The following is a 72,089-nucleotide window of genomic DNA, read 5'->3' as shown; positions in this document are numbered from 1 at the left end:
TACTCATTCTAGCTTGGTTGCATGTAGAACAGAAGTGTTTGTCAGGCACGCGTTCATAAGTGAGAATGATGATGAGCGTCACATAATCATCACATTCATCATGTTCTTGGGTGCGAATGGATATCTTAAAAGCGAAATAAGTTGAATTGAATAGAAAATAGTAGTACTTTGCATTAAATCATGAGGAACAGCAGAGCTCCACACCTTAATCTATGGAGTGCAGAAACTCTACCGTTGAAAAATACATAAGTGAAAGGTTCAGGCATGGCCGAATGGCCAGCCCTCCAAACGTGATCACAGGATCAAAAATACAATCCAGGATCTTCCAAAGATGTCTAATACAATAGTAAAAAGTCCTATTTATACTAAACTAGTTACTAGGGTTTACAGAAGTAAGTAATTGATGCATAAATCCACTTCCGGGGCCCACTTGGTGTGTGCTTGGGCTGAGCTTGAAGTTTACACGTGGAGAGGTCATTCTTGGAGTTGAACGCCAGTTTGTAACGTGTTTCTGGCATTTAACTCTGGTTCGTGACGTGTTTCTGGCGTTTAACTCCAGACTGCAGCGTAGAACTGGCGTTCAACGCCCTTTTGCGTCATCAAAACTCGGCCAAAGTATGGACTATTATATATTTCTGGAAAGCCCTGGATGTCTAATTTCCAACGCAATTGGAAGCGCGCCATTTTGAGTTCTGTAGCTCCAGAAAATCCACTTTGAGTTCAGGGAGGCCAGAATCCAATAGTATCAGCAGTCCTTCTTCAACCTCTGAATCTGATTTTTGCTCAAGTCCCTCAATTTCAGCCGGAAAATACCTGAAATCACAAAAAAACACACAAACTCATAGTAAAGTCTAGAAATGTGAATTTAACATAAAAACTAATAAAAACATCCCTAAAAGTAACTAGATCCTACTAAAAACATACTAAAAACAATGCCAAAAAGCGTATAAATTATCCGCTCATCAACCACTCAAGACATCCCCCTTGAAGAAGGTGGAGGATCGAGTAAGGAGTGTAGAGAGGAGGAGAACATGGAGTCTCAAGGGAAGGAAGAAGAGTTAGGACAAGAATTACAACAAGAGGAGAAAGGTAACACCGGAAGAGGTGAATGAAGACTTGAGGGAGTTTGGTCAAGAAGTGGATTCCATCATCAACGATTTTTTGTCCACCTTGGTCAACCCCTTCAATGATCTTGAGGAGCCTCCCACTTTTGAGTTTGAGAGAGAAAGGGAAGAGTTAGAAAAGAGTGGTGAGGAAGAGGTAGTTAACCAAGAAGTGGAAGCTTTCATACAAGAGTTTAACAGGATGACTCCAACCCAAGGGCAATTTGAATGGGTAACAATTTCCTCCATAAGCTTCATAGGCCTATACCAATATACTCTCTTGGGAACAGACCACCAACTTAAGGTGCTTCTTGGAGTGTTAAATGGTGAAGGAATGGGTATTGGTTACCAAAAGAATTCAAGGCATAAATGGTGCAAGGTCCACTTGGAAGGATTCCAAGATCTCATTGGGTGCTCAAAAGGTGCTTGGAGAGGTTGTTCATCCAAGGGTACAAGTGAAAGTCAACAAGAGGATGATAGAAAAACCAAAGTGTGGGATCCGGGCATACATCTTTACAACCAATAATTTTGGATCCCAATTTCCTGCTTGAGGTTGCTTGAGAGCTTAATGTACTTCGTTCGGAATCTCGGAGGACTTTTGAAGAGCAAGCAAGGTTGGCAACTCAAGGATGGATGGAAGCACAAGCCTCCTTGATGTGATCTTCAACCCAAAAGTCCAACTTGAGGACTTTAAACCAAAGTGTTAGGTGGGAGACACCCCACCATGGTAACATCCTTCTAACTTTTCTCTTCTTTTAGCTTTTGGTTATTGAATTTGTTCTTTTTAGTTAGCTTAGTTTGATTAGATTCTAGGATTTATTTAGTTGCATTTTTATGTTTATTAGGTAATCTTAGTGGAATAATATGTTTTGGGGGTTTTAAAATGATTTGGGGCTTGAAAAAACTATTTTGGAAGTCATTTTGGTGCCTTAGAGGCATTAAAAATTTTGCAAAAACAGGGCAGTGTGCGTATGCACACACCTGTGCCCATGCACACTTCCCCCAGATTTTGACATCTGTGAGTGCGCACAGACCTGTGTGTACGCACAGGTCTCGGAACCCCTTCTGTTGGGAGCATTCGCACAAGTTGTGCGCGCGGACCCCAAAATTTTTTTTTTGCTCTTGTGCGTACGCACAACACCTGTGTGTACGCACACATGTCCTTTTACCCTGTTCCTATAAAAAAAAGTGTTATGTGCGTGCACACAACCCTGTGTGTACACACACGTATTGACACCCTTTCTGCCAGGAGCGTTCGCACGTCCTGTGCGCATGAACGCCCCCAATTTTTGCTACTGTGCATGCGCACACTTACTTGTGCGTACGCACAGGTCACGCTCTGAGCATTAATCAAGAAGGGTGCCCTGTTTCGCCTACACTTCCCATCCCCTTTCTTTCTTCTTTCTTCACCCCCTACCCCAGCCAAGCCCCGCCCCATCCCTCTGGCGACCAACGCCGCCACCGCCGGAGCCACCACCACCACCACTACCCCTCTCTCGCTCTCTCTATTTCTTCTCTTTTCTTCTTCTTTTCTTTCTTCTTTCTTTTATTTCTTCTTCCTTGACGAGAGAAATTTTGCGAGGTCTAGAAATTTGCAGATAAATCTTCGTTGCAAGTATAGTTTCTAAACCAACAAAAGTCCTTTCATACAAACGTTTTGGTTGTCACAAGTAACAAACCCCTAAATAAATTGTTAACCGAAGTATTCAAACCTCGGGTCGTCTTCTCAAGAAACTGCAGTGAAGTATGTTCTTATTATTGGTTATGAAAATTGTAGATTTGGGGTTTCAAGAATGAGGAACAAGTAACTTAATGGCGAGTAAATTAAATGGCAATTAAAATAAATGAATAACTGTAAAACAAACTTTTGGCAAGATATGAGAAATTGGAAGTCCAGACTTAGTTATTCTTATCAATAATAATGAAAGTTGAATCTTAATTCCACTTAGTCAACCTTTACTAAAGCAAAGAAAAGTCAAGGGACTAATTAGTTTGATCTTCGAATCCTATTTATTTCCTAAGAAAAGGTTGGGATTATTGAAGTTCAGTTTAATTAGCAAAGATAACAGTTATCGATTATGTTGAGATAAGGTAACTTCTGAGTTACTGATTTCTTAACCAAAACCAAAAGGGGAAAAAATAAATTTGCTGGAATAAAAATGCCTTCAAATGTAAAGCAACAATAACATAAATTAAAGAAAGCAATAATAAATTGAAATACCTCAAATAACATTAATAAGGGAAATTATAATCTAACATGAAGAGTTCATAAACTAAATTGGAAGAATAAATAAAAATAAAGAACCTGGGATTGAGAGTTACTCCTAAACCTAAGAGAAGTCCTAAATCCTATGAGAGAGAGAGGAGAGATCCTCTCTCAAAACTAGATCTAAATCATGGAAAAGTAACTAAATTGGCGAGCTCTCTTTTAATGGATGCATTCCCCCACTTTATAGCCTCTAATCTGTGTGTTCTGGGCTGAAAACTGGGTCAAAAGCAGCCCAGAAATCACTCCCTGCAATTTCTGTTACGTTTAGATCGCGGGCAAGTGACGCGGAGGCGTCGTCCATGCGGCCGCGTGGATTGCTTTCCTGCCAGGTCACGCGTCTGCGTGATCCACACGTTCGCGTTGCCTGGCGTCATGGAAGCTATGGCAAATTATATATCAAATCGAATCCCCGGATGTTAGCTTTCCAATGCAACTAAAACCGCGTCGTTTGGACTTCTGTAGCTAAAGTTATAGCCGTTTGAGTGCGAAGAGGTCAGGCTGGACAGCTTAGCAATTTCTCCAACTTCTTGTATTCCTTCCATTTTTGCATGCTTCCTTTCCATCCTCCAAGCCATTCCTGCCCTGTAATCTCTGAAAACACTTAACACACATATCAAGGCATCTAACGGTAATAAGAGAAGATTAAATATATCAAAATTAAGACCAAAGAAGCATGTTTTCAATCATAGCACAAAATCAGGAAGGAAAACGTAAACTCATGCAAATAGTATGAATAAGCGGGTAAAGAGTTGATAAAAACCACTCAATTGAGCACAAGATAAACCATAAAATAGTGGTTTATCAACCTCCCCACACTTAAACATTAGCATGTCCTCATGCTAAGCTCAAGAGAAGCTATAAAGATGAAGAGGAATGATATAATGTATGAAATGCAACCTATGAATGTAACTACATGCAAAAATGTTTCTACCTACTTGGTTAAAAATAAATAAATCTTTCAAGACAAAAATAATTCAAATTCCACTAATTCAAATCGTACAATAAAAAGCAAGTCAACTTGTAAGAAGAGAGCTCATGAAAGCAGGGAACACAGAATCAAGCATTGAACCCTCACTGGTAGTGTATATCACTCTAACTCTCAAGTGTCTAGGGTCAATCACTCTATTCTTTCCTAGTCATGCTTTCTAAACCTTGTTCTTCATCTAACCAATCAACAAATATTTAGCATACCAATGCAAATATCATGAGGTCTTTTCAGGGTTGTAATGGGGCTGAGGTAAAGGTAAGGGTATATATAAGGCTAAGTGAGCTAGTAAAGTGAATCTTCAATTAACCTAAGCTCTCACCTAATATACATATACTCTATATACTTTTAAATTCATGCCTAGCTACCCATAATTCCCACTTTTGTATAATTCTCATACTCATGTACCAAATTTTTGATATTTCTTTACTTTTGTCACATGTGCATTGATATTTTCATTAACTTAGCATTGGGTAATTTTGTCCTTTTTATTTATTTATTTATATATATATATATAATTTTTTTTTCTTTTTCTCTTTTTCTTTTTTTTTTTTTGTAGAGAAATAAACATAACTTATCAATGCACATGGATTTTCTATTATTTTTCTATTTTGGTTTTTCATGAGTAGGTTCCCAAATTCCCAATATTCAAATAAATTAGAAACATGGTACATTCCCTTATTAACCCATGTTCCCACAGTTTCCCCACACTTAATTGTTACACAATCCCTATCGTAAGCTAACCAAAGATTCAATTGGGATATTTAATTGTTTTTCTGCTTTAAGGCTGATGTGGTAAAATACAGAACAAATGGGGATTAAAAAGGCTCAAAGTGGCTGATAAGGGTGATTTAAAGGGTAGACTTATTTGGGATAAGTGAGCTAAAATCAAACAATGGCCTCAATCATGTGCAAGCATGTAAATATACTAAATAATGGACATATAGATTGGGATAAAATATAGATTACAATCATAGAGAAGGAAACACACAGGAATAAAATATTTATGGTTAAATAATGTAACCATATAAATAAGCTCAAAATCTCACAGGTTGTGTGTTCTTTGGCTCAAAAACCATGTTCCAAATACAACTTCAAACAAGTTTTATCACAAAAAATTTTAATAATTGATTTAAATTAGTGAAAATTTTCAAAAATGGGATTTTAAAAAGAAACTTATTATTTTAACCAAGCAGTGGCTAAATGCATAAAATCAAATAAACATTCAATTAAATATGCAAATGCAATAATGAAAAGAAAATAAAACAATGGTGTTGAGATAGAAGAGTGACTAACCCATGGAGATCGGTATCGACCTCCCCACACTTAAAGATTGCACCGTCCTCGGTGCATGCTAAGATATACAAGTGGACGGGCTGCTCCAACTGATGCCTTTCTCTATAGATTGTGCAGATTGACTTGCTGTGTCTCCCCATGTAAACATCTTCCAGTTTCCTTCCGGGTGGCCATCCTGAAAGAAAAAGGGAAGAAAAGTTACCCAAAAATAAAGATAAAAAATAAATGAAGTATGGGTGGGTTAATGCCAAAATGATAAGGGTCTCAGTTACATGGAAGCTTCAACATGTAAGTGAGAAAACAAAAGAAGCCATGGCATACCAGTGGTGCAAGATTTGAAACATAGGGGAGGAGAGTGTAGGTAATGAAAGACAGTATAAGCTCATGTCAATGCAAAAAGGAATACAAATATCATAAAAGAATAGCATTGATTTAATATTACCCAACAGTGTAAACAAGTCACTAAGCACCAAATAATACCAGAAAAGTTGCAACAGTTAAATAAAAAAATCAACACCAAAGGAAAAATAATAAATGTAGAAAAGAAAAGAAAAATATGCACTAAATTAAAATGCAATGAATGAAAGTATGCAAATAAATTAAATAAAATAAAATAAAAGAGAAGAAGAATGAGAATGGAAAGAAATAAAGTAAGAGAGAAAGAAGAAAGAAGAAAAGATAGAAGAAATTAGGATTGATGGAGAAAAGATAAGATATTTGGCAAATTAGGATAAGCTGTGGGGTGCAATCGACGTGGTCACATGGGGCACGCGGTCGCGCGGATTGCGCTTAAACTGATTGACGCGGTCGCGTCGGTCACGCGGTCGCGTCAGTCATGCGGTCGCGTCGGTCACGCGGTCACGTGACACAGTTTATACTACTGGCGCGAGGGCAGCCTCGCGCCCGCACAACTCTCTGTTCAAAATCATATTAGTGCCAAATTTTAAGTGACGCGATCGCATGGGGCATGCGATCGCGTGAGTGGGCTTTAAAGGAATATGACGCGGTCACGTGGGTCACGCGGTCGCGTGAGATGGACTGCGCGTCCAGCGCCAGTCTAGCACCACTCTAGCACAACTTTCAGCTGTGCACCATTATTACGTCGAAATCCTGGTCACGCGGCCGCGTGGGGCACGCAGTCGCGTGGGAGGCCATTATTCCCATATGACGCGGTCGCGTGGGACGATTTGTGCCATTGGCACGCCTCCAGCCACGCTCTCGCGTGACTTTCTGTTCGTTTTCTTTTCTTCCCATTGCACTGGTGACGCGGACGCGTCAGCGACGCTGCCGCGTCGCATGCGTGCTTCCCTTTTTTTTATATGCAGTATGCAGAATGCAATGATTAATATGAATGCGATGCAAAGTTCCAGGTTCAATATTATAAAATTCAAAAACAAACAAAACTAAATAAAATTAAAATTGCAAAAGGAACGATCATACCATGGTGGGTTGTCTCCCACCTAGCACTTTTAGTTAAAGTCCTTAAGTTGGACATTGGAAGAGCTTCCTGTTATGGTGGCTTGTGTTTAAATTCATCCAGAAATCTCCACCAATGCTTGGAATGCCAATAGCCTTCGGGGTCCCAAACTAGGCATGTAAAGCTTCTGAGCAGCTTCAAACAGATTTTCAGGCTCCTGGGGTGACGAATGTCAAAATAGATTCTAGGATCCCAAGCCTTGTTTTTAAATCCGCCTCCGTCTTGATCTCCATGTTTCCATCCGGGCGGTTTAAAAAGTAAATTCTCACCATGGTAACCAAACGTTTTCCGAGATCCATTCGATTGATTTTGATGCCAATCTGTGCACTTCGAGTTGAAGCGTGGAACCTTATTGAACCTTGTGTACCAGCTCTGAGCACGAGCCATTTCCCTCTTACTCTTAAAGCCACATAGAGCTCTAAGCTGGCCATTTGTTTCAATTAAACCATATTCAAGTGAATAAGTAAAGTTAAAAGTTAAGGATTGTACCCACTTGAAGCTTGTATTAGGTGGTAATGGCCTTGGGATAAGTGTTTCCAGTGGTTCTGTAAGTTCTACTCCCAGGTAATCTTCTGAGAATTCCTCCACTTCTTTGCAAGGATCTTCAAATGCATCATCTCCCTGGTCAAAGTCTTCTATGTCTTCCTCATCATTTGAGTCAAAGATTGGAGGTTGAGAGAAATCTACCTCTGCATCATCCTCGTATTCATTTGGGGAAGATTCGTCGATCTCAGAGAACTCACTTGCAGATGCAAGTTCATTACTAAGAGAACTTGACTTGTGACTATCATCATCAAGAGAATTTGCTTCTTGGATTATTCCGTCTGATTCTTCATAAATGACTTGCCTTGGGGATTGTGCGCTATCCTCCTTAGCATTAACTGTAACGTCCTTGACGGAGTTCTCCTCAACTCTGGATTCCCATGGAGGTTCAGCGTCTCCTATATCTTCAACCAACTCTTCTTCTTGTACAATGACAGCTTCTTCTACTTGTTCTAGTACGAATTCATGCTCTGTCTTGTCCACTGGAGTTTCTAGTGTCTCCTTCATGCTACGCTCTTCATTAGATTGTCCACATGGGGCTGTGGTTGATCCTTGAATGTTCGCGCATCTAGAAGCTAATTGAATTACTGCTTACTCCAGTTGTCGAATGGTTGTTTGAAGTTTATTTACTGTTGCCTTGAGGCGAACCTCTGATTCTCGGGGTGATGGACTTGGACATGAAACATAGGGAAGTGGTGGTGCTTGGGGGTGATTGGATTGGAACTGGGGTAGGAAAGGATCATACGGTGGCGAATGGTGAAGAGAAGCTTGTGAGTGTGGTGGTTCGAGGTTATGTTGAGAGGATGGTCTATAGGCACGGGGTGGGGCTTGTTGGTAGTTACAAGGTTGTCCACCATATCTATCAGCTGGGTATGCATTGTAGAATGGTCGTTGCCCATGATATCTTGGAGGGTGTTGATGCCTAAAGGGTTGATTAGGTCCTCTTGGCTCCATCCAGCCTTCATTGGTCTGACCTTGATGCATATTCCTGCTGTAACTTCTATTTCCTTCCACAAAGTTAGAACCAAACTCAAAGCGATAGGGGTGAGAGTTCATAGTAGCAAATAAAATTAAAAAGGGAAAACAGAAATAAATAAACAAGTAAAGGAAAAATATGTACAATAACCAATAATAAGGCACACGTTAGCAGTTTCCCGGCAACGGTGCCATTTTGACGAGAGAACTTTTGCGTGGTCTAGAAATTTGCAGATAAATCCTCGTTGCAAGTATAGTTTCTAAACCAACAAAAGTCCTTTCATACAAACGTTTGGGTTGTCACAAGTAACAAACCCCTAAATAAATTGTTAACCGAAGTATTTAAACCTCGGGTCGTCTTCTCAAGAAACTGCAGGGAAGTATGTTCTTATTATTGGTTATGAAAATTGTAGATTTGGGGTTTCAAGAATGAGGAACAAATAACTTAATGGCGAGTAAATTAAATGGCAATTAAAATAAATGAATAACTGTAAAACAAACTTTTGGCAAGATATGAGAAATTGGAAGTCCATACTTAGTTATTCTTATCAATAATAATGAAAGTTGAATCTTAATTCCACTTATTCAACCTTTACTAAAGCAAAGGAAAGTCAAGGGACTAATTAGTTTGATCTTCGAATCCTATTTATTTCCTAAGAAAAGGTTGGGATTATTGAAGTTCAGTTTAACTAGCAAAGATAACAGTTGTCGATTATGTTGAGATAAGGTAACTTCTGAGTTACTGATTTCTTAACCAAAACCAAAAGGGGAAAAAGTAAATTTGTTGGAATAAAAATGCCTTCAGATGTAAAGCAACAATAACATAAATTAAAGAAAGCAATCATAAATTGAAATACCTCAAATAACATTAATAAGGGAAATTATAATCTAACATGAAGAGTTCATAAACTAAATTAGAAGAATAAATAAAAATAAAGAACCTGGGATTGAGAGTTACTCCTAAACCTAAGAGAAGTCCTAAATCCTACGAGAGAGAGAGGAGAGAACTTCTCTCAAAACTATATCTAAATCATGGAAAAGTAACTAAATTGGCGAGCTCTCTTTTAATGGATGCATTCCCCCACTTTATAGCCTCTAACACACAGGCTGAAAACTGGGTCAAAAGCAGCCCAGAAATTGCTTCCTGCGATTTCTGTTACGTTCAGATCGCGGGCAAGTGACGCGGAGGCGTCGTCCACGTGGCCGCGTGGATTGCTTTCCTGCCAGGTCACGCGTCCGCGTGATCCACGCGTTCGCGTTGCCTGGTGTTAGGGCAGCTATGGCAAATTATATATCAAATCGAATCCCCGGACGTTAGCTTTCCAACGCAACTGAAACCGCGTCGTTTGGACCTCTGTAGCTAAAGTTATAGCCGTTTGAGTGCGAAGAGGTCAGGCTGGACAGCTTAGCAATTTCTCCAACTTCTTGTATTCCTTCTACTTTTGCATGCTTCCTTTCCATCCTCCAAGTCATTCCTGCCCTGTAATCTCTGAAAACACTTAACACACATATCAAGGCATCTAATGGTAATAAGAGAAGATTAAATATATCAAAATTAAGACCAAAGAAGCATGTTTTCAATCATAGCACAAAATCAGGAAGGAAAACGTAAACTCATGCAAATAGTATGAATAAGCGGGTAAAGAGTTGATAAAAACCACTCAATTGAGCACAAGATAAACCATAAAATAGTGGTTTATCATTCCTTCTTTCTTTTTCTTCTTTCTTTCTTCTCTTCTCCAGTGAAGCTCTACCGTCGTGAGCCTCGCAGTGGCTAACACAAGTGCCAATGTTACTTATCTTTTTCTTTTTCATCCTTCAACTTTTCAATTTTCTTGATTTAATCTTCTTTGTTATGTTTAGTTGCTTGCTTAATTTTTGTTTTTCCTTATTTGAATTTAGTCATCTAGCTTATGTTTTGCTTAATGGTTTGTTTGTTAATAATTACAAGTGTTCAATTTTTTAGTTATGGGTTGTTGATGCTTGAATTTTTGCTTGAGTTGATGAACATGTGCACTGCACTCCATGTGTTTGACATATTGTCTGAACAAATCTTGAGTTTGATTCATATGTTGTCATGACCATATGTGTTAAACTATATCCTTGTTTGGCATTCTAATTAAGAATTGTGCATTTTTTAATGATTATGATGTTATTTTGGATTGGAATTTCAATAATGTACTTGTTTAAATGCTTTGAGTTGCTAGCACCAATTTGAGATGAAAAGTGACATTTGACTTCTTTTTGGTGGAATTTTTAACAAGTGCATATTGAATTTAGTGAATTGAATTCAATTTCTTGTTCATCATGGGTTTTAAATCAATATAATCACATAACGGGGTATTTGTTCCTTGTTGATGCTTTGCATTTGTTTGAGTTGACTTGACTTGATTTTTATCAAGACTTGTCACTTTTTGTAACAAGCACCTTCTACATGTGATTATTACATTATTCCTAAGGATGAATAAGTAGGGTCTCTTTATCATTGAATTGGTTATTATTTATTGTACTATTTTATCAATCTTGTGCTTTCACTTGCACAATTTCACTATCTAATATTTCCTAACTTCAATTCGCTTTTGATATAATTGCCTAAGTTTGTTGTGTTTAATTGATGCTTATTCATTTCTTGCAACTTAGGCAATTTAATTGAGGAACTCATACCTCCTTTTTCATTGTGTGGAAGCCTTTTGAAACGGCTGTTGTGTGTGTTCCAACTGCACGCATAATTGGAATACACACATGGCTAATCCATTTTCATCATATCACACCACTATGCAAACTTCCTCAATTAGATGCTTATTTACATAATCCTTTACCTTTTTGTGCTACTTGCTCTATGATTTCTAATTATACTTTATTCATTCTTTTTGAGGATGAGATGTGAAGGCAAGGAGCCAGGAGAGGAGAAGGACACCATAGACGAAGATGTCGAGAATGCATTGGACTTGGCAAATTCCACACAACCTAAGCCCCGCATCCACCAACCGAAGGTGGAGCTCTTGAGAGACATTCTCCCCGGATCGTATTCATGCACGGAGGACCATGCGACGCTTAAGTGTGGGGGAGGATTCGTCATTTTGGGTTGTAAATTCTCTTTTCCGAATACCTTGCACTTTATTTTTTTTCTTTTTACTATATTTCTTGTAGATATTTGGAGTATTTTTTATTGTTGCATTGCACTTTCTTCTAGTATATATATATACATCTTAGCTCATCCATAGTTATTGCATTTTACATTTTTGCATGGTATATATTTCATAGATAGAAGTTGTGATTGGATGTTGTGAATAGTATAGCATCTAGCTTAATTTTGTCCTAATTGTTCACGTTAGTTTTTGGTTGTTGAAAATTAGAAAGAGAACTAGAAAAATTTTAAAAATTGCATCCATCACATCATATATACATATAGGAAATAATTTTGGTGAAAAAAAACAAAGATTTCCAAGAATTTTATTTTTAGGGCGTTCTATTGAATTGATTTAGAAAATTGCTTTTAAAACTTGCTTGAATGATTTTTATGAAACATAGAAGAGGAAAGAACAAATACTTTGTGAGTCTTTGAGCCTATACTGAGTGGTTACAATTTATAACCACAATTTTGTTCATAGTGTGCTTTTATCTCTTCTATGATTGTAATCTTGGTTTTGCTTGATTCTTTATTTCTGATGATTGATGTTTGAATGCATTGAACATGATTGAGGCCATCTTTGAATTAAAATCACTCACTCATATAGCCTTACCCTTACATCTACCATTGTTAACCCCTTTTGAGCCTTACTTACCCCATTGTTTTTAAGATCACCACATCACAACCTTAAGCGAAAAACCATAATTTACCTTGGATTGTATCCTTGATTGGTTTAGGTTTAGAAGTGTGTTACATTTAAGTGTGGGGGAATCTTTGGGAGGAACTTTGGTAGAAAAGAAAAAAAAATATTTTGGGTATGCGTTGAAAGAAAAATTTTGAAAATAGGTGCACATTCATGTATCAATTTTCTTTAACCATATGCATTTGTCATAGAAAAAGAAAAAGAAAAAGAAAAAAATGAATGAAATGAGAAAAAATAAGATCGGACAAAAGTTATTCCAAAAAAAAAAAGAAAAAAAAATGAATAAGGAATGCATATGTGGATTTGGATGAAAAAGATGCATGAATGTGTATAAAAAAAGGGAATGGAAAGTTAATTAGGTTGCATATTTTGTTATTTGGTTAATATAGGTTAAGTTGGATACTTAAGCTAATCAAGGATTCAATTTAGTCCACTTAGCCATATCTATCCCACCTTAACTCTAGTCCCATTACAACCCTATGAAGTCCTCGTGATAATTGTATTCATGCATCACATGGTTGTTGATTGTTAGATGAAAAGTAAATCCTTGAAAGCATGATTAGAGGAGACTTGAGTGATTAAACCCTAAATACCGAGTGATGAGAGTGTATACACTCCTAGTGAGGGTTCAATTACTCAATTCTATATTTTCACACCTCTCTTATCGTGCATTCTTGCAAGTTGCTTCATTTTGAAACTTGAATCGATTCTTTAGATTTTGATTGCACTGGATTATTTCTTTGCTTAGCCCCATATGTCTATATTCTTGCTTGGAAATTTGTTTGTTTGTTTTCACTAAAACCATAGGACACTATAGCATAGATAGATATATATAATATATAGTATATGTGCATGCATAAAAATAGTTGCATTCAATAAGTTGTTTACCCTTTGATCCTTCTCCTTGTTTGGTTTAGCATGAGGACATGCTATTGTTTAAGTGTGGGAGAATTGATGAGTCCATATTTGACAATATATTTTAACTTAATTTGAATGGATTTTATCACATAAACCACACTTATTCACTTAAATGGCATATTTTTGTGTTTGATCCCTAAATTGATCCTAAATGTGAAAACATGCGTTTTTGTGCTTAAATTAGTCATTTTAATCCCACTTTTATGCCGTTCGATGCCATGACATATTTGTTGAGTGATTTTAGGTCCTAGAGGCATGAATGGCTTGTTAAAAGTGGAAGAGAAGCATGCAATTGAGAGAAAACATGAAGAAAACAAAGGAGAAAAGCATTTCAGAGTGTGCCCACGCACACTTCCTGTGCCCACGCACAAGGGTCAAAATCAGCACCTGTGCCCGCGCACAACTCTGTGCCCACGCATAAGTACAGAAATCAGCAAGTGTGCCTATGCACAACCCTGTGCGTACGCACAGGAGGAAAATCAGCATGTGTGCGTACACACACCTGTGTGTACGCACAAGTCCCTGCGCGTGACTTCATTAAAAATTCACGTGGCTCGCGATTTTAGGGCTCTTTTGGCCCAATTTTGGAAGGCTGAAGCTGGTTTTGAAGTGCTATATCAAGGAAAATTGAAGCCATATGAAGGCATTAAGACTTAGACATAATTTTTCATAGTTTTACATAGTAGGAGTAGGAGTAGTGTAGATTAGGGAGAGCTCTCTTAGGATTTTTAATTAGGGTTCATTGTAGCATTTTATAACAAGCTTTGATTTCGGATTTTGCTCATCTTTTGTAAGTTCTCTTAATTTCCTCTTTAATTTCACCAAGGTTCTGAAAACCGGACCGGACCGGCTGGTTCGACCGGTTTAACTGCAAACCGGCGCTACAAACGGTCCAGTCCTCATATAAAAACCGTCCAAACAAAAATCGTTTAAGAACCGGCGAACTGGTCAAAAACCGGCCGGTTAGATCGAACAGGTGACCGGCCGGTTATGCTAAACGACGCCGTTTTATAATTAAAATAGAAAATAAAAAACGGACCCGACCCGACCCGCTCGTTTAGCACGGAGCACCCCACCCCCCTTTCTTCCCCCGACCCCATTCATTCATTCCCCCTTTCTGAATCATCTCCAATGGAGAACAGAGAACCCTAGCCGCCCTGAACCATAGCCCCCCTGTCGCCATCCTTCGTCCCCTGGTGTCGCCATCCTCAGCCCCAGTAACCCTCAAATCTCCATCGTCGCCTTCGCCTGGTTCCTGCCCAGTAGCCCTCCATCTCCATCCTCTGCTCATCTTCTCAACACCAGCACCGCAGCACGCAGTCAACACCGGTAGCCCTCCATCTCCATCGCGCGGTCCTCAACAGTCAACACTCAGCACCGGTAGCCCTCCATCAACCCCAGGTCAGTGACTCGTCCTCTGCTCATCTTGTTTGTTCTTCGCCTCTGCTCATGTTCTTCCATCAACCCCGGTAGAAACCTTGCATGAAATTGATACTCTGTGAAGTGTGAACTTCCTCTGTGAAGTGTGAACTGTGGCTGTGGCTGATTAATTTAATCTCTCTGGACTGTGAACTGTGGCTGTGAATTGTGGCTGTGGCTGTGAATTTGATACTATGTGCAGTATGAACTTCCTCAGTAGAAAGTAGAAACCTTGCATGAAATTTATAATATGAAAATTAACTTCCTGTTTGTTGCACAATTTCATTTTGTTTGTCAATTTGTGTTTGATCCTTGGCTCAATTTCTGTTTGCTGCTGAGCATAGGAAATTAATAATCTGAAAATTAAGCAGCCTGGTCTTCTATATTGCAGCTCAATTCCTGTTTGTTGCACAATTTCATTTTGTTTGTCAATTTGTGTTTGATCCTTGGCTCAATTTCTGTTTGCTGCTGAGCATAGGAAATTAATAATCTGAAAATTAAGCAGCCTGGTCTTCTATTTTGCTTCATCTGTGAACTGTTCAATTTCTATGAATTTGCTCTGTGAACTCTTCAATTGCTGGAACTTCATCTGTGAACTATTCAATTTCTGTGTATGTTCATTGTGATGTGTTGTGTTGTGGGTTTGTGGCTGTTTTTACTTTTTAATTTCATATATGTTTTATTAATTTCAGTTATGGAAGATAGTATTAATCAAGAAGCAACTGCTGATAACAATGCTTTTGTGAATAATAACATGCCTGCCAATACTCCACTTCCGAATGATGCTGCTAATCCTAATTCCCGTAGTGCTAATGATAGTCAGTCACAAGGTTCTTCTAACCTTAGGGGAAAAACAGATTTAGCTTGGAAAAACAGATTGAGTTTGGATTTTGATAAGATATGTATTTGGTTGATGATATTTTATGTAGTGTTTTAAATTTCGAAGATATTTTAAGATTTATATCAGACTATAATTATATTTTAGGATGTGTATTTATAATTTATATATTATTCTATTCTAAAACGGTTTTTTCGGTTGAACCGGTTGGACCAATAAACCAGTAAACCAGTGACTAGAGCGGTTTGATGACCGGTCCGGTTTTCTGAACCTTGAATTTCACTACTTTTGCTTTTATGTTCTTATGGTTCAAGTTACTTTGTTTATATATGCAATTTTGGTATCTTGAAGTTTTGATTGATGAATTTAATATTTTATGCCTTATATATGCTTGATTGCTTGTTTATAGATGGTCTTGTGAATATTTTGGGGTTATAGATTTTATTTTTCTTTGCAATTTTCTATGTTTTGGTTTTATACCCACAAGGTGTTTGTGAAAATGCCAATTATGAGTTTTGAGTAGATTTTCACACTTTGGCTTGGGATTTAAGTTCCTAGGATACTAGAGTCATAATGTCCGACATTTAGTGGTAATTCTTGGGTAGTTAGTTGACTCTTGTTTCCATTGACGCTAGCTTTTTACCAACTAGTTTGGTAAGTTAGCTAGGACTTATGGATTAAGGTCAATTATGCTTGCTTGACCTACTCCTCAAAATGTTAGGGGTTAACTAGGCGAGATTGACTCATTATAATTGTCATAGTTGTGGTTATGACGATGATAGGATTCCTTGGATTCTCATTCCCAAGTCAAGGCTTTTTATGCGTAGCATTTTCACTAGTTTTGATCTTGTTTTCTCTCTACTTGCATTAATTCCCAATCATTTCTTAGTTTTTTGATTTCTTAGTTCTTTTAATCTTTTGTTCTTTGATTACAAAACCCATTTGCCCTCACAACCGAAAGCGTAACACTTCGATTGCATCCTAGGGAGAACGACCCGAGGTTGAAAGACTCTCGGTTTATATGTTTTGAATTGGAAAAATCAAACTTTGATTGAGAGGATTGTTTGTTGGTTTAGACTATGCTTACAACGAACCTATATTTTGTGAAATTCTAAATCGACAATAGTTCTCTCATCACGCGCGTGTATTTACGCTCGAGTGTGGTGCGCGTGGCTTTTGTTGGACTTGGCCTAACTTGTAGAATTTGTAAGCCAAAAAAGTTTGTATGCGTAGGAGGACTGTAATAAAAGAGGTGAGAGTTGAACATACAACCTTCCTCATGTAATGACTTACAATAAGTGAACAACTACTAAACTAGTTAGTTAATTTAATAATTTAAAGCATTTGTATATTTATAAAATTAACATAAAATAAAAATAAAACAAAAATAAAAATCATATATCATTGATCATTTAAAATTTTATAGATACTTTGAAAAAATTTGATATTTCTGCAGGTAGAGTAAGGTAGGATAGGATTTAAAATTTTAAAGTGCAAGTAGGAGTAAGGTTGATAGATTCTTAACTCGCAGGTAGGATAGAGTAGAGTAGGGTAGAGTTTTAATGAAATTTTCAACCTGCTGGATAGGGTTAAGATATAGTCAAAATCCTACCCTAATCTACCCATTGCCAATTTTAAAGAATAGAAGTGTTGTTGGAAGGTGGAAAACTTTAAAAGTGAATGAGTAAAAAAAAAAATAGATCAAATAGATATTTTGAATATTTTATGTTTTAAGTAAAATTTTAATAAGATAGAATTTTTAATTAGACCTAATTAGATAAGAATTAATTTTAAGAAAAAATAGTTGAATTGAATTGAATTCTATTTAAATTAATTTTTTTTAAACGCTGAAATTTAATTTAATTTTAGTGGAAATTGAATTTTAGGAAGTTTTTAATTACTATGTTAAAAAATTTTTAATATTAAATTTAAAAAATCCAAATTTTTTATTGTGATTATTTTTTTTATGATTTGTGCTCTCCAAAGATCTAAAAATGTAAAAGTCCAAATTGTATGTTCTAAATTTCTAATTAAACCAAAAACGTGGTTATCACTCCAATATAAAAAATAAGAAGAATATTAAAAAATTATTAATATTTAAAAATATAAAATAAAATATATTATTAAATTACGTTAAATTTAAAAATTAAATTAATAATTAAATAATAATTTAAAAAATAATAAATTTGGATGGTCTTCTCCCATTTCTAGAAAAATAATTTGCTACAACAAAAATTTGAACCCCAACTCCCCTAACATTGGCGGCTGCTGCTACGGTGCTACCTTCTTCTCATTCTCTGTCCGAACTCCGCCAGGGTCGCCGTCGCCGGCATCGTTGATCTCCTCCTGCATCGCTACTCCTTGTAACTCCTGCGTCGCCACCTGCGCGTCTGCCGCAGCGTCTCTGTCCCTAGTAAGACTTACTACTCTCTCAATTGCTGCCTTGAATTTGCTTCATGTTTCATCAATTTTATTAGTAATTTATCCAAATTTTTACCTGGCTGAGTTTCTGTATAATTGCTGAGTTGCTGCTTAATTGCTGAGTTGCTGCTTAATTGGTCAAACAATTTTGCCTCTTTTGTGTTTTTTGTCTGTTTATCTCTATCATTAATTAGAGATTTTTTTTTTTTAATTTTGAAGATGGATGCTAACAATAATTAACAATCACAAAGTAGTGAAGATACCGCTGCCAAGAATCCACATCGGTTTTTAATTATGAATTTTCATGTGTTGAACACTTGAACTTTGAATGTAAAATTTTAATGAGAAAAAGTAGACAAATTATTAGGTTAAAAGTAGACAAGAAACTACAAAATTCTTAAAATTCCACAATACTATGAATATTAAATTTAAAAAAACATATTCATCATCATCTTTACCACCCCCACCCCCACCATTACCACCACCACCATCATCATCACAGTTTCATAGTCATCCTCCACCATTGTCATCCATTACTGCAGCCATTTTTCATATTCATCATCATACCCTACTAGTATCACCACAATCATAGATTCAATAGCATCCACCATTAACTATACTTAACCAACAATCACAGAAAAACAAATCACACAATAGTATAGAAATTTCACAAGTCAACAATCAAATTTTTTTTCCAAAAGAAAAATAAAAATAAAACAGAAACAAAAAAGGCTAGGGAAGGGTAGATTTACAGGAGAGGTGAAGGGAGGCAGAGGGAGAGGAGAGGTGAAGGAAAAGGTGAACACAGAAGGAGGTGGGAGGCAGGGTAGAGAGGTAGAGGCAAAAGCAAAGGCAAGGCACAGAGAGAGGAGGGTGGCAGTGACGATGAGTAGAGGTGAGGGAGGAAGGTGGAGCAAGAGAAGGGAAAGAAGAAGAGAGGAGGGTGGCAGTGGGGAAGTGAGAGGCAAAGTTGCAGAGAAAGTAAGGATGACAAGGGAGGAGCAGCAGAAAAAAAGAGAGGAAGGAGAGAGGGGGGGGGGGGGAAAGAAGGATTACAATAAGGGATAAAACTGGAATTTTGAAAAATAATTAGAGACAAAAGTGGAAAAATTTGTATCTCACAAGTTTTGTCTCCGTGTTTCAGCCCTAACGAGAGACACTAAAGACATGTATTTTATGTGCACTCGTGTGCTGCCATGTACATTGAAATTTTGTGTCTCAACAAACAAATAGCGGACATGTACAGTGGTATTCGAGTCTCCTATGGGCATGGACACTAACAAACACAGCCTATATTATTACATTCTAGATCAGCTGGACACATCTTAATTATTCTATAGTAATCAGAAATTTTGTCAGGTCTTGTCTCTATCTCTTCATTCTCGCAATTTCTTGGATGGTTAATGGTTATGTTTCTGAATGCTGGTCTACTACTTTGCTTGGATATCTGGATATGTTGGGAGATGAACATTTTTAGGTAAAGTTTAAGAAGATTGATTGTTGCCAATTTCTTGTTTCTGAAATGAATTTCCCCCTTCATAGCCATCTTCATGTTTTTGTTGTTATTCAGGCTTACAGAAAACATATAACCTTAGAGAACAAAGAAAAGTTAGTAATTGAATTCAAAACTGCCTCTTTCATAATGTAATGAAGAGTTGTTTACGATTGAGTGTGCATATGGAATCTGTGGTTTTTTGTCTTTCAGGTTATAGGAGTTGGTGAAAACTATGGATTTGGTGGCGTCCCACAAACAGTTTTGCTCATTTGGGCATTTGCTTAAGGATGGCACAAGAGATTGTAGCACCAGAAGTAGGACTTTGGATAACACTAGTTCTGTATTCAATTTAGGAGTAAGTAATATCTCTGTTAAATCTCATTCACTATGTTCCTCTGATGATAGCAGTGTTACTGCGTTTGGAAAATCTAAGAGCAGTTGGTCTAGAAGGTATCGGTGTGTTTCTGCTGTTTTGAAATATGAAACTTTTGGTTTGAATGGTAGTTCACAACATTCTATAAAGTTTCCGAAAGGGGATTCAAATGAGGAGGAATCCTTGCCAAATGGTGTTAGTGCTTCCCTGAATTTTGAGGAATTTGAGAATAATCATCTGCAAATGTTGGTTAGAAATGGGGAAATGGAGGAAGGGTTAAAGCTTTTAGAGCATATGATTAAACATGGCAATATCCCTGATGTCAATGCGTGCAGTGCTCTGGTCTGCCAATTTTGCAAGGTTGGCAGGACCAAGAAGGCAAGGAGAATCATGAAAATTTTGGAGGAGTTTGGTGGTGTTATTGATTTAACCAGTTACAATATTTTGATTGATACTTATTGCAAATCAGGGGCGATAGAGGAGGCCTTGTGGGTTTTGGATCGCATGAGTGTTGCTCCTAATGCCATTACTTTCGATACAATTTTTCGTAGTTTGTGTGGTAGAGGGAAACTGAAGCAAGCCATGGAAGTTCTTAACAGGCAGCTGCAAAGCGAGTGTCATCCAGATGTGATTTCATACACTGTATTGATTGATGCAACTTGTAGAGAATCTGGAGTTGATCAGGCAATGAAGTTGATTGATGAGATGAGAAGCAAAGGATGCAAACCCGATGTGGTCACATATAATGTTATTATCAATGGTATTTGCAAAGAAGGTAGGTTGGATGAAGCAATCAGATTGTTAAGTAACTTGCCCTCCTATGGTTGTCAGCCTGATGTAATCTCGCATAATATTATTTTGCGTGGCTTGTGTAGCATGGGAAGATGGATGGATGCTAAGGGGCTAGTTGCTGGCATGATTTGTAAGGGTTGTTCCCCTAGTGTTGTTACTTTCAATATCTTGATTAGTTTCCTCTGCCAAAAAGGCTTGTTGGGCCAAGCCATTGATATATTGAAGATGATGCCTAAGCATGGTTGTTTGCCTAATCCCAGGAGTTACAATCCATTGCTTCAAGGGTTTTGTTATGTAAATAAGATTGATAGAGCAATTGAATACTTGGAAATAATGGTAAATAAGGGTTGTCACCCAAATATAGTGACCTATAATATCTTGCTGTTAGCATTATGCAAAGATGGGAGGGTGGATGATGCAGCTGAAATAATGAACCAACTCAGTTGCAAAGGGTGTTCTCCCAGTCGAGTCACTTATAATATAGTAATTTATGGGCTTTTAAATGTGGGAAAAACAGAGAATGCAATGGAACTCTTCAAAGAGATGTGCCGAAAAGGTCTTAAACCTGATAAAGTTTCTTACAATACGCTCATTGATGGGCTTTTAAAGGCAGGAAAGACAGATCTTGCTATGGAACTCTTCGAGAAGATGCGCACAAGAGGTCCTAAACCTGATACAATTACTTACACTTCACTAGTTAGGGGTCTTAGCCGCAAAGGAAAGGTTCGTGAAGCAATCAAGTTTCTACATGACTTGGAAGCATTGGGTTTCAGGCCTAATGTGTTCTTTTATAACTCAGTCATGAAGGGGCTCTGTAAAGCTCAGCAAACCAGTGCTGCCATCGATTTTCTGGCTCGTATGACAGCCAAGGGATGTAAACCAAGTGAGGATACATATAAGATTCTTGTGGAAGGAATTGCTTGTGAGGGATTAGTTAAGGAGGCTTTGGGATTATTAAATGTGTTGTGCTATGGAAGATTTGTGAGGAAAAGTTTGGCTGAAAAGGTAGCAATGAATATATATAGAATACATCAACAACTAGAGCAACCACTAAGTGTTATCTCTCAAACCTATAATTTAGTTAATGTAGCACCTTCAAACAAATCAACTCATACCTCCAGTTGCTTGTCTTGATTATCTTTTTTCTTAGTTTCTTTTCATTGATTGTTACATTTTTAGCTATAAGTTTAGGGTTTAGGGTTTAGGGTTTAAGCAAATAGTGCTTTCTGTTTTTGAATCCTGAAAATATAAAACAGCACATGCATATGCTTGTATGAATTTGCTTTAGTTTTGCTGAGTTTAGGGTTTAAGGTTCAGGACGATTGTGCACGCTAGTAATGTGCAGTTGTACTTGCTTAAGGAAGGATTTGTTTATTTATTTATTTATTTATTTGATAATCTATTTATCTTTAGGGTGCCGTATTGCTGTTACCAGATTGTTTCTAATTGTTCTGTGGTTGCGAAGGCATAAAAAGTTTAAAAAAAAAAAAAATCTGTGTTTCAGTTTGAATAATGCATAAATATAACAGAATTTAGCAAATTTAGTGATGTCCAATTTTCATCCTAATATAGTATTTTCTTTATTCTAACTTAAAAAAAATCATATAATATTTTTTTATCATTTTTAAAAGTTGAATACAAAATAATTTGTTAAGACATATTACATTTGTTATTAACATTGAGTAAAAGCAATAATGACATAAAAATTAAGATATTAACATACATGCTTTATTAATTTAATATATTATTTGACAGCATATTAGTTTACATTTTAATATAAAAATTATATTATATGAGGAAAGCAGCCTAACCGGCATTTTATGATAGTAATAATATAAAAATATTATATACACATAAAAAATTAATTATTTATATATATTTATATATTTTTTTATTAAATAATTAATTATTAGAATAATTAAATATATTATAATAAAATAATAAAACCTTAAATAATTAAGAAAAAAAAACAAATAGGTCCCTGACCTTTTGATCCGTAAACATTTAAATTTTTGAGAATTTGAAAATACATTTAAGTTTATGACTTTTTCAAAATCTAGACATATTGATACCTCATGTTCATTTGGGTATGTCAGATTCAACGGAAAAATCAAGGGTGACTCCCGTTGTACTGACCTAGTTGATACGGATGTACAGGTGAGAGATATTTTAAAATTGAACAAATGAAACTCAGAGATTGATATGTCCAGATTTTGAACAGGTCGGGAACTTAAATGTATTTTTAAATTCTCATAAACTTAAATTTCTGCAGACCAAAAAGTCAGGGATCGATCTGTCATTTTTCTTAATAATTAATTATTTGCCGTGATGATTAGTGGCTGAATTCTTATGTAGAAGTTTGAAGTATGATTTTAGTAATTTTATATTTTTTTACGAAATAATTAATTATTTACCGTGATGATTAGTGGCTGAATTCTTATGTAGGCTTGGTTTGGTAAAGCTTTTACTTTTCGAAAATAGTTTATGAAAGCTATCTTTAAAAGACAGCTTTTCAAAAACTACAACACTTGCGTTTGGTAAAATCCTTTTAAAAATAGCTTTTAATAAGTATAACTGTATAAGCACTACAATTGTGTTTGGTAAAACAACTTTTAGAAATTAAAAAAAATTATAATAAATATATTTAAAACGAAGAATAATTTCTTTTTTCAAATTCTTTAAAATTTTATATAATATTTTAAAATAAAATAATTTTAAAATAAAAATTTCATAATAAACATAGACATAATAAATAAATTTTTTATTTTTTAATTTTAAAATTTTATATAAGTATCATAAAAATATATTTTATCCTAAACATCATCACTAAAAATACTAAATTACTTAAATCACTATAACTTAATTTTTTTTTCACCAATCAAACTTGATGCTATATTATTTTGAACTATCTCCATAGTATTTAAAAATACTATAATGAACATAAATGTAAGTATTAAATTTAAAAATTAGTTAACATACGAAGTTATATTAGACTTTTAAAATTTAAAAAGTATAAGCTAACTTTGAAAAGCCGCAAATATAAGTATTTGGGCTTTTTAATTTACCAAACGCAAAATGAGGTGCTTTGTTTTTAAAAAATACAAACACCTTTTTAAAAAGTTTTACCAAAACAAGCCGTAAAAGTTTGAAGTATGATTTTAATAATTAATTTTAAAAGTAATGCCGATTAATTCAATAGTTCGATAAATGACACTTGAATGCTTGGTGTGGAAAGCCGTAAAAGTTTGAAGTATGATTTTAATAATTAATTTTAAAAGTAATGCCGATTAATTCAATAGTTCGATAAATGACACTTGAATGCTTGGTGTGGAAATTGTGGGTATGTGCTCATGGGTAACCGGAGCAAAACATCTTAGAACGATTTTCTTACTTATGAGGTTGTTTTTTATTTTGATAGTACCGAAATTTGTACTTACCATATAAAATGTATATCACACTTGTAGATTATGTGAATTCCCTATTATTTTTCCGCCATTAAAATTTGGGTGAATCTAATAGCAGCGACGGTTTATATCAACTTTCCCTTCACAATAACTGGGTCATAGATTGAAGTGGTGGTCCTTTTTTAACTCATGAAAAAATTGAAAACTCCACTGCCTGTTAAAAGACGGATATTTTTTATTTAAATTAAATAAATATAAAATTTACAAAAATATATAAAATATAGCATAATTACATAAATGTATAATGTGTCATATTATAGTTACTGAGGAGATTTTAAAAAATAAATAGATCTCAAATACTCAAACCCCGATCTATCACAAGAGCTAAATGAGTATTGAATACCCAAGATACGTACAAAATTCATAAAAGGTCTCAGAATCCGAAATATGCACAAAATTCTAATTGACGTCTCAATGACTGAGATGGCTGTATAATTGAATTAATGCTATATTTGTTTGATTTTTATTTTTCCATTTCATACAATTTAATTCAAATAATTTTAAATTTTAAAATTATAAAAATATTTAATTAAAAAATTTAGATGATTATAATTTAAATTAATAATTTAATTTAATTCAATAAAAATAAATATACTTATATTATTGTACTAATTATTTGTGAGTACTGCAAAATCAGATAACTACATAATTTCTTTTTACAGTTTCCCCAAAAAAATGGGGGTGGGAGAGAAGATCTCCTACTTCTGTTTGATTAAAAAAGGAAGTCACCACCACTATACCCAGCCCAGCTAGTCAGCTGTGTAAAACTACTCAAACTAGCAATAAAAATAAGATTTTTTTTTTATTTTAAAAACAAAAAAAGAAACTTAACCAAGGTTGCATTGCAAAAGAAAATTTCCTCCAGGAAATATATTGCATAAGCTTGTTTTCTTAGTAATTTGTTTAACTTTCTGGGATAGTCAGGAGGAAAAGGCCATCAACAAGCTCTGTATTGGGTTTCCATAGACTACTATTAGATGCCTCACTTTTGAGGTTTGTTATGACAAGCATCTGTGGCTTTTGATGATGATGGAATCAACAGCTGTGGTTGCCACAAAAGTTCAACCAGCGGTTTACCCTTCGGCATCCCTAGACCAAAGCAGATTGCACAATCAGATAACCAAGAGTATCTTTTTTTTTTTTTTTTTATATATATAAATATTGACAATCTAAATGAGATGATCAAGGACCCAAGAGTAATGCAGAAAGCACAGCTCGAGGTGAGAGAGATATTCGACATGAGTGGAAATGTCAATGAGACTTACATAATGAGCTCAAGTATTTGAAACCAGTGGTCAAAGAGACCCTAAGGTTACACCCTCCAGCTCCACTTTTGATTCCTAGAGAATGTAGAGAAGCATGTGAGATTAATGGATATCATATACCTGTCAAAAGTACAGTCACTGTGAATGCTTGGGCAATTGGAAGAGATCCAAACTACTATTGTGAACCAGAGAGGTTTTATCCAGAGAGATTTACTGATAGTACCATTAACTACAAAGGAAGTAATTTTGAATACATTCCATTTGGTGCTGAAAGAAGAATATGCCCGGGCATCAAATTAAGCTTAATAAATGTTGAGCTGGCCGTTGCATATTGCTGTATCACTTTGATTGGGAGCTTCCTAATGGAGTGAAATGTGAGGACTTGAACATGACTGAGCAATTTGGAGTGACGTTAGAAGAAAAAATGACCAGCAATTGATTCCTATTGCTTCTAGTTATTTGCATGAAGAACATAAATAACACAACCAGAAGCTATAACTTTTGATAATGGTCACTATCTTTTGAAATGAAGCATTGTCCATCTTTGTTGATTCCAGTAGAGTAGAATGCAAAATCCATGATGAAAAAAATATGAGATTTTGCTGTGAATGTTAATCAAATAATTTTGTATGTGCATCAATATTACAAACTGATTAATGAAATGTGTTACTGTGTGCCATGTTTGAAAGACAAGCAGGATAAGCTGGTGTTTGAAAAACATGCAAAGCTTTGAATGCATTTCTGCTTTATAGACTACACAGCACGATGCAAAACAGGCAGCTAAGAAGGATAAATAGCTTGTTAGTATAGTTGAGTGCAATAGGTTCTGTGCTTTTGAGAATAAATCTTGATACTCAAAATATGAAAATTGTTGTTTGCATGTTGAACTTTAATTTTATCAAATTGTGCTAGATGAGTTGAATTGTAATTGAACTATGGTTAATTAGCCATAAAATTTGGGTGTAATTTTATGTACCTGGCCGAGTTTGAGAGATTCTGAGAGGATTCTTTTAGCTTTAAGTGAAACCAGACCTGTAGCGAACAGTACATGAAACATAAGTAGGTTGCATTTCAAATGATTAAAAAAGTACTATCACAACAAAATAGGAATCAAGGTTGCAAACCATATCAGCAACATTGCATCAAGCAGGGTAACAAAACTGCCATCTCAACTGCACCTCCAATTCATCCAACGAAAAGCATGCTGTTAGCAACCAAACTTTCTTCTCCTTTTATCTCTCAAGTGAATCAACTCTTTCCTAGCAATCACTAATAACTCATTCAAGCTTTCAGTGCCTTGACATAAATCCAAAATAAACAGCTCCCTTGCCTGTAGATCTCTCAAAAGCTTTTCACTTTCGTTGTGATAATTTCCATCACAAAAAGAATCAATGAGAACAGTAAATATAGAGGTATTGGGGCAAATATCTCTTTGTTTCATCTCCTCATAAAGTTGAAAAGCAGATTCAGTATCACCATTAGCACAAAGGCCTGATACAAGAACATTGTATGCAGCAACATCAAGCTTTAAATGGCAACGCTCCATTATATTCTTCAATTCTAAAGCCTTTGCAACATTAGCTTCTTTGCAACAAGCATGCATTAATGTGGTGAAGGTAGCAGTAGTTGGAATGATTTTCTTCCCAAGCATGAAATCAAGAACCCAAACAGCATTTTCGGTCTTCCCTGAACGTGCAAGACCTCTAACAATAGCACTCATAGCAACATCACTGGAGGTGACACCAAGTGTTCTCATCTCATCTTGAAGTTTCATTGCTCCTTTTACATTTCCAACTCTACACATGCTATTGATTAAAGTGATATATTGTTTACATGTAGGAACAGAACCATTTGCCGATAAGGCTTGCAAAACATTATGGGCTTCATCAAAAGCACCAGTTCTAATATGTCCAAGAAAAAGGGCATTGTATGTATCTACATTAGGAATAACTCCTAACCTATTCATCAGTTTTACCAGATCAAAGGCCTTTTTGATCTGATCCCTTTCACAGAGCTTAGTAATAAGCATGTTAAATGTAAAACAGTCAGCAGTAGAACCTTCAAGTGTTATCCATCTTAAAATTTTTACAGCAACATCCAATGATCCAGAGCTACAATACCCAAGAATAAGAGAATGCCAAGTTAACCTATCCTTCCTGAAACCGTCTCTGATCATGCCATTATACAGCATAGAACACTTTGCCATCGCATGCCTCTTTGAATATCCATGCATGAGAATATTGTAAGTAGCTAAATTGAAGGCTAAACCTCTATTCCTCATTGTGGAAAGGATATCATTTACCTTTGACATTTTCCCCTTCCTTGAGTACCAATCCAACAGTACATTCAATACTACAGTATCAGGGGTAACACCTTTGTTCAGCATATCTTCAAAAATATAGAAAGCAAATCTTGAATGTCCTGCCTTAAGAAGCCCATCAATTATACTAGTGTACAAGACAAGATTAGGATGTAACAATCCTTTCTCAATTGCCTTCTCTGAGAAAAGAAGTGCAGCAACCACTTCATGCTTCTTGCATAGCAACCCAATAAGATTGCTGTATGTATAACTATCTGGCATAAAATTGTTTTTAATCATCTCATAAATAAGGGCAACTGCATCTGATAAATTACCTAATCTACATGCCCAAGTAAGTACTGTGTTGTAGAAAACATTATCAACAACATAAGGAATGCAAGAAAGTTGATGCATAAACGTGATTGCCTCTTTAATACATCCACTAGTGCAAAGTCCTTTCACCAGGCCACCATATGTGAACCGACTAGGGGAATGGCCTAAGCTAATCATTTTATCAAACACAGAAAATGCTTTTAATGCATTACCAGAATTTCCATAACTATTTACAATGCAATCAAAAGTAACAGAATCAGGATCAAGACTCATCCTGCTCATGTGATCCATAAAGTACTCAGCCTCTTCAAGTCTCCCACATCTACAAAAAGTGGCAACCAACACATTGCATGTGAATCGATCTGCAACGTGACCACTACGGTTCATAATTGCATAAGTATTTAATGCCTCTTCAAGGTTTCGCATCTTACAATAATTGTAGATTAATGTTGAATACAAACTGCTGTTTGGCACTACTCCAGCCTTGTACATTTTACACATTATCTCCTTTGCATTATTTATCTTCCCCACCCTCAAAAATCCATTTATAAGAACTGAAAATGTAATGACATCAAGATTGATGGAAACTTCTAACAAATCATCCATCAAATGTGCAGCTTCTTCAAGTAGGCCATTCTTACACATCCCATCAATCATTGTAGTATAACTAATACGACAAATTCTCACCCCATTCATCCTCATTCGTTCAAGGATTCTGGATACCAACCCAAATTCAGCATGCTTGGATAGCCCATTCAAAAGAGCTCCATATGTCACTTCATTAGGTCTCAAACCATGTGACTCCATCAGATCAACGAGTCTGAAGGCTTCCCCAAAGTTGCCGTTGCGACAATGCCCATCAACCAAAGTATTGTAACTGATGCTATTAGGGAACAAATTAAACAACAACATCTCATCAAAGACTCGAGAAGCAACTGCAATCTTCCCCTCCTTAACAAATCCATTAATGAGAGTGTTGTAAGTGATCTCGTTGGGATACACCGCATTCTTTCTCATCCTTTTCAACATTAAGTAACCTTTCGCGCTCTTGCCTTCCCTGCACAAATTGTCTATCAACACATTATATGTACAAACATCAACTGCAATACCCTTAGCTTCCATGCGATCAATCATTTCTGACGCCCCTTTATACTTCCCCTTCTTGCAATACCAATTGAGCAAAGTATTATAAGTAACCACATTCGGAAAATAACCACTCTCTTCCATCTTCCTCAGAAGCAAACCAGCACTCTTAAACTTCCCCCGCTCACACAAAGCATTTAACAATATGTTGAACGTTGCAACATCAGGATGAACCCTCTTGGCAAGCATTCCTTTGAAAAAGGACCAAAAAAGGTCATGAGTCCGGCCCTTCGCCAACGAACCAAGCACCATGTTACAAGTGCATACAGAAGGCTTGAACCCCCGGGATCCCATCAAGTAGAAAACCTGCACAGCATCTCCAACCATGTTTTCTTTCAAGCAAACTCGAATCAAGATGTCGAATACAGCAGGGCTAGAGTTGCAAATTGGGTATGTGTCCATAAGAGCAAAAAAGGCAGAGTTCAAGCCAATTGGCAAATGCAACAAATGGGACAAGGTTGCTTTGGCAAAATTGTACATTCTAGCCCTAACAAGTATGTGAGTGGTAGTGCATAGTATGTGTGTGACATGATTGAGCTCAAAATTGGGCTGGTTAATAACCCAATTCAGAAATTTGAGAGCTAATCTTCCATGGACAGGTCTCAGTGAAGCCAAACTATACCTCATACAGTTGAGTGATTCCCAACGGTGCACAGTGAGAAATGTGTATATGCTCTTCTCCATATTCAAAACCATAAGTTAGTTTCAAGAAAAAAGAGAGAGAAAGACAGTGAAGTGATCATAAAATTGAATGGATGCAGGAGGTGCAAAAGAGAGAGAAATCGTCGGTGACACACTCACTCCATCACATTCTGCTGTCACCTCTTTTGCCGTACACTCTATGTTCCTCTTCTGTCTTCTCTGTCTACTGCTTGCCACTTTGTTTCATTGGCTAAAAGTTTTTTAGTCAAACTCAACCCCCAACAATGGTTCCCTGAAAGAATTTAAAATTAAAACCAAAAGGGTCAACTCAACCCCCATTTCCATGCAAATCAGAAATAAATAAACAAATAAACTAATTTAAGAATTGTTAAAATGAGATCTGATGAGAGAATAAAAAGAGTGCGTACCTGGAGGCAAGGAAGAATCTCTGGCTTAAAAATCCATAAAACAAAGTATTCAACCAATAGGAGTAGAGCTACAATTATCGATCTTATACAAAACATGAACAATTAATTCAGCAAGAATGTAGGTAAAAAAGAAAACATTCAGCAAATAACTACATCAAGAACAGCAGCAACACAGGTCAAAAAACATATTCAGCAAATAACTACATCATGAACAACAACAACAGGTCAAAACACAAGCATTTAGCAAAATAATTCAGAAAACTAAACAAGAAATAAACACAACATTTGGAAAATAAATGAACACAAGCATTTAGCAAATTAATTCAGTAAACTAAACAGGAAGTAAACACAACATTCAGCAAATAAGCAAAACACAAGCATTTAGCATATTAAATAAATATAGCCTTAACTACATCTCTTATTATCTTATTCAGAGTGACAGATGCGTTTCTAACTTTCTATAATGCACCAAACTTGCCTTCAAAATCCCATTTTATCATCCTACTTCCACGTAAGATAGAAACCTTCAAAACAGAACTTTATAACTTTGACTCTCTCGCTGGTTGGAAGTTTGAAACATGTCATTTTATCCACGTTATGTGCAGTTTAGTCCCTGATTGCATCAATTTTCTCACAATGGTAATCCAACAAATCACCAACATATATAACAAAAGTTCCTTTGGTTTGATACGTGCTTCGCTTAATTATATGCAAGTTAAAAGAGAAAATATGAAATAATAAATAATTGGTTTAGAACATAGTAATTAGATCCGAACCAGTAATCGACTTGGTCATACGACCGGGTTACTAGTTCAACCGGTAGATCACGGGTTGAACCGGTTGATCCGGTCACAATTAAATATAAATATAAAATTACAAAAAATAAGCTTAAAATTAAAAATTCAAAAACATGTCTTCACAAACACATTAATAACAATCAAATACAATAATACATTAATAACAATCAAGTATCAAAATTCTAGAAAAAAAAAATAACAGAAAAATAAGTCAATAAGTTAATAATTAACAAACTAATTAAAAACTAAATTCAACTAATTATACCAAATCAATACTGCCTATGTAAGAATCAAATCAATCAATACTAAGAATCAAATCTTCTTACAGCAACAAATTCAGCTAATTGACAATTTTCAACAACAAATTCAACTATGATAATTTTCAGCAACAAAGAATTTAACTCCAAAGATGATTTACAGCAATAAAAAAATTTGGCTAAGTGATTATTTCAGCAAGACAGCAACAAATCCAAGGTTCAGTGATGATAATCAGCAACAAATTCAACTCAGTGATGATTTTCATCAACCAAAAAAATTAGCTCAGTGATATTTTAAGCAACAAATTCAACTTACAGCGATAAATTCAACAAATCCTAGTTCAGTGATGATTTACAGCAACAAGGTAAATTAATTGATTAGCAATTCAGCAACATGGAAAAATACAGGGAGAAGAGAATTCTGGAAAAGAGAGAACAGGGGAAGCGATGATGCAGGGACTCACCAACGGTACACGGCGGCGACTCCGCGACGGCGAGGACCCGAAATTAGAAGACGACAAGCGACGACGACCCCAGGGAAGGCGACAACCCCACGAATTGCTTAGGGAGAAGGAGCCCAGGGAAGGCCGCGAGACGTTGAGACACCGGAGAGGAGACGAGACGCCGGCAAGTGTGACTGAGACGAGACTGGAGTGAGACTGAGAGGCAGAATCAATTCATATTCATAAACCCTAAAATGCTCACATGTTGTTGCAGAGGCAGAATCGAGCAGAGACAAGTCAGACAACCACGGACGACGAGCAGCAACAACCACGCACAGCTCGAGCACTCACTGGCGGAGGTAGGCGTGGCGAGATGCGAGCAGCCGACCACAGACGGAGGACAGAGGGGATACGCGAGCACACGGCACGGAGGATCCAGCAAGAGGCGCGGCGACGGCGGCGAGCGTGCGGTGGCGGTGAACCGACGTGAGCTGAGGGAGAGAAATGGGGTCGGGTGGGTAGCTTCAGAACTAGGGTATTTTTTTATTTAAAAACATCAAACGGCGTCGTTTGGGATGGGGTTTTTCTTATTAAAGAGAGTATACGTTCCCATGTAGGGGAGGGAATAATACATAAAAATACCTAAATAAAATAATTGGAATTCATATTGATCAGATTACAATTTTGTAAAGAAAAAGTACGAGGAGTCAATATATATAGTATATAATGTGTATAATGGGATTAAATTGAAATTAAATTTAAATTATAATTAATTAATTAATTTTTAATAGTTTCTAATTTGAAATTTAAAAGAAATAAGACTTTCGTCAATTACTTAAACCCACTCTAAAATGACATTTCTTTTCCCATTTAGTGTTTCTTTCTTTACGTCCGATTTTTTCATAGTTCATTGGCGCCGCTCCAAAACAAAGATACACCAGCCACCGTCCGAGATAGATCTGGCTGACGCCGACGTCCGCAAAGGCAACCGCCCAGCAACACCGTCCGATCGTGTGCGTTGTTCCCGCAGTGCCCCAGACGTGCAGCCACTCCCTCGCAGCCAGCGTGTGTCTCCCTCCCCACGTCGACGACGCAAGATAAAGGATCACAAGTGTGTTTCCTTTTATACGTCCATCACCCCTCGGAAGTTCGTAATTGGAGTGCAATTTCGTTGAACCGCTATGTCGTGTTCCATCTTCTGTCGGTAATGACAATTCATCGAATCCACAGAACAACGTTCCCAATCATGTCGTCGTCGAGGGTGAGCAATCTAATAAGATAAGCAATGTACGTTGAAACATTGATAACGGATGGTTATTTCCATATGATTTAGATGTTTATACTTAGTGCAAGTGGAGTGTTTTATTTTATGTTAATTGCTTACCTAGATGCAACATAATCATTCTTGATGCAACCAATTTTGTGCTGGTATTAAATTCATGGTATGCTTATATTAATGAAGAATTTGCATGTGATAATGAATCATGGCATATGAAGAATTTTTACACTCTCCTATATGAATATATGTATTTATATAACTAAATTTAATTTGCATGTATAAGCATTAGAGTTGGCTAGATTAGAGATCGTGTTATTCAATAAGTAATCAGCTATATTATTGTGCGTGATGCCCATAGACCCATTAGAACCTTATTGATGTAGTATATTGAATATAAAATACACCTAATGGTATTGTTATTATTATTAAGACTTTCTAAAAATATTTATTAAATAGACAAGAGTTATTAATTTATGGGCAACTTAATCTTCCACCTGCATATATATATTATTATACATAATAGATAGAAAATGAATAAAAAAACCAACTCTAGTGACTATGGACTCTGAAACCGAGGACAGAACTAAGTGCATGTTAGTTGTATGTACTGCATGTTAATCTATGTGATGTACAGTCTCATTGTGAAAGAGAATAGTAGTAGCTACAATAATTATATAATAGGTGAAATTAAATAATTAATTTAATTACTATCATTAGCGGATATTCATGCATCTGCTTCCAAGTTAAAATGGGTAGGATGATAGAGTTGATTTCTATATGTGTCACATTGTTTGTGTTGTTTAGTGAGGGTTTATGTACATGATATTTAGTAAGGGTTTATCTAATTAGTTTTTTTTCTTTGGATTTGTGCATTTATTTTGCGATTGTAGGTCATGCAACTCTCGGATGTTACTGAGGTTGGAAGTGAAGAAATGGATCTTGGTTACAAGATTTGGACTCTAGTTTAATTTTGTGTAGTCATGAACCACATGTTTGATTTGACCATTAATGGCATTGATTTTTTTTCATCTGAAACGTAGTTACCGGATCACGGTTGCCTTCTGGAGATGAAATACCAAGAGTTGGAATGCGGTTTGCGCATTGCAACTGGCTCATGAATTCTATGTTAGCTACGCAAAAAAAGTAGGGTTTGCAACTAAGATAAGGACGACAACATGTGACAAGATCACAAAAGAACCCATTAACCAAGCTATCTACTGTAATCATGACAGTTTTTGCGGGTCTCGTGTCAAAGCACCAACACGGAAGAATACGATTTCAGCCGCCGGGTGCAAGGCAAGCATATATGTGAAGTTTGATAGGGAGAAGTAAGAGTGGATTTTCTTCATGATTGAGTTGAGGCACTTGCACCCATGTTCAGCAAAAAAAAGCGGTGCACTACCATGAGTATAGGGAATTGACCATGCATGCGAAGTGTATGATCGAGGATAACGATGAGGCTGTGATTCGACCAAACAAGACATTCCTAGCATTGGCTAATGAGTCTAGAGGGGGCCGTCGAACCTGGGCTTCTCAAAAAAGGATTTAAGAAACTATATTACATCAAGACTCCGAACCAGCAATGTGAATGTAGATGTTAGGGAGATGATGAACTACTTCATGCGAATGGAGGACATCAACCCGAACTTCTTCTACGCAGTAAATCTGGACGAGGAGTATAAGTTTAGGAGTGCAGTATGGGTGGATGCAACGTGCAAGGCGTCGTATGAATATTACGGAGACGTGGTGTCTTTTGATAACACATACAGTACAAACAGGTATGATGTAGTTATGTTGATGGTTTTTAATTTTTTTTCGTACGGTCATGATCCGGTTTTTATATGTGGTTGTTTTGCGTGTAGGCATGGATTACCGTTTGCGTGTTTGTCGGTGTCAACCACCATGGTAAGTCGACCCTGCTCGTCCGTGCTCTACTAGGGAATGAGGAAACTCCAAGTTATGAGTGGGTTTTCAGCCAATGGGTGAAGTTCATAGAACTTCTCCAAAGGGAATCATCATCGATCAATGCATATCCATGTTTGGTGCAATTAGAAAGGCCCTACGTAGTACACGCCACCGTTGGTGCATCTAACACATTATGAAGAAGTTATCGCACAAGTTTGGAGGTTATTACCAGTACAAAGAGTTGTATGCTGACCTCACTGATATTGTGTGGAATTCTCGGATGGTAGAGTCATTTAAGGATAGCTGATCTGAATTTATAGATGAGTACAACTTACATAATATCACATGGTTGTCAGGTTCGTTACTGTAAAGTTACATTATGCGCTTTAATTGGTAATTCTTTGGTGCCTGGCTTTATCTATTTTATAGTAATGAGTTCAATTGAAAGTTTCTGTGCTAAGAATGATTTGTTTTTTGTAGACCTTTATGAAGACCGACGCATGTGGGTCCCCATATTTTTCAAGGGTGAATTTTGGGCTGCTATGAGGAGTACGCAAAGGAGTGAGAGCATGCACGTATTATACGGTGGATTCTTACACAACAGGACTAGGTTGGTCCAATTTGTTCATGAATATGACAATATGCTTGGAATCAAGGAGCAGAGAGAATTAGAGTATGATGCAATAGACTCGAGGATGGTTATCCCGTGTGCAACGAACTCATCTATGGAGAGATAATTTCAACAGGAGTATACTACCAGCATGTTTAGGGATGTTCAAACTGAGTTTATGAAGAAGGCTGATTGCAGAGTTCCTGTTATTGTTGAAGAGGGTGAATCAGTATGCATGAAGGTGGAAGAGAAAAACTAGTCAATGATACTATTCTTTGCATTCCATACGACATCTACTTTGACCGTTCAACACAGGAGGTTCGTTATGAGTGCAATCTTTTTGAGATTTCAGGTGTGTTATGTTATCATTGTCTTGCAGTTTTCCATATGTACAAAGTGTATAAAGTACCTACCTGCTATGTTCTCCCTCGTTGGAGTAAGAACATAAAGCGCAAGCATACTTATATCAAGAGTAGTCACGACGTGAGTTGGTCGGATAAGTCATACTGCATTCAGGGGATTATATGCATACTTCTTCAACATTACTCAGGAATTCGTCAATGACGATGATAAAACAGCCTTACTGCATGCTGCTCTGGAAGAAACAAGGTCCAAGCTGACCGAGCACCGTGCCAAGAAGAAGTCCATGGGGGTCGCGACAACCCACAGAAGCATTGGCTCATAGAGTTCGAGCGTGGTGGGTCTAGACAACATTCAAGGCCCGTCAAAGATCACTACAAAGGGTCAGCCAAAGAGTAACAGGCTTGGCGCTGTATTGGAGAAGTCCTTCAAGAAATCTGCTCGGAGGAAGAACAAGAATGTCGCCTCGATATATGTTTATGTTAATCTTACATTGCACGATTATTTGGTATATTACTGTGCAACTCGTTAACTGTTGTCATCTATTTGTGTTGTTTAGCAGGTTGTTCGTTCGGAGGGATCTGAAAATATAGAGTTCGTTGCTCCTGTTGGCCGCAATGAGCCCCAGCAATTTGGTAGGTTCATGTCTTTATTAAGATCCTTCGGCAATAGTTAGTATCAGTTGGACATGGCTTTCAATATGTTATTCATGTATTAGATAGTGTAAATGAAAATGGAATTTTCCTACATGCAAATGATATCTGTGATGCTGTTGTTGTACAGACGGAGTAGATTTATTTTCTAAAAATATCGATTTTAGGTTTCTTTGTAGTTGTTGCAAGGATCTAGACTTTATTAATTCCAATATACCAGTTTAATGTGGAGTAACACAAATGCTTAGTTGTATATGATATTGGATGATTATTCTTTATGTTACTAATTTTCATATGCTATATTACATAGTCATCCGGTATGCAGATGGTCATTTTAGATAGTGATTATATGATTATCTTTACGAACAAATTTTGGATGTTCGTGTCTATATATAACCGAATGTTCACTATTATTGTACATGTGGATGGTTGGTTTTGGGGCTTCAACCATGATTATGATTTCGACATTTAACAAATTCAAGTCATTCCACTTTGAAATACGAAACAGAAATCCCTGTATCAAGACACAATTAGCCGGATGTTCGTTTCAATGTGTATCTAGATGGTTACTTTCGTAAACAAAATGGATGGTCATTTTGATTCACCGATAAGTATGTCATGCTTAAGTGGTTGTAAACCAACAAATTCACAGAATTCAAAAAGTAAAAGAGCGACCACAACTACGTCTTCTTACTGTCTTATAAATAAATTTCCAAAACTCTAACTAGTATATAAGTCAAAAAAGCATATCCCATGTAACACTTAAACATAAGTATATTACTTTTTTCTACCATTGACCTTTATCCCAGTTTGTAATCCTTCGGCACGTCGTGTCAATGTCCTCGTGCTAGGTGCTGTGAATGGTGATCTCACTTCCTTTCGCTTGTTTCGTGGTTGATTACAGCGTACAGGATCAGCTTTGTCCTCCAATAATGAAAGCACATGATCAATCAATGCATTTTGTGGCCCATAGATAATGTCTAACATCAATTCCAACCTGATTGATATAAAAATATCCTGTATGAAGATTTCCATAATGAGTTAGATGATATAACCGTGACAGTAATTTGTGTTCTAATTTACACATGGTATATTGATGAACTCCATATTTAATATAGATACATGAGTAGGTAATATTTACATCATTTCATGCATGTAGTTAGTACATTAAATAAGTTGCTTGCCCGTATATCCTTCTCCTTTGATTGTGATTAGCATGAGGACATGCTATTGCTTAAGTGTGGGGGAATTGATGAATCCATATTTAATGATAAATTTTGTATTGATTTGAGTGGATTTCATCATATAAACCCACATTTATTCCCTTAAATAGCATGCTCTTGTGTTTTCTCTCTAAATTATGTCGAATTGTGAAAACATACTATTTTGTACTTAATTTAATCAATTTTTTCCACTTTCATTCCATTCGATACCTTGATAGTTTTGATGAGTGATTTCAGGTATAATGGGTTAGAATGACTTGATAAAAGTAGAAGAGAAGCATGCAATTGGGAGAAAACATGAAGAAAACAAAGAAGAAGCTCACAGCCAAGTGTGCATAGGCACAACATCATGTGCGTACGCACGACTGACGGAACCAGCAAGTGTGCGTACGCATACGTCTGCGCGTACGCACAGGATGAAAATCAGCAAGTGTGCGTACGCATACATCTGTACATACGCACAGATACCAGCGCGTGACTTTATTAAAAAGTCACGTGGCTCGCATTTGGAGAGGCTTTTTGGCCTATTTCTGAAGTGCTGGAGCATATAAGGGAGAGGCTAGCAACACATACAACATACAATACACTAAACAACACACTTAGATAGCTTTTAGGGTAGTTTTAGGTTAGATTTTCTCTCAACTTTCTTAGGGTTCTTAATTAGGGTTTTGTAGAATTTTATAGTTTCAAGTTTTGATCTTTGATTCTAGACATTTTCCATTGTAAATATTTCTTAATTTCTCTTTTATTACACTACTTGTTCTACACTTTCTTATATTTTCATTTCCTTTATCAATACATATATAGTTTTGCAATTTTGAATTCTAGTTGATGAATTTGATACTTTATGATTATTATATGTTTGTTTGAGTTGTTAGTGTTGATTTTGATCATTTGTGGTTCATAGTTTTTATCATTTTTCTAATTTTGTCATGTTTTATGATTATGCTTACCATGTGTTTGATGAAATGCCAATTTTGATTATGGGGTAGATATCCACCCCTTGGCTTGGGAAAATGAGTATATGGGACACTAGAGCTATAATGTTCAACATTTAGTGATAATTCATGTGTTGTTAATTGTTCTTGTTTCCACTAACGTTAGTTCCTTACTAAGGTAATTAGTAAGTGAGTTAGGATTTCTGGATTAAGCATAATTATGCTCACTTGACTTACTCTTTGATGTTAAGGGTTAACTAAGTGAGATTAATCCATCATAATTATCATAGTTGTGGTTATGACAAGGAAGGAATTTCATAACTTATCCCAAGTCAAGGTTCCATTTATGTTTTGAACCACATTTTCATCAATTTTGAGTTTTACTTGTTCATATTACATATATAGTTCTTTGGTTCGTTCATTAGTATATTAATTGCAATTTTGAGTGTTCTTTAATTCCTTTAATTATTTGCTTCTTTATTGAAAACCCCTTTGCATTCACAACCAAAATTGTGCACTCTTGGTCACTAGTTCCTAAGGTGAACAACCCGAGGTTTAATTACTCTCGGTTAATTTTTTTATTTGAAAATCAAACTTTGATTTGAGAGGATAGATTGTTAGGTTGGACTATGCTACCGACGAAGTGATCCTTATTTTGAGAATTTCCGAATCGATATAATCCTCTCTATCAAGTTTTTGGCACCGTTACCGGGGACTAGTGCAATGAGTGCTATAGTTTTGGTTGTTGTGAATATGTGAATAGTGTGAATAGATACTTTTTGGGTTGCTTGTTTGCTTTTGTTGGTAATTAGGAATTTATTTCTTTTGTTAATTGATGTCTCTTGTTTTTATTTTCTATTTTCCTTTACAAGTTATCACCCTCTTTGTTTGGAGTATGGTTGTGATTATTTTGTAGGGCTTGATAACTTCAATTTTGGATTGCATCATGGGATGAGAACATCGATTTTGGAAGGAGCAACCTCCTCCATGTCACAATGAAATCCTCCCCTATATGCATACCCAAATCAAGAATATGGTGGATTTCATTTTGATTATGCACCTTCACCACCATATGCCTATAACCCATACTCCTAACATAATTCTCAATCATCACATCTTCAAACACCACACCAATACCACAATCTACCTTCTTATATACCACCTCAAAACACTTACCAACATGAATCACCTCCCACATATACAACTTTTCTCCTAAACTATGAACCTCATTTTTTATCCCAATGTGAAGTTTTTCCACCCTTGGCCCAAGACTATCAAGACCTTCAAGCATTTCTCTAAGAGCAAAAAGGATTCTGAAAGACACAAGGGCAATTCATGGCTACCATAGCCAAAGCAGTGAACCACTTGGGTCTACTACGCTCAACCTATCAAAGCACTACCTTGAGGAATGTGGAAGATCAAGTAAAGGGTGTAATGAGGAGGAGAATTTGGGATCTCAAGTGGAAGAAGAGGAGCTAAGGTTGGAACCACAACAAGAGGAGGAAGGTGGGATGAGTGAGCCGGAAGAGGTAGAGGGAGAATTGAGAGAGATTGATCTAGATGTGGATTCCATCATTGATGATTTTTTGTCCGCATTGGTCAATCCCCTTAATGATATTGATAAACCTTTCCCCTTTTGATTTGAAGAAGAGGTTGATATGGACTTCGCACAACCTCTAAAGTATGACTTAAGTGATGGAGAAAGAGGAGAAAAAGGTTGGAGAGGAAGGAGTTGACAACCAAGAAGTGGAATCTACAAGAGTAACTCCATTCAAGGAGAAAATTGAGTGGGTGGCAATTTCACCGAGAAACTTCATTGGCCCCCATCAATATGCTATCTTGGAGACAGATTACCAACTCAAAGTCCTACTTGGAGTGTTACATGGTGGAGAAAGGAGTGTTGGTTGCCAAAGGAGTCCAAAGCTCTTCAAGAAAGCCAATTCAAGCTTTGGGATTCAAGCATGGTGTAAAACACAATTGAGTGGATTCCGGAGAATGTTGGGATGCTTCAAGGGTAAATTGAAAGTTTTTCCGTCTGGCTTGAAGCATGGAGATCAACAAGAAGGAGAACGGAAAACTGAAACATGGATCCTAGAGGACCTATGAAGTGCAAGCTTGGATGGAGATTGAAGGAGAAGTGGAAATATAAGCCACCCTAACAAGAGTCTCCTCAAAATGTCCAACTTAAGGACTATAAACCAAAGTGCTAGGTGGGAGACATCCCACCACGGTAACATCTTTCTAACCCTTTCCTTGTTTATAATCTTGCTTTATTGCATTTTTTCTTATCTTAGTTAGCTTAGGATTAGTTTGATTTTGAGTTTAGTAGGTTGATTTTGCTATGGATCATGAGTTTGTGAATTTTTAAATGTTTTGGGGTTGAAATTTTAGATGAGCTAAGGTTTAATACCTTAGGATTTGAGAAATTTTTTTTGAAAAAAAGGGCATTGTGCGCGTGCACACCATTGTGCGTACGCATACAATGACTATAATTCGCGCTCTGTGTGTGCGCACCCTTCTGTGCGTACGCACACTAGTCTATGCACCTTCTGTTGAGAGCGCTTGCACGCCTTGTGCGTGGGCGTCCCGCTTTATTTTGCACTTTGTGCGTGCGCACCCTCCTGTGCGTACGCACGCAACCCTCTTTTCGCGCACCCTGTGCGAGCGCACCAACTTGTGCCCCTGCACACCAACTTACACTCCTTCTGTTGGGAGCATTGGCACGCCCCTGTACGGATGCACCCCTATCAATTTTTGCTCTTGTGCGCGCGCACGCACACACAATCCTCTTTCAAGTTGCAAAAAAAAAAAGAGTCTTCTGTGCGTGCGCACACTCTTGTGCACGCACACTTCCTAATTCCCTCTCTGCTAACAGCACTCGCACACCCTTGTGTGTCCGCTCACCTCCCATTTTTCACCTTGTGTGCGTACGCACACATTTTTGTGCGTACGCACAAGTGCTGTTTTGGGCAAAATTTTGATTACACTTTTTCCTGAGCCCTAACGCACTTCCACCCCCGCCATCTCTCTTTTTTCTTACTTTTGCTCTATTTTTCTACTTGTCCTAGTTAATTTTAATTGAATCTCATTTTAATTTTAGTTTTGGTTTAATTATTTGTTAATTAAATAAGTTGCAAGTATTTTCTTAATGTTGATTGGGTTGCTTCTTGCTTGACATTTACACCAATGCACTTATACTTTGCCTTAATTACTAGTACCTAGTGGGTTTGGATATCCATGTTTTGATTGCACCCTAGGACAAATTATCTATAAGTGCATATTAAATTAAGTGAATTGAGTTGAAATTACTTGTTCATCATGAATTTTATATTAAATTAATCACATGACCGGTGCTTGTTTCTTGTTAATGCTTTGCATTTGTTTGAGTGACTTGACTTGATTCTTGTCAAGCTTGTCCCTTTTTGCAACAAAAACCTTGTCCGTGTTATTGTTTTCCTCTTTCTTGAGGATGAACAAGTAGTTCTCTTTTTATCATTGAATTGGTTATTGTTGATTGTGCCATTTTCGATTCATCTTGCGCTTTCACTTACATAATTTCAATATCCAATATCTCATATATTTAATTCACTTTAGTTGTGATTACATAGGTTTGTTTGTGCCCTATCTCTTGCTTATCTTTACTTGCAACCTAGGTCATTTAATTGAGGAACTCATACTATTTCTTTTTTATTGTGTGGTTGCCGTTGTACCGGACGATTGTGTGTTTTCTAAATCGTGCACACTTAGGATACACACATTGTCTTTTATCATACCACACTCATACAAACTCTTCCTCAATTCTTGTTTATTTGTTGTATACAGCAACCCGAGCTCCCGCATCCACCAGCTGAAGGTGGAGGAACATGGAGCTTCTACCTCCCGGATTATGTGCATGCACGGAGGACCGTGCAACATTTAAGTGGGCCCCGGGGGTTCGCAATTTTGGGGAGTAAAGTTCTCTTTCTAAACACTTTGCACTATTTTCTTATTTTTACTAGTTATGTTTTTTTGTGAATATTTGCTTAGTATTTCATTACACTGCATTGCACTTGGATTAGTTGCTTGTATATATCTTAGCTTGCTTATAGTTCTATGATAGTAAATATTTGCATTTGCATGATGCATGGTATAAGAAATAACTTTGGTAAAAACAACAAGGAATTTTCAAGAAATCTCTTTTAGGGCATTCCTTTGATGAGATTTGAAAACTTGTTTTTCAACTTGCTTGGAGTATTCCATGGAACATAGAAAAGAGCTAGAACAAAACACCTAGTGAAATTTGAGCTTTAATTGTGTGGTTGCACATTTTCAACCACAAAGTTTGTTCTTATGTGTTATACAACTTTGTGATTGTGATCTTAGATTTGCTTGAATCTTTATGTCCTATATTTGATGTTTTGAATGCATTTAGTATGAGTGAGCCATTTTTGAAATTAAAATTCACTAACCTATATAGCCAACCCTTACATTTACCTTCGTAACCCACTTTTGAGCCTTTTAATTCCCCTTTTTATTATAATTTTAAGCACATCATTCTCCCTAAGCGAAAAACTATTAATGTCCATGAATTGTATCTTTGATTAGTTTGGGTTGAATAATGTGTGTTAATCAAGCGTAGGGGAAGATTTTCGGAGAAACATTGATAGTAACTAGTAAGTTTACTTTGAGTATTCATTGAGAAATTTTGGAAAAATGGGTAAACACTCATGCATTCATTACTTAAAACATATGGATCTCTTCTTTTATGATAAAAGAAAAGAAATTTTGGTATAAATACCAAGTGAAAAAAAAAAGAGAAAGAAAAGAGAAAAGAGAAAAGAAAAGAAAAGAAAAGAAAAGAAATGATAATAAAAATGCTAAATAAAAAGTGCATATGTGTGTGAATTAGAAAGAAGATGCATGAGTGAGTGTGAGAAAGGAGATAAATAGGAGGTTAGGTTGGTTTCTTATGTGTACATGGGTTGATATAGGATTAGGTGGGATGCTTGAGCTAATCAGAGATCCAATCTATTAGTCCACTTAACTATATTAATCCTACCCTCACCTTAGCCCCATTACAACCCTCAAAAGTCCTCATGATATTTACATTCATGCATCAAGTATTTGTTGATTGTTAGATGACTAGCAAATCTTAGAAAACTTGAATAAAGGAGAATTGAGTGATTAAGCCCTAAACACTGAGCGATTAGAGTGTATACACATCTGGTGAGGGGTTCGATCGCTCAATTTTATGCTTCCATCTCTTATCTTGTGTTTTCTTACAAGTTGTTGAAATTAATTTTGAAAACTTCAAATCAATTCTTTGGACATTGGTCATATTACCATATTTGTTAACCTTAGCCCTACGGATTTATTTTGGATTTATTGGAATTCTATTGTTGGTTTTTGCCAAATTTAGTAGGAGCTTTAATATAGATACATGATTAGGTGATATTTACATCATTGCATGCATGTATTTAGTACATTAAATAAGTTGCTTTTCCATTAATCCTTCTCCTTTGATTGTGATTAGCATGAGGACATGCTATTGCTTAAGTGTGGGAGAATTGATGAATCCATATTTGATGATAAATTTTGAATTGATTTGAGTGGATTTCATCATATAAACCCACATTTATTCCCTTAAATAGCATGCTTTTGTGTTTCCTCTCTAAATTATGTCCAATTGTGAAAACATGCTATTTTGTGCTTAATTTAATCAATTTTATTCCACTTTCATTTCATTCGATACCTTGATAGTTTTGATGAGTGATTTCAGGTATAATAGATTAGAATGGCTTGATAAGAGTGGAAGAGAAGCATGCAATTGGGAGAAAACATGAAGAAAACAAAGGAGAAGCTCACAGCCAAGTGTGCGTACTCACAACATCCTATGCGTACGCACGACTGACGAAACCAGCAAGTGTGCGTATGCACAGGTACCAGCGCGTGACTTCATTAAAAAGTCACATGGCTCGCATTTGGAGAGGCTTTTTGGCCCATTTCTGAAGTGCTGGAGCATATAAGGGAGAGGCTAGCAACACATATAACATACAATACACTAGACAACACACTTAGATAGTTTTTAGGGTAGTTTTAGGTTAGATTTTCTCTCAACTTTCTTAGGGTTCTTAATTAGGGTTTTATAGAATTTTATAGTTTCAAGTTTTGATCTTTAATTCTAGCCATTTTTCATTTTAAGTATTTCTTAATTTCTCTTTTATTACATTATTTGTTCTGCACTTTCTTATATTTTCATTTCCTTTATCAATACATATATAGTTTTGCAATTTTGAATTCTAGTTGATGAATTTGATACTTTATGGTTATTATATATTTGTTTGAGTTATTAGTGTTGATTTTGATCATTTGTGGTTCATAGTTTTTATCATTTTCCCAATTTTGCCATATTTTATTATTATGCCTACCATGTATTTGATGAAATACCAATTTTGATTATGGGGTAGATATCCACCCCTTGGCCTGGGAAAATGAGTATATGGGACACTAGAGCTATAATGTCCAACATTTAGGGATACTTCATGGTTGTTAATTGCTCTTGTTTCCACTAACACTAGTTCCTTACTAAGGTAATTAGTAAGTGAGTTAGAATTTGTGGATTAAACACAATTATGCTCACTTGACTTACTCTTTGATGTTAAGGATTAACTAAGTGAGATTAATCTATCATAATTATCATAGTTGTGGTTATGGCAAGGAAGGGATTCCATAACTCATCCTAAGTTAAGGTTCCATTTATGTTTTGAACCACATTTCCATCAATTTTGAGTTTTACTTGTTCATATTACATACATAGTTCTTTGGTTCGTTCATTAGTATATTAATTGCAATTTTGAGTGTTCTTTAATTCCTTTAATTATTTGCTTCTTTATTGAAAACCCCTTTGCCTTCACAACCAAAATTGTGCGCTCTTGGTCACTAGTTCCTAAGGTGAACAACCCGAGGTTTAATTACTCTCGGTTAATTTTTTTATTTGAAAATCAAACTTTGATTTGAGAGGATAGATTGTTGGGTTGGACTATGCTACCGAGAAAGTGATCCTTATTTTGAGAATTTCCAAATCGACATAATACTATCTATCATATATGCCAAAAAGTTCACTAAAGTTACCTTATCCCATTCATCAAACCCACGCCATCAGTCCAATACTCCATGAACTTAATAACGTAAATGCCACAATCAAAGCTACAAATAACAAAAACATTGGTGCAATTGGCAATGCCATGAATGTTACAGAAAGTACGCCACATTTTCAAAAAAAGTTATGCTGTGAATTCAACTCACTTGTTTGGCAGCTTTAAAACACTAGCGTACGAACAAGGCGGGACATTTATAGTCTGCACGTATGCAAAGATGGCAACTCTAGCCATGTCCTCGATCAGTCTCCCCTGGAAAACGGCCACATATAAAGTGGGATAATGTGTTATTCAACTTAGTATTGCAAATCTATAGCGGGTATAAGGAAGATATTATGTTACCACATATGCATTGAGTTTATCCCATTCAGCACCAGGCGCAATGGAATGCAAACTGTCGATTATCACAAGTCGCTTTGCTAGCACGTCAAACGCATACACCCACTAATGGTCATCCCGGCAGAAAGAAATCAACCACTGCAGCAAACAATACACAAGATTGAATATGCCTTTAAACAAAGAAATTCAACTAAATAATCAACCATGGAAAACTGAGAACATCTTTGAATCAAATAATAGTCCCAACAAATTTCTAAAAACACAATGCATCATAACACCCCATATACAACTGTAATCAAATTTAAAACCCAGCAAAGAAGATTAGAATCAAACTACGCAACAACATGGCAAACTCAAACAGCAACCTATACAATGAAAAACAACCATCCCGATAGTTAAAGAAGTAATCATCCGTTTCATGTCAATACAAGTATGAATATTTGAGTCCGAAGCTCGCTTTGTGCACCATATATACCCATTTTTACTTAAAAATAACACATGTATAAAATAGCACATGATTCAGACAAGCTATTAGTATAGGAAAATCAAACAGGGGTCACTACGATAAAACCAACCATCCAGATCCATAGTAAAATAACCATCTGATTTGAAAGGAAATTCATCATGTTTACAATGAATACAATAAGAAAGCGTCAAATAGCTCTTTGTGTTAATGAAACATGCATAAACAAGACATGAAACATAACCAGAAAAAAATACAAGGAGGTACAATCTTTTACAAGGTGTATAATAGATGCCAAAATGTAAACTAGTTAAATAGGAATCTAACTAACCCATTTTCTCTTTGCTGTTTTGACCTTGTCAAATAACCTATTATCCTCACCAAAGCTTGGACCGAACCCCACATACACCGAATTTACACCATCTTTGAATGACTCCAGATTATGCACTTGTGTGACCATTTCCTGGAAAGCAAAAAGCAGTTACAAACCCAACACATTCTGAAATGTATCATAATCAATAGAGAATAAATACCAATATTCCTAGACACACGCAGTAGAAATCATGCTTGAATCTTGATGACTGGGATTCATTGAAATTATAGCAAATCCATTAAATGATCTACATGGTAGAGTATGCAAGAAGAAATTTAGGAGCGGTAATGATTAATTGAATTAAAATGCATGATTCAGCTCAGATACGTACGATGTTGTTGACCCAGCTAGGAGCTTTCAGTGTCCATAGGTCCTTTCTTCGTAGAACTAGATGCTCATGACCTTCGAAGGCTGCCAAATGTTTCTCTTTGTCTAGGGACGAGTTTAGTATCCATCCTCTGATTTGTTTCTCCTTATGCTCGCCTTTCTTTATATTTCTAAGCCTCGGATGAATTGAAGGGGTCGGGGATGAAGTTGGTGTCTTCTCAAGCTGAGTCAACCCTAGTGAGAAGCTGGGTTTTCCCAGACTCTTAGAATGGTGGCATGGCTCCTTTGGCATCACTGTTTGAAGGGGCTCCATGATTATGGGCCATGTGTTTCACACTTGTTCAACATTTACCAATATTTCTTTGAATTTTGGACACTGCATTATGGAGATGTCAAATTCATTGCAACAAATGGAAACTAACATTAGCTAAAACAACTGGCTATTCTTGGTAGGACCTCTGATCAAGCTATGGGTAAAAGAGACTGAGACAACAAAGTAAACCATACACAACTTGCCTATCAAAGTTGCATTCGGTAAGCTGGACAAGTGCCAAAGATGGGGTATGTAGAGCTAATTCCTTGTGGCCAGACTGATCTTCGTGGGCCCCTTCATGTTCGACATTGACCTCGGTCTCCGCTGGGCAGTCATCATATGGCGAACCCCCTTTTTTTTTGGAATAGTCGGTTCCTTCTTTTGGCAAGTGGTTCATTCTCTTCATCATCAGAGTCGGGGGCAATCAAAGGTGTACCCTTTCTTTGCAGGATAGTCTCTGCTTTACGTGTTGTTTTGTTATCTCGCTTGGATCGGCTTCTACAAATGGGCAACTTTCTCCTTGTACTAGGCTTGCATTCATGTGGTGTACATATTTGACACGACAATAACCACAATCAAACCAGAACACTAAGAAAAACAAAAATATAAAATAGTTTATCATACTGGAGAGGAATAACATGTATGACTACAATAGTCGCGGCTATAGTTCGAAGATGGTCATTTGCATAAAAAGTTCTCAAACCAGTCGCATACATACTAAAATGAACATCCATCATAATACTACGAGTAGTTTTAATGAACGGAGATCACCTTTTGCTCATATATATCTCTTTACAGAAGTTCGATCCTGCTCCGGGTAGACGGCGCTTGTTCTGGGTCCTTACAGGGCCATTTATTTCTATCCACGGCCTTGCCAAACTGCTAGAATGATAAAAAAAATTAACAGTTATATGAACATCACACCACGTTGCCAACCCCACTATGAAGAATGAAATAACAAAGTGACAACCCTAATTAAAGCAATGATACCCTATCTTTCACCAACTCAAGTAGGAAAAAAAACTATAAAATAGTTTATCTTGCTGGAGAAGAATAACATGTATGACTACAAAAGTCGCGACTATAGTCCCAAGATGGTCATTTGCATAATAATTACTCAAACCAGTCGTATACATACTAAAATGAACATCCAGCATAATACTACGAGTAGTTTTAATGAACGGAGATCACCTTTTGCGCATCTATATCTCTTTGCGGAAGTTCAGTCCTGCCCCGGGTAGATGGCGCTTGTTTTGAGTCCTTGCGGGGACATTTATTTCTATTGCTTGCCTTGCCAAATTGCTAGAATGACGCAAAAAATAACAATTACATGAACATCATACCATGTTGCCAACCCCACAAAGAAGAATGCAATACCAAAGTATCAATCCTAATTAAAGCAATGATACCCGATCTTTCACCAATGCAAGTAGATATATACCTTGGGTGGTGTGGCGGTTCTCCCCGCCCACTTTCTATTTTGTTTTGCGGGAACTGGTTGTGAGCGTCTATGCCTTGTTTGTTAGTTATCTTCTTTGCTACTTGTTGCTTCCTTAGATTTTTTACCTTTCTTGGACTTGTCCACGATGCATCCCTGTGTGTTCAATATGGGTCAAAGAAGATAGCAAAAATCAACTTAAATCACTGATACCATTTGTATTCAACTTGAGTCTAAACATGAAAGCATTACGGATTGTACCTGGGAGATAACAAGGATGACCTTGTTATCAAGTTCATCAACGGTCCATTCAGCAACCCATGGCTTGCCTGCTTGACATGCATCTAACAGACCATGCTTTAACCACTGAAAGTACAAAATCTGGATACAAGTAATTCACATGTTAGGAGTTATAACATAAGTCATACATGCAGAAAAAATTATGTGAACTATTTGCCATACCAGCAAGACGAACATGCATCCGCCACGTGTTTCATGGTTCTCGGTTTGGAATTTTCTTATTGCATCTTGCAACCACTTCAATATCTTATATGGCTAGTGGAATCTTCTGGGGTTTGAGACATCCAAAATCAGGGGGATGTGCCATGGGGAGATAGTTTGTTGGTTTGTTGGATAAATAAACATCTTTAACACCACTAGGATAAAGTGTCGTCTAAAAACCATCTGTTGTTCCTCAGTATCCATTGGATAGCCATAGACAAAGTCTCGCAGTTGTGTTGTTGTTTTCTTTTGGAATTGCCTCTTAAGTGTAACATGGGAAGCATTTTTCTTGTTCAGTTCTGGGATGCCATCCCCTACACTAACGAAACATTGTACAATAATCAATCAATTTTTGCATAGGCAAACCGAATGCACAATAACTCTCACATCATACATAACTGCTACTGACCTCTAGAAGATATGCCTAGTACCTTGCCGATTAGCTTAGTGATAACACAGATGTCCCCTGCGTCCACCCTTAGAGTGTTTGAATCCACATCATAGGCCCTTGCAAGTTGAAGCATGATGCTCTGCTTCACATGCCAGTATGGTACCTGCCTCAGGAAATCAAATCCAATAGCCTCAATCTCAGCCAACTTTGCGTTCTTGTTATGTTGTTCCAAGTGGAAAAACAAGTTGCTGATATAGCAAGGTGAGCTTCGCGTCTCAACTAGTTTTTGTCAAACAAAAATAAAAAAATTCACGATAGAACAAATAATAAAGTTGTTTGCTTCATGCCATAAATAGTGTGTTACATTTTTACCCATTTGATTTTTCGTATCGACTGTAGAATTCTGGACTGTTGGAACGCCGTGAATAGCTTTGCACACAAAAGGTCCTCTACAGTCCAATGCAAGATTCTGTTCAGTTTATAACCAAGTAAAAACAATTATAATAACATGACAAATAAACATTGTAAACATTCTAACTGCTACTTTTGACCCAATCCAAATTTCCTAGGAAAAATAAACAATCAATAAACACCTCGCACACTAAACACTGATCACTGATTCACAATTGCAAGTTAGAATATGTTTCTAGACATAAAAACTAAACTAAATCCACCATCGCAAAACGAGAGCAACATCAACTCACACAACAGTCACACCAAATTGCTTAAAAAACAATTAATAGATTAAAAGGAGGACCACAACCACAATATGTTGATACCATCAACATTAAGATCTTTGTAGAGCACTATTATATGCCAACAAAATGTAGTCAAATATAACACCCAGCAACTATAACTAAATATACAAGCCAACAATAGTCTAACATTCTTGTTTGCCATGAAAAAGAAACGGTTTTGCATCCCAAGATAAGACCCATGAAGAGAAGGGATGCCTTCAACAATAGTTTAAGGGGTCTCAGAGACCGACTCAACCAATTATAAACACAACGATCGACAAGGTAAATTCGATTTACACAACGCAATAATATGGCAGTCCCAAAAAGCAATGTTTACAACAAAAAACAATCATCCCAATAGATATTAAAGTAACCATCCGTTTCAGTTAAAATTATGACTGAATATCTAAGACCAGAACCCGCTTTGAGCATCATATATACATTTGCTTACTTAAAAAAAGAGACCCATCAAACATCACCTGATTCAAACAAGCTATCAATATACTAAAATAAAAAAAGTCACCATGATGAAAATCAACCATCCAAATGTTTGGTAAAGTAACCATCTAATTCGTACTTTATCTCATCATGTGTACATAGAATTATCAGCAAAGACAAAAGAAATCATACATCTAATATCAAGGAAACAAGGTTATATTGAATTATCACCAAAGAAAAAAAGAAAACTTATTTATAAGTGATTGACTTATGCAATGTGTATCGCGACTTGAGGAGCATATATACATTTACTGTACCTCAGGAAATCTTAAATAGGACTTAGGTATTACGCTTAGTTGTTTAAAGAGAGAAAAAAATAAACGCATAAAAAACATTAGTCAAGCAAGCTAAAACCTTAGTAAAACCAAATATCAGTCCCTAGAATAGAAACCAACCATCCGTAAACATGCTAAAGTAACCATCTAATTAGTGTCAACTAAAGATCGACAATGGTCAACTAATTTACGTCACATTGAATGCAAAGGTCCACAAAGTGAGGGAAAACTACTATGCTAGTTAAACGAAACGTTTGCGACTCTTCTCGCACTAACATTAAATCAATTGCAACCACTTACACCAACAGCTTATTCTACACGTTCCAATATACTGAAATTGCAACAATGGAGTTATTCACTATAAACAATCAAACATCTTAGCAAGATAAATTGTATCTACAACTTGAAGCAATAGGAACAGTAGTCATGAAAATAAGAAATTAACCTACTAACCGTAGATCGTCGACGACAGTACGTGTTTGGGGCCGTGATGAGCGGATATTTTATACGCTTTTTGACATTATTTTCATATAGTTTTTAGCATGTTTTGTTTAAGTTTTATTATATTTTCATAGGCTTTAGTGTAAATTTCATATTTTTGGATTCTACTATGAGTTTTTGTGTCTTATGGTGATTTCAGGTATTTTCTGGCTGAAATCTGAGTTTTGACAAAGTCTGATTCAGAGACAGAGAAAGCACTGTAGATGCTGTCAGGATTTGACCTCTGTGCACTCAAAAGAGCTTTTCTGGAGTTACAGAACTCTAAATGGAGCGTTCTTAATGGCTATGGAAAACTAACATCCAGGGCTTTCCAGAAATATATAATAGTCTATACTTTGCTTCGGAATTATAGGTCCAAAACTGGCATTCAACGCCAGCCACCAACCCCATTCCTGGCGTCCAGCGCCCACAGGGGAGTAGCTAGCGTCCAATTCCCAGAAGGGGGTCCCTAGCCAGCGTTCAATGCCCTTAAGGGACCCTAGCTCGTGGAGACACTCAAAGCTCAACCCAAACACTCACTAAATGGGCCCCAGAAGTAGATTCTCGCACTAAAAGACTGTTTTGCCCTTCTTATATAGTCCTTAGTCATTAGTTTATTATATATAGGAGAAGATCACTCTACTTTAGATCTTCTTCCCCCTCTTTTACGTTTAATTGTATTTCTCTATCAATATGAGCCACTAAACCTCCTAGGTTAAGGTTAGGAGCTCTGCTGAATTTTATGGATTAATAAAAGTACTACTGTTCTATTTCCATTCGTGTTTGATTTTATTCTAAGATGTATCTTCGTTCTTCAACCTTATGAATGAGTTGAACCGTCACAAGTTATCTCTATTCTACATGGGTATCAGTGTGAGTCTTTCATCGAACAACGCTGAACCACAAGCTTGATCATACATCTCTTAGACAACTAATCCACGAATTCGTTGGGGACTTCTCGAGACATCAGTTCAGCCGAGGTATGGGGAGATTAAAGTCTTTGTGGTAAAGGCTAAAACCAAGGCGCAGCATTCTCTGATCCAGAAGATTCGACCTTGTCTGTGGTGTTTTGAGTAGGATCACCAAGGGGAATGAGCTGTAGGAACTTCACCTTCATTCAGACTGGATGCGCACTAAGCCTGGTGTTCGGCCTAGAGGAACATTAGCGGCCTCTCAACTGGCGTTGATCACATACACCCTGCCATAGAAGAAATCATTCACAGTTGGAGTAGATAGTAAGACAGGATTGATCTAGAAGAATAAAGCATTACCGAGGCCTTAACCATCTTCTTATCACTGAATCTACAATTACTGAGTAACGTTATATTTATATTACTTTTATGCGCTTAAACAATCAACAACTTTTATATCCGCCTGACTAAGATTTACAAGGTGTCCATAGCTTGAATCAAGCCAACGATCCTCGTGGAATCGACCCTGACTTACTCAAGTATTACTCGGACGACCTAGTGCACTTGCTGGTTCAGTTGTGCGAAGTTTAATTACGCGCACCAGGCCGTAACAGCAAGGAGACCGTGACCCATCCAACAGTCAGGGCTTCAACTGGCTGACGCAGGAGGCAGAACAGAGGCGAATGCAGGGCGCGCACACCATACAGGTTACTCACGCTGAGACAAACCGGCGATGGAAGAAGAGTGCGTGGAATAGTGAGCGGTGCAGGTCAGGGGTCAACTGAAGTGGTTGCTACCAGCGATAAAAGACGACACGCATGAAGGAGGTTGGGCGGTGCAGGTCTGGTCAGCATTGATGGAGGTTCCAGGTTACGCGTGCCGCGATGGTGGGATTATCAGGAGTAACTCTGCAGGGTTTGGAGGGTAAGGTTGCCGTCGATACAAAAAAAGGGAATTGGAAAAAATTTGAATTAGGGATTATGTGGTTATAATTAACACAAAAATGAATAGGACTTTTGGAATTAGGGTAAAGGTGGGTTGATTTTCTTTTTTAACTCATATTGGGCCAAATAAACAGCCCATTGTAGACATTGTAAAGATACCCTATTGTCTCCCTAGCGGGATTCTTTTGTAAAACATCATACTCGTATGCAACTTTTTTTATTTTATATAAACCGCTATAGGATACAGCGGTTTTTAAATTTAACGTAATCCGCTAGAGGCACCCGTAGTTTTCCTGAAAAAGCGAATTTGGCAAAAACTGCTAGAGGTTATAGAGGTTTCTGAAGAAGATGCCAAACTACATAAATTGCTTGAGTAGCATACATGGAGATTATAACAATTATGCATGGAATGAAATGAATAATAAGATGAAATTGAATAATGAAAATGAATAAAAATTTAATATTTTTACTATCATTCAATTAAACTTATCTATCTTTTTAGACGACTATATACGAAAGATCATAGTTATAAACTTCTTTTATATTCACAAAACATAAAAGTTGAGTTCTTTTTAAACATTCTCAAAAGGTAATAAAAATAATTTATAGTATTTTAAAAAAATAATTTTAAATATGTTTTTATACATATTTATTATTGCTTTTAGTATAAAAATAAAATTTTTAAATTTTACTATAATAATTTTTTGTAAGAATAAATTATTTGGATAAATTAAATTTTAAAGATTTTAAAATAACATATTTCCAAAAACAAGCAGTTGAATATTGTACTCTTATTATGGTCTAAAATAAAAGAGTATTGTACATTCTATTTTTTAAGTAAATAAAGGTGATTGCTATTAACCTGTTGTGTTTAAAAAAATGGTCAATATAGAATGCATTGCCTGCCCTAGTGTCTTCTGTCCTGGCGGATTTATCTTCCTTTTTTCACCGAATATGCAGCAAATCCGTATACCCTCAACAACTTCCTCTCCTTCAGGATCATGTGTTCACACTCTGTGTCTCATGGAGATGAATTTTTCCAATCTTTCTTCAGAGTCGTGGTTCACTTGACAGTACATCTGGTTGAGGAGGTGCGTCTCGGTGGCCTAGTGCATTATCGATGGATGTACCCAATTGAAAGGTAATCATCAATTGAATTTGTGTTTATATTTTTAATTTCGGCAACCCCAACATAATATGCACCTGCTATATTCTCAAAGGTAGGTATGTCATCTCAAGCAGTACGTGCATAACAGATCACAACCAGAAAGCTCAATTGCAGAGGGATGCTTATCTGAGGAGATTCTCGTATTCTGTTCAAGGTACCTAGATAATGTTGAGAGTAGGATTAATCAACCAATGCGTGTTGATAATCAACTGCGTGAACTTATGCCTAATGAAAGTACAACCATGTTCCTAGAGGTTGGAAAGGCTGTCGGGCTGCTTCTCTTTAAACTCTCACACCAACTAAAAAATTCCAAGCTCATCGTCACGTATCGGTCAATTGTTCGACCGTGGAAAAATTCTTAGAGTAAGTGAATTTGAAATTATGGATTTCGATAATGATCTACTACAGTTGGAGATTTTGACATGAAATTGTTGTGACCTATCCAGTGATTTTAGGGCCATCACAAAGAGAAAGATGGAAAGTAAAACAAAGTCCCAGACTCACATAGGCAGTGTTGTGCACAGAGAAATTTCCGATTGGTTCAAGTGTGAGGTGAATCCTGTTATCATTAATCCATTTACATATTCAAATGGTGTCCTGTCATTTGTATCCCAAGTTGATGAACACATAATTTTTCCTTGCAAGGTTTCATTGGGAAGCATCATGCACTCGAACGAATTGTAGTGGCTTGCATGTGGCCCCAATGTTCAAGTTAGCCGCTTTACATTTTACAACGTAAATGGATTTAAGTTTAGAACCTTGTGGAGAGAGGAAGGGTTGAAAACCCAAAATAGCGGGGTTTATGTCACTTCTTACATTATGAGTTATGCAAGCAAGCGCGACAGTAATGGTGCTATTGGTAACGGCTCGTATTACGAAAAATTAGTGGACATCATTGAGTTAAATTACAGCGGTCAATTCATAGTCGTCTTGTTTAGATGTATTTGGGCAAATACCACCTCTGGCAGAGGCATAAAATAAGACTTTTTGGGACACACAGTGGTCAACTTCTCTCATCCAATTCATACCGGTGATCGAGAAGATGACGAACTGTACATTCTTCCATCCGAGGCTTGCCTTGTATACTATGTAGATGATGAAGTTGATAAAGAATGGAGTGTAGTAGTCCATGTGAACCCAAGGGATTTGTTTGACATGGGTGAAGACATAGAATAATGTCAAGTCAAACTTTTCCCTCAACCGAGTTTGACTGGGTTGTCTGAGTTTGACGTCGAAGGTTTGTCATTGAGAATGGACGACGATTTAGAAGAACCCACCACTGATGCCATCGATACTTGCGAAGAGGCTACCGATTTATAGATGTATTTAGTCACCAATATAGGACATGTGCACTATTATTCTATGTATAGTCCTGTTGAGGGTTAGACACTTGCAAAATTATTAATTAGCAACTAGCATATAATAAAAATTAGAACATGAAAACACTTGATGTATATTACTCATTAGTTACAATTGCTCCACCTGGAAACTGATATTAATGATCTATTTTGTCTTAAAGTTATTTAATTTGTTGTATTATTTAACCTACTGTGCCTGGACTTATATATTGATTGACATGATTGGACTTAATAGGGAAATTGGAAGAGATGGACCTCTTTCTTTGTGGATCTAGCTTCTTGTTTTGCAAGGCAATGGAAAAGGCTTCTTCGTTCTCTTCGCTGGAGCATGCAACATCAATCGCAAGAGACTTGTGGTTCAACAAGTTGCCAATTTGAGCATGGTTGGATGCATTCTCAGCACACAGGCACATAGGTGATGCTATTACTACAGGGCATGGAGAAATTAAGACGATACGATGTCATATGTCTGCCTGCAAAAAGGGTCTTTTACTATATTTCAACTTGCCATAGTCAATCCGGTGGTTTTATTATTATGTAATTAAAAGACACCGCCAAAGGTCTTACATATTTGAGACTTTGAACATTGCAAGGATTGCTTCAATTTGGAGCAAAGTACCGCAAGAAATTCGGCTTTGAGTTCATAACTAGCACGGACATATTTCTTTTGCACCAAATACTGGAGGAGGTGAAAGTAAATTATGGATTTCAGTGATTTATTTAGCCATTTAGTTGGGTACGATAGTTTAACTCAATGGGGATGGGGCTAGTTGCTGAAGATTTTGCATAGTATAGTAGTGTTTATATATATGTTTATTTCTAGAATAAATGTCGAATAATTAAACTCTCAGATCTCATAATGCACGAGATCATGTGTTTCTGTTTGTATGGAGAGTTACCCAATTTCGTCCCCCAAGAGAGATCTGGAGTTGAATCATGAAGCTTTATAATAACTAAAATACTAATAATGATAAACTTTGTGTGTTGCAGTGCTTAGTACCTAATCCAAGTTCCAAGTTATTGTTATTATTACTATTTGACTATACAGATAAAGGTTTGATTTGCTTGGACTATTTTGTGCTCCACTACCATGGTTCTGCACTTTGCGCTGCCATTTTATGGTTTATTATAGCTTCCGCCACTTTCTTAATCATTCCCACCCTATTAGCCATTTTCTTTACTCATTCATTTTGGCTATAACTAGTGATGATAGCAGATTGTGGTTTAAAGCATCATTTCTTGTGAACATAATAATCTTTTTTGTGAATCTAAGAATCTAAACTAATGGTAACTTTTCCTGCCTTTCGAGGTTTAAAGCATTATTTCTTGCTTACATACAAACTTCATCAATGTTGGATTAAACGCTAGGTTAATTCTTCGTTGAATTTATAACTTTCATTGTATATCCATTACACCGCAAATTAGCGTAAGTATTAGTGATTAGTTGCAGGGTAGTATTTTTGGTAGTGGTTATGATAGTATAGTTTTGTAGCTATTAATATTAGTTCATTTGTGGATTCAAGGGTTGTATTATATAAGGTCAATGTAAACAACTTTGTACGGTGTCTTTGTGGGGCTGGAAAGTTTGATAAAGCCTTTTAGATAATATGTGAAATGATAAGCAAGGGTTTTGTTCCAGATGATAGTACATATTTTAAAGTAATTACTTTTTTATGTAATGCCTCCAAAGTAGAGAAGGCTTTTCTTTTGTTTGAAGAAATTAAAAGGAATGGCATTGTTCCCAGTGTTTACACCTATACTATTTTGATTGGTAGCTTTTGCAAAGCTGGTCTCATCCAACAAGCTCGCAAATGGTGTGATGAAATGTTATGGTATGGTTGACGGCTAATGTGGTGACGTATATTGAACTTATTCATGCATACCTGAAGGCAAGAAAGTTGTTCGATGCAAATAAACTATTCAAGATGATGGTACATGAAAGTTTCATGCCAAATATTGTTACATATACAGCTTTGATAGATAGTCATTGTAAAGTTGGGCAAATTGAAAAAGCTTGCCAGATTTTTGCCAGAATGCAAGGTGACATAGAAACCTCTGATATGGACATGTATTTCAAATTGGATGATGATAACAACACTGAAAAACCAAATGTTATTATATATGGGGCTTTGGTGGATGGTTTATGCAAAACAAGCAGGGTTAAACAAGCCCGTGAATTGTTGAATCAATAGGACTCGTCCAGATAGATTTTTCCCACCCAAAATCTGCATCATAGACTCCAAAGTTAAACTTTTTTATAGTCTCCTGATATGATTGGGACTGTTTTGATAGTCTAGTGGTGTTGATTGGGACTATTATAATTTATTAGTAGTGTATGTATCAATCCTTCAAAAGAGTAGGATTGTACATGGTTTGGTTAATCCAAAAACCAAACCTGTTTTTGGGTTAGCCAAAAATATAATTTGGTTAATTAACCAAATTGGTTTTATATGATAAAATTGGTTATTAACCGGTTAGAAAATTCAAAAACCAATTTTTAACCGGTTATAAAAATAAAACCTGTTTTGAAAAATAACCGATTTTTAAAAAAATGGTTTTCACATAGAAAAATTAGATTTTTCAAAAAAAAATTAAAAATCGATTTTTAATCGGTTAAAAACCGATTTTAACCAGTTAAAAGCCGATTTTAACCGATTAAAAACTGGTATTTACAAAAAAATCGGTTAACCAATTTGAACACAAGAGTTGCATAAAATTTGGTTTTAGTTTTGGTTAATCGGTTAAAAACCGATTTTTTAATTTTGGTTTTGGTTAACCACTTTTTAATAATATGGATATGGTTTTTAAAATTATTTTATTAAATGGGTTAACCAAAATGTGGTTATGGTTTTTTAACTGGTTAACCACAATTTGGTTATTTTATGTACACCCCTACGAAAGAGACTCAAATTACTCTCTTTTTGTTCAAAACCCATAAACCCCTGCCACTTCCTTAATCCTTATTATTGTCACCGCTAAAGCCTTCCACTCTCTGCACCCCAATTTAGTTGCCATTGGACCCAGTCTCCTCCTCCAAGTAGTGTTTAGAGCTGGTCAAGTTGGAGTAGCCGTCGACGTCCTAAAACCAGAATCCATCCGCGTCGTCGAGCTGTGTCCACCCGTCAAGAAGCTGTGTGGTGAGGTGCTCCTCTCTTACCGTCAATAACCTTCCTCCCGCTGCCGGTAAGCACCGCTAGTTGACTTTGTGTGGTTGTTGATTTGCCAATTGAAAGTTCACCTATTACTTATCCCTTATTTATGGATTTAGTTTTGTGTTTCCATGATCAAATTCCTCCCTTTGTTACTGTTACATTAGTTTAAAAATACTAAATAAGAAAAATCAACTTCAAGGAAGCATTGTTGCCATGCTGCACTTGTATAATATATTTGATTCACTAATAATTTAGTTTATCTTTGGTTCACTGCATTTGGTAGTATTTTTTGTTCCTAGTATTTTACTAGACATTTGATTTGCATTAGCAAGAAGGTTATATTGTTATCATATCAACATTTGTGGTGTTCTAATGGGAATTGTTTTTACTGTAATTTAGGAGGATATATTATGTAATATGCTACTTTTGAACAGTTTAGGAGCATGACAAAAGGTTCTCGTTGCCCTGTTCCTCCCTACTTTAATAAGTGCATATTTCAACCAAATTTTGATATCTATTTTAGATAAATCATCCAAATTTTGATATCCTTCTAGATGCTTCTTTTCATTCCATTTTTTATTTTTTATTATGTTGAATTGGTTGTTTATGATATTATTTGTATCCTTGAATTCAATAAATTATTATGCCCTTCTTTTCCTTGTCAAAATCATGTTGGATTTCTTGCTATTAAGTTTGATAGATGAAAAATTATTACAATAATGCATATATATTATTGACATCTTCCAAATTTGAGTTATATTCTTCAGGAATTTGTGCGGTTAGTAGCTTTGTTTTAGAAGTCTCTTTGACAGACATAACTTTCTTGTCATAACATTGTACTTGAAAAGCATTTGATTCTTGCATGACCTAAAGCTTCAGTGGCTGAATTGGAGGTAAAACATTACTTAAAACATACAACTAGTTTTTGCCAGGGAATATGCATTATTAGTTTTTCTACTTTAAATAATTAGTCATTTTAATGCTCATGTCTCAACTTCAAAGTTGGCTAGTTTAAATATAAACTTATCAATTTTATATTTAACCAAATAAACTATTGCTAGCAGTGTTCCTCGAAGTGTTTTCCACTATGTACGATTTTTAAGTTCTCCCGTCTAGGAAGCTGAGTTGATGCTTCTCTCTTTTTTTGGTTTGGATTTACTTATTTGCTGATATTTAGTGCTGTAAAATCATCATTTTTTTTTTCAGTTTGATAAAAGTATAAGTGATATCCTTGGTGGTACCCAGTTTACTGAGATGCCTAGGATGGGTCGTTACATGAAGAAATCAAAGTTAAACACAGCATGTCAGTGATACAAAAATTTATTGTCGGTCTAGATTTTCTTCTTAAAGAAAGGAATTACTTCGTTGTAAGCATAGCTCCAAACCAACAAACAACTCTCACATCAAATTAAAATATGGTTTTGTCACAAGTACAAACCCCAATAAAAATTAACCGAAGTATTTGGACTCCGGTTCGTCTCACAAGGAATTGCAATGAAGTGTATGCTTATTGGCTATGAAGGAACAAGGGGGTTTGATTTGATAAGAGGACAAGAAAATAAATGACAAGAAAAGTAAAGAGAGCAATTAAAGAAAGCAATTAATAAAGAGAGACATTCAAGGCAAGGATTGAGATCATAGGCTTTCCATCCTAGTCACTAATAACAATAATTAACAAGAATTTATCTTATTTCGTCATCTCCAACATTAGAAGAAGGTATCACATTATCTTCCATGAGAGAAAGTCAAACAAGACTAGCTAATCTCAATCTAAATGTCCCAATCAACTCACTAATTAAATTAGCAAGAGATTAGAGTCAATGGAATTAATATTAACTAACAACTCTAGATCACCAATCTAAATTGGGTTTTCATGACTCAATATTACCTAATTACTCTTTCCAAGCCAAGAATGCTCAAAGTCTACTCTAAATCCTAACCAAGCATTTTGTCAAACACTTGGTGGGTATAAATGGAAAGCATGGTAAATATGCAAGAATTATAAATCTACCAACTACCAATTGCAAAGAAAGTAAATTCACAACTCAAATCAACAATAAAAGAACATCAAACATTAAATTGCATTAAAAGGGATCCAAATCCAACAAGAGCATCCATGAACATAAAAGAAAGCATAAAAGGAAAATTAACACTACAAACCATGAAAATCAAAGAGTAGAAGCAAGAATTCATAAAGGAAGCAAGATGAAAACATGAGATTGAACCTAGATCTAGAAGAGATTAACCTAACCGAACCTAATTCTAGAGAGAAGAGGGAGCTTCTCTCTCTAGAAACTACTCTACATGATGCTAACACTTCAAACAATTGCCCCCCTTTGCTTGGACTTCAATTCTGCATGAAATACACTCAGAAACAAGTTGGATTTGGCCTTGGGTAGCTCAGAAATCACCCCCAGCATTTTGCCTTTAAGTGAGTCACGTGCTGGTATCGGCCGTACGCGCCATGTGCGCGTGCGCGTCGATTGGCTGTTTCTTCATCCGCGCGTACGCGGTATGTACGCGTGCACGTCTCTATGTGAAATCACTTCTGCACGTGCGCGCCCATCGATGCATTCCCAATTTTTTTTTGTTTTCTCATGCATTCTCCACTTTGCATGCTTTTTTCCTCATTTCTTCCATCCAATACTTGCCTTATGAACCTGAAATCACTCAACAAACACATCAAGGCATCTTATGGAATTAAAGTGAGTTAAAATCACTAATTTAAGGGCCTAAAAAGCATGTTTTTACTCTTAAGCACAATTCAAGAGAGAATTACAAAATCATGCTATTTCATTGAATAAATGTGGGAAAAGGTGATAAAATCCCCCAAATTAAGCACAAGATAAACCACGAAATCGGAGTTTATCAGTCAGCAACCTCAAATAAGATTTGCTGCAGCTTCATCTGTGCATCAAGTGGATTGTCTAATTTCCCCGTCTAGTGGTGCTGGTGCCCCCGCAACCTCATCTTTACGCCCCTTTCAACCGCCTCGTACCGAACCACTACCTGCTCCACAAACTTGCACGAATAGTGTTCAAAACTCGGAGCCGGGTGATGAAGGCTTAAACCCAGAGGAAGATGAGGTAGACTCTTTTGAGCAACACGTTGACAACCTGTTTGCTGCATTGAAGGCTCAGAAGCGCAAGGGACGCAAGACCACCAAATTTCGGGATGTTAAAAGAATTGGTATACAAGAATTTATCCCATTTATTTATGCTTAATTTTTCTATGATTTCATTGCATCTTGGCCAGAATGGTTACTCATATAGAGTAACTATAATTTATAGAGTCCGATGGGACATTCAAGCAAATTCATCTAAGTGTGAAGGAAGTTATGAAGCCAGCTAACGGTAGAAAGATCGTACTCAGGTTCAACGAGAGACTGCAACTAGTTGGAAATGAAGCTGATATACTGTGAGGTGTTCTTGGATTGCTAGGACCTGGCTACACCAAAAGGGCATCAACATTTATTCAATGCAAACTAACTACATGCAACCTATCTATATGCAATCTATCTACATGAATGCAACTACTTGGTCAAAATAAGTCAACTTTCAAGAATACATATATAAGTATAAGGGCTAAAGCTATAGGAGTCAAATCAAACCCACAATTGAATTGAATTATTAAAAAGATTTTACAAACTTGCAAGAAAAGAGATGATCATGGGTGGAAACATGTAATTGAGCAATTGAACCCTCACCGGATGTGTATCCGCTCTAGTCATTCAAGTGTATGGGGTTGATTCACTCAATTCTCCCCTAATCATGTTTTCCAAGATTTGTTTTTCATCTAACAATCAACAATTACTTTATGCATGCATACAAATATCATGAGGACTTTCCCATAGGTTGTAATGGGGCTAGGGTCAAGGTAGGATGCATATGGTCAAGTAAGTTTGAGATTTGGATCTTTGATTGACTTAAACTTCCCACCTAACCTATGATAACTTATACAATTCTAAACAACCTAGCTATCCATTCTTCACTTTTACACACACTCATGTATTCCCTTTTTGATCACCACACATATGTATTGACTCTTATTGAACTTCACTTTTGGGGCACTTTGTCCCCTTTTTATTGCTTTTCTTTTTCTTTCTTTTCTATATATTTTCTTTTTCTTCTTTTATATATATATATATATATATATATATATATATATATATATATATATATATATATTATTTTTTTCTCATTTTTTTTCTTTTCAAACTAAAATATATACAAGAATATCAATGCATAAGGATTACACATGATTAATACATGAGTATGTTCCCAATTCCCAAGATTCTCAACACAAATACAAAAATACACTTTTATCTCTACCCACTGTTCCTAAAATCAAATGATGAACACTCTCACTAGCCTAAGCTAATCAAAGATTCAAATTAAGGACATTTATTGTTTTTCACTTAGGCTTGTAATGTGCTACAATTAAGAACAAATGGGTTAAGTATAGGCTCAAAATTGGCTAACAATGGAGGATAAAAGGTAGGCTATTTGGGTAAGTGAGCTATTTGAACAATGGCCTCAATCATATAAATGCATGTATACACAAAATAATTGACATAAAGAATCAAACAAATCAAGGATTACAATCATAGAAAGAGAATAATGCACACAAGAATGAAAGTAAGTGGTTATGTATGATGTAACCACACAATTAGGCTCAAATCTCACATGCTTGTGTTCTTAGCTCAAAACATGATCCACAAAGTATATAATTCAAGCAAGTTCTAAAAAAAATAATTTTTTTCAATCAATTGGGGTGCCCTTATAGATAAAATCCTTGGAAAATATCGTGATTTTGACTAAGCTTAATATATACATATGCAATGCAACCAAAAATCCTAAAAGACCTAAAAATGAAATGCAAAAGTGTTGGGATCAAAAACTTGTCACCCAAAAATGTCGAGCGGTCGGATGACCTCCCCACACTTAAAAGTTTGCACCGTCCTCAGTGCATCCAAAGATGAGCAAAGGGGATACGGCGACTTCCTAGTTGCTACCTTCAGCTGGTAGGTCGACCGATACTGCGTGTTCTCACTACAAGAAAAAATGTCTATTGCCACGCTTTTAAAGCGTGGTGAAAAGCTGAAAAAAACGTGGCGATAGCTTTTCGCCACGCTTTTTGAGCTACCGCCACGCTTTTGAAAGGGTGGCGTATGAAAGGGTGGCGGTTGCTCTATCGCCACGCTTTTGGTGACCTATCGCCACGCTTTTTCTTTTGCCACGCTTTTTACAACTGGCCACCTGTTAAAGCGTGGCCGTATGCGAGAGATATGGCCACGTTTTAAAAGCGTGGCCATATGGGAGATATGGCCACGCTTTTGAAGTGTGGCGATAGGTAGAGATACGGCCACACTTTTGAAGCGTGGCGAAAGCCTTGTTAAATTAAAAAAAAAAATTCTTTTCCTTACTTGATCTTCATTACTACATTATAAATTTTCAATCCTTTTTTATTACCAAACCTACAAAATTACAATTGAAGATGAAAATGAAGCAAAATTACAACATGATTTAAAACCGGAAAAAAAAGATAGAGATCATCATGACACTAGTTCTTCTTGGCTCCTAATGCAATTGTATGAACTCTTTCAACATCAATCTAAGCCTCTTCAGCCTGCAGAACTAGATCCAAATCTTCTTCATAAAAAACAAAAGGCATAATAAAAAAGTACACAACCGGTGAGTGACAACAAATAAAACAATGACTCCTTCATCAACCAGAAAAAACTAGAACACCACTTTAAAACACTTGTAGATATGTTAATCAATAGTTACACATTAACACAAGCAATAATTTTAGACTGGAATCGGTTCTAACTGCTTTTGCATTGACTGGTTAATGGAATTTTTTATTTATATTCTTCTAGAAAAAAAAACTAGTGCAAATATTTACTCCTTAAGTATTTAGCTTTGTCCTATGATGTTTGAATAAGGAGTTTCTTGCAACCAAATGATTTATAATGCTGTATCTCTAACTCATAATGATCAAGTGTCATTATCTTTTTAATATAATCTTCAAACTTCAGAAATGAACATGATTGGTTGAGATATTAATGGTGCAATGTGCTCAGATTAAGCGTATTATGAACCTATGTGCTCCATAAGAGTTGCAACCCCATCGCAAAACTGTAGCAGTTCCATCTCTTTCTATTAGAAATTTAGAACTAGCTAGCTCGATTTCTTTGTATCATAATGAATAATGAATATCAATTATCTTTTCTTTTTGTATGTGAAGTAATGAATATGATGCACATCAAAGATAGTTATAAATAACTAAGATATTAATAGGAACACAAAATCGAGACTATGTTATAAATAACTCCTAAATCAAACAAAGACGCTTCTTCAACAAATACGCAGATACAAGATCCTCACAAAGTCAAAATAGTATATCTAATAGTACTATAGTAGAGAAATAGAGAAGACTTAGATTACCAGCTCAACTTGTTTGGAGGCCCCAAAATCTGCAAGTTTAATGCAACTTTTATTATCTACAAGAATATTGGCCCCCTGAAATTGATTACAGTTGAACATTAGTAACTCAAAAAAGGAGATCTGACATGCTAATCAATGATACTATAAGAAAAATCACATTATTATTATTATTATTATTATTATTATTATTATTATTATTATTATTATTAAACTTTGGTGTCAGGATTCAGAACGTTCAAGACACAACTCAAAATAAGAATAGAATCATCAACAGAAGCAATTGTTTATTAAACAGCAGCAGTAAATAGCATGTTTCCCAAGTTCAAGCAAGCAGCAAACATAATTCATATGACTTAACCAGTTCCACAAACTGAAATCATTGCAGTTCATATAATATGGACCAAGCAACAAGCAGAGCAGCACTCAACAACAACAAACCAAGAAAAATTAATGAAACAGTAACACTTTCACAACATCTATTTTGGACAATGAAAAAAATACAATAAACATCAATCACAAGTCCAGAATTTAACACCAAAATAGCACAATAAACAAGTTCATCCAGGGCAACATTCAGAGGAAAGACAAATTCATTCCGAACAGCAGCAGTAAACAAAACAAAACCTACATCCACTAACCAGTCCAGATTCTCTAACCACCTAATTCAACTAAACTAAATTAGTTGAACTAAACAAGCTAAACAGAATGAGCTAAACCAGATTAAATGAGATGAAAGGGGAACCTGGGAAGCAGGGAATTGGAACAGGGGAAGGGAAGGGAAAGATTGATGATGATGAGTGAATGGCCGGAGCAACACAGTGGCAGCCTAGTGGTGGCGCTGGGGTAGCGACAGTGGCAGAGGGTGGGTGCACAATAAAACAGGATCTAGTAGTGGCTCTGGGCTCGCAGAGGAACACTAGACATCGGGCAACCATCATTGTAAAGATTAAAATGCAAATCAGAAGACATCAAACAAAAATATCCCTGAGTTCACGTCAGCAATAGTTAGTCTTCCAAACTGACGACATTTCTTGGATTCAATATTCACAAATTGCCTAAAGACTCAAACCCATAAAAGAATTGCTGCATTTATAATCTAAAGAGAGAAAATTATAATATTGGACCTACCCAAAAGCTTCAACCTATTTGAATTCTTTTGGAATGTATCTTCTAGCTTTCTCTGCCTTCACAAGATGGAGTTAATACATGGCACTGATAAACAAAGAAACAGAACAGTTAATGAAAGAAACAATTCCCATTTCCCACAAATTAAAGTTGAACATACATAAACAACACTTAGAGAAAGATTCATTGTTACAATTTTGCAGACTTAATGAATTACCTTCCTCTAAATACCCATGTGATGTCTTGTAAAGCCACCAAAGTTGTTTCCAACATGTCAAGGCCAGCCTGGTTTGCAAAGATGAACACCGGCACCGACTACGATCCAAACAGAGAATCATATATATCTTAAATTAAAGGCTTTCATGGAAATGATGAACTCTACTATGAACAAAACATCTGCCATACCTTCAAAGAACAGCACAAAATGGCATCCTGATGATGCCACAAATGTTTAAGCAATGACTCACCAATGAGAGAATCAGATCTCAGCAACTCTGCCCCCAAATAATAACTGTTATTAGAAGAAAAAAGAATAAAAAAGTGAAGGGCATCATTAGATACTTTTCAAGAATGAATATTCAACAATAAAGCTTGAACACAATACAACAGATGCAGACTTGCCTATAACTGCAGTAGATCCAGTTGGCTAGTGTAAGAGCCTCTGGAAAACCAAGAGAGAGTTTTGAGCCAACTGCCGGGTTTATACCAGATGGAAAAATCGCCATGGCAACCCTCTGCACAGAGGAAATCACACTACGGATGTACTGGCGTGCCATGACAGCAACATTATCCTGCAGACTACTGTCAAAAGGAAACTGGAAGGCAATAGTCAACACCGACCGAGCACTATGACATGATACCGCATCGCGTGAACCATTTGTTGTTGGGCCAACTTCAAAACCAGATGTCAAATCCAGGGTTTGACTTGCTGTCACTGAATCCTTTTTATCACCCTGGAAAACAATGATATCAACATGATTATAGTGTGTCATACATGCGCATCAGTTTCAGTAGCTCCTTTCTTACTTGAACAGTACTTTTTCTCTATTCAAATGCAATATCAAGAGATTTAACACCAAAAAGGACCAAATGTTAGTGGCTAACTAGAGTAATCCCGGATAGGAACAGAGTAGGCTGATGATGCAAAATTGTGTGCAAGATTTTAGATGCATTAATAGCACCATTCAAGAAAAAAGAAAATGAATAAATGAACCAAGAAAAAAATCACCAACAAATTAATTCTAGAGTAATGGATTCTGGAGCAGGGTGCCCACTTCTGTAATTAAACTAGAGTAAATAAAATAGGATTTGTCAAAAACACCAACTAGCAAACATACACACAACATGGAAATTAGCTATAGATATACCAAGACAAATCTTCTTTATGCGACAGAGCTGTATTTATTATGTTTAATGAATACCAAATAACCTATTAGTCAATGCACAATTGACCCATAATTAAAAAATATTAAGTTACCTTAATACCCCAATCATATTTCGGCCCTCCAGAATTATGGCTAGCACTCATAATAAATCCACCATTTGCCTGTTAAAGTATAAGGAAATGAGAAAAATGATTAGCAAGTGAGCTGAAAAGGTATATGCTAAAATAAACAGGATAAAAAGGGGTTAATTAGATTGGCTTGCCTTCTGCTTCCTTATCACAGCAGAAATAGCTGGTGTTGACAATATACCTTCCCGTATTAGAAAGATAAGTTGTCCTCAATTTCTATTAAGAGATTCATGTTAATAATAATACACACTAGAGGATTGCTGGTGGTAGTTTGAGAACTAGACCTAAAGTTTCAAGGTAGTTCACCAGTTCTCCAGCTGCGGTAGATATCCAAAACAAGCTCATAACAAATGCCATGATAACCACAGGTATTTGCTCAGTTTTGGGAGGTTCTTTTTCCATTACTAAATGAAGGCATGCAAGGCAGAAGCTTGTGGTGAGCACCACTGACCAGAGGGGCAAGTCAGTGTTGGGGAAGAGGAAAGCTATGGGATGATCAAATGGCACAAATGATTTGCAAGCATACAAGAGGGCTATCGGACAAAAAGCGATGTTGGCCAACGAGTAAAGTCTGCTCCATTGCGACGGCGCTGGCTCGGGGATCGACAGTTTGAGAGTTGCAACAGGAATCTCTCATGCTTTAGAAATCTGGATGAAGAGAGCAAGGGATAAGTCAGGACAACCTCCAATAGAATAATGTTTATCAAATAAACTAGAATTCTATCCCTGAAATGAACAGTATTGCCTACTTTATGTTAAAGATAAGAACCATTGCTTTAATTATACAATCAAAATGATCATGGTTACATCAATGCAATGAGTTTAATTAGAAAATGTGCACAGAACCATGTACACTACAAAAAATGATCAAACGAATCCAACGCCTAAATTCAAATGAGTTGGTAAGAACATAGATCAGGTTCCTTATTCCAACTACTATTTCTTTCATTCAGGTGCTAGCCAACAAAGTAACAAACCAAGAAAGCCAAGTTACCAGATCCAATTGCCATAAAAAACCAAATCCCTTTATATCAAACTCTAAATCAGAAAAATTATCATTTTAATTGAAATTGAAACATACCAATCCATAAGCTCCCGGAAATCCAGAACTGCGCTTCTCATTGTTCATAGATCCTGAAACCTTGGCATCGGAGTCAATGTGCACCGCAACTAATTCCTTCTGCTCCTCAAGATCTATGGAAGAATTCCCACTCTTGCCTCTGCCATCAACTACTCCCAAGTCCATATAGAACATGAGACCAACAAAGAATGCATAAAACCCTACGAATCCAATCGCCTGCCACAGGAAGATCTCCACGCTAAGATACACGTAGAAGAGGAACATCGTTGCCGTCAAGTAGAAGAGCACGTCTCTGACGAAGGGTACGGGGTCGAGGGAGAACAGAGCGGCGTAGAAGGCGACGAATCCGACAATGAGGGCGGAGAGTAAGGTACCGGTGGAGAGGATGGCGCCAAATCCGGTGCGGTACTGGCTGGAGTGGAGGGCAGCGAGGGAAGAGAAGACGTCGGGGGAGCCTGATACGACATCATTGGCTACATGTGCGGCACAGACGCTGGAACAGCAATGCCACCGGCAGCAGAGGCGACGGCGGGAGCCATTGCAGTTGCAGAGCTAACACCAGGAGGTGGAATCGACGGATTCTGGTAGGCAAGGCTGGACGGAGCGGCGCCTCCGGATGGATTTGGCAGTGGAGAAAAGTGCGGTGCTTGAGGAGACAGCGGCCGGAAGGAGGGGGCGGCGGGAGGCACGAAGGGAGGTCCAGTGGAGACCTGAGGCGGCACGTAGGAGAAGGTGGGATGATGTTGCTACAACGGTGGCGGGGGCGGTGGCGCGGAGAGCAGAGTCGGATTGGGATTAAGGTTTGCGGGAGCTGGAGATTGAGATAGGGATGTGGAAGGTGGAGCGTGAGGGGTTATTAGGGTTATGGGTTGTGAGTGACGGAGACTGAGAGAGTCTCGAAGCTTTTGAAGTTTCAAGGTTAGTAGGATTCAGGGTTATTGGGTTTGGGGTTATTAGTTTTTTTTTTTAAACCTTTTGGCCACGCTTTTAAAGCGTGCCAAAAGAGTATCAGGATATGGCCACGTTTTATAAGCGTGGCCGTAATGTAACCCTGTCGCCACGCTTTTAAAACATCCATGTTTCTCTCTATGGCCACGCTTTTGAAGCGTGGCAGAAAAAAAACGTGGCCGTTTTTCTAATCAATTGCCACCCTTACAAAAGCGTGGCCGTTGATCCTTTTCGCCAAGCTTTTGAAGCGTGGCAAAAAAAAGTGGCCAAATCTCTAATCTACCGCCACCCTCATAAAAGCGTGGCCATTGACCACTTTTGGCCACGCTTTTGAAGCGTGGCAAGAAAAAAGCGTGGCCATAGGCCTTTTTTCTTGTAGTGTCTTCTCCCGCTTCCATTTTTGCTTATGATGACTCATCCTGAACATAGAAAACAGGAGATAATAAGACAAGTAAATGCACAAGCAAGGAAGCATGGATTGTTGGAATGAGGTAAATCACTAGAATTGAGTGAGTGAATTAGTGTGACATTAATGAAAAATAAGTGTGTGGGTCCTAACTTGCATGCGGTTTAGAACTCACACCCTAGTATTTAGAAACCATGTCACAATTATACAAAAGAAGACACACATTTTACTCATTCTAGTGTGCTTGAAATACTTCAAAAGACTTGTAGGTTAAGTCAACCACACAAGTAGTGAAGAGGCATGAAAGCATTCAAGCAATTAATCAAGCAATTGTGAAATTGGATAATGCATGGACATTGATTGATGTGTAGGTAGACTTAGTGAACAAAATGGTATATGAAACTCACACAACAATCAATAACACATATTGAAGTTGTTGCAACACCTAAGTGACATAGAGGTGAAGCACATGGATGCTATGGAACTTAGGAAAAAGGATATAGAAGTCAAAAATCATTTCACATAGCAAGCATGGTCCACAAAGCTTGAAAAGCTCAAAAATACGTTACTAGGTAAGCTTTCGATCCAATTTCACAATTCCACAATCTCAATGCATGAAATAGGTGATGATCAATTAGAACAAGCATCCAAAAAAAATGCATTGATAATGTACAATTGCCTAACAATGGATGATGAATACATGGAGGCCAAAACATGCAATTCAAAGAGTTAAGATGCATGAGGGCAATGTAACATGTACTTGGTATTCACAAATGTTCAACATGAAAATTCAAAACCAAGTAATAAATTGCAACCTCAACAAAGGAATCCAACAATGACAATAACAACAATGATGTTAAACTAACATCCTATTAGTAATAAGCAGCAGTAAACAGTAAATAAGATTAGTAATCCAACTTATAATGGAAAACAAAAATTAAACTAACTAACTAACTAAAAGAAATGGTGTTACATGATGCTTGGTGG

At 36.5% G+C, this 72,089-nt stretch overlaps 2 protein-coding genes and 1 pseudogene across 36 annotated transcripts; 1 reads left to right on the top strand and 2 right to left on the bottom strand.

Annotated features, from left to right (window-relative positions):
- The first annotated feature begins 17,844 nt into the window (after positions 1-17,844).
- Positions 17,845-22,149, top strand: LOC112765354 (uncharacterized). The gene is made up of 2 exons (XM_025811257.2): positions 17,845-18,069; positions 19,783-22,149. The coding sequence occupies exon 2, from the start codon at positions 19,805-19,807 to the stop codon at positions 21,869-21,871; it is 2,067 nt and encodes a 688-aa protein (XP_025667042.1). The 5' UTR covers positions 17,845-18,069; positions 19,783-19,804; the 3' UTR covers positions 21,872-22,149.
- A 2,622-nt stretch (positions 22,150-24,771) lies between these two features.
- On the bottom strand, positions 24,772-32,486 carry LOC112767166 (uncharacterized). 35 transcript variants are annotated; one of them, XM_072222744.1, is made up of 8 exons: positions 32,071-32,373; positions 31,830-32,002; positions 30,312-30,393; positions 26,591-30,175; positions 26,443-26,498; positions 25,690-25,858; positions 25,467-25,586; positions 24,772-25,290 (listed from the first exon to the last, which is right to left on the bottom strand). In XM_072222744.1, the coding sequence occupies exon 4, from the start codon at positions 29,935-29,937 to the stop codon at positions 26,674-26,676; it is 3,264 nt and encodes a 1,087-aa protein (XP_072078845.1). In that variant the 5' UTR covers positions 29,938-30,175; positions 30,312-30,393; positions 31,830-32,002; positions 32,071-32,373; the 3' UTR covers positions 24,772-25,290; positions 25,467-25,586; positions 25,690-25,858; positions 26,443-26,498; positions 26,591-26,673. The 35 variants fall into 35 exon arrangements, with proteins under 35 accessions (XP_072078845.1, XP_072078872.1, XP_072078857.1 ...); XM_072222771.1 differs by having other exon boundaries at positions 25,467-25,541; positions 25,690-25,825; XM_072222756.1 differs by having other exon boundaries at positions 25,467-25,541; positions 31,830-32,376.
- Positions 32,487-68,916: 36,430 nt separating this feature from the next.
- On the bottom strand, positions 68,917-70,287 carry LOC112763170 (cation/calcium exchanger 5-like; annotated as a pseudogene).
- Positions 70,288-72,089: the final 1,802 nt, after the last annotated feature.

This window comes from Arachis hypogaea, chromosome 17 (assembly GCF_003086295.3).
Source record: "Arachis hypogaea cultivar Tifrunner chromosome 17, arahy.Tifrunner.gnm2.J5K5, whole genome shotgun sequence".
Classification (NCBI taxonomy): Eukaryota; Viridiplantae; Streptophyta; class Magnoliopsida; order Fabales; family Fabaceae; genus Arachis; species Arachis hypogaea.
This window is presented reverse-complemented; position numbering and strand designations above follow the sequence as displayed.

What these genes read in the sequence shown, in the direction of transcription:
- LOC112765354 (XM_025811257.2), top strand. Translation starts at nt 19,805, where the DNA reads ATGGATTTGGTGGCGTCCCACAAACAGTTTTGCTCATTTGGGCATTTG.
- LOC112767166 (XM_072222759.1), bottom strand. Translation starts at nt 29,937, where the DNA reads ATGGTTTTGAATATGGAGAAGAGCATATACACATTTCTCACTGTGCAC.